General features: G+C 34.3%; 6 protein-coding genes and 1 long non-coding RNA gene across 10 annotated transcripts; 3 read left to right on the forward strand and 4 right to left on the reverse strand.

The window, feature by feature from the left end:
- Window positions 1-5,197: 5,197 nt before the first annotated feature.
- On the reverse strand, window positions 5,198-7,613 carry LOC146937098 (uncharacterized). Its single transcript, XM_085749336.1, has 2 exons — window positions 7,532-7,613; window positions 5,198-5,921 (listed from the first exon to the last, which is right to left on the reverse strand). Exons 1-2 carry the CDS (start codon window positions 7,611-7,613, stop codon window positions 5,287-5,289), a joined length of 717 nt encoding a protein of 238 aa, XP_085605462.1. The 3' UTR covers window positions 5,198-5,286.
- A 401-nt stretch (window positions 7,614-8,014) lies between these two features.
- LOC146937099 (formin-like protein 20) lies at window positions 8,015-22,637 on the forward strand. Of its 2 annotated transcripts, none has more exons than XR_015030840.1 (17): window positions 8,015-8,598; window positions 10,618-11,321; window positions 11,399-11,620; window positions 11,698-15,122; window positions 15,245-15,374; window positions 15,962-16,033; window positions 16,411-16,509; window positions 16,668-16,709; window positions 17,336-17,426; window positions 17,510-17,560; window positions 17,636-17,717; window positions 17,908-18,002; window positions 18,084-18,155; window positions 19,028-19,144; window positions 20,697-20,765; window positions 20,847-20,913; window positions 21,588-22,637. XR_015030840.1 is itself a non-coding variant. In XM_085751556.1 (17 exons), exons 1-17 carry the CDS (start codon window positions 8,526-8,528, stop codon window positions 21,785-21,787), a joined length of 5,601 nt encoding a protein of 1,866 aa, XP_085607682.1. In that variant the 5' UTR covers window positions 8,015-8,525; the 3' UTR covers window positions 21,788-22,637. The 2 variants fall into 2 exon arrangements, 1 of the variants encoding a protein (XP_085607682.1); XM_085751556.1 differs by having other exon boundaries at window positions 17,346-17,426.
- A 984-nt stretch (window positions 22,638-23,621) lies between these two features.
- LOC146937100 (uncharacterized) lies at window positions 23,622-25,124 on the reverse strand. The gene has a single exon (XM_085751558.1). The coding sequence runs from the start codon at window positions 24,932-24,934 to the stop codon at window positions 23,960-23,962; it is 975 nt and encodes a 324-aa protein (XP_085607684.1). The 5' UTR covers window positions 24,935-25,124; the 3' UTR covers window positions 23,622-23,959.
- A 6,337-nt stretch (window positions 25,125-31,461) lies between these two features.
- LOC146937101 (uncharacterized) lies at window positions 31,462-35,639 on the forward strand. Its single transcript, XM_085751559.1, has 7 exons — window positions 31,462-31,597; window positions 32,376-32,550; window positions 33,070-33,549; window positions 33,647-33,764; window positions 33,859-34,137; window positions 34,224-34,325; window positions 34,942-35,639. Exons 3-7 carry the CDS (start codon window positions 33,083-33,085, stop codon window positions 35,440-35,442), a joined length of 1,467 nt encoding a protein of 488 aa, XP_085607685.1. The 5' UTR covers window positions 31,462-31,597; window positions 32,376-32,550; window positions 33,070-33,082; the 3' UTR covers window positions 35,443-35,639.
- A 10,979-nt stretch (window positions 35,640-46,618) lies between these two features.
- LOC146937102 (uncharacterized) lies at window positions 46,619-47,316 on the forward strand. The gene is made up of 2 exons (XR_015033240.1): window positions 46,619-46,803; window positions 47,106-47,316. It is a non-coding gene; the product is annotated as an uncharacterized LOC146937102 (long non-coding RNA).
- A 2,858-nt stretch (window positions 47,317-50,174) lies between these two features.
- On the reverse strand, window positions 50,175-53,507 carry LOC146937103 (F-box/FBD/LRR-repeat protein At3g14710-like). 3 transcript variants are annotated; one of them, XM_085751560.1, is made up of 4 exons: window positions 53,209-53,507; window positions 51,346-52,302; window positions 50,960-51,100; window positions 50,175-50,599 (listed from the first exon to the last, which is right to left on the reverse strand). In XM_085751560.1, exons 2-4 carry the CDS (start codon window positions 52,285-52,287, stop codon window positions 50,354-50,356), a joined length of 1,329 nt encoding a protein of 442 aa, XP_085607686.1. In that variant the 5' UTR covers window positions 52,288-52,302; window positions 53,209-53,507; the 3' UTR covers window positions 50,175-50,353. The 3 variants fall into 3 exon arrangements, with proteins under 3 accessions (XP_085607686.1, XP_085607687.1, XP_085607688.1); XM_085751561.1 differs by having other exon boundaries at window positions 50,175-50,593; window positions 53,209-53,343; XM_085751562.1 differs by having other exon boundaries at window positions 51,346-51,677; window positions 53,209-53,336.
- A 2,086-nt stretch (window positions 53,508-55,593) lies between these two features.
- On the reverse strand, window positions 55,594-60,452 carry LOC146937104 (putative disease resistance RPP13-like protein 1). Its single transcript, XM_085751563.1, has 2 exons — window positions 56,104-60,452; window positions 55,594-56,017 (listed from the first exon to the last, which is right to left on the reverse strand). The coding sequence occupies exon 1, from the start codon at window positions 60,450-60,452 to the stop codon at window positions 57,111-57,113; it is 3,342 nt and encodes a 1,113-aa protein (XP_085607689.1). The 3' UTR covers window positions 55,594-56,017; window positions 56,104-57,110.
- Window positions 60,453-72,089: the final 11,637 nt, after the last annotated feature.

Genomic DNA, 72,089 nt, shown 5'->3' on the forward strand with positions numbered 1-72,089 from the left:
CAGGATATGACTCCTGCATCTTACTCTCCAACTCCCAAGTAAGACTTTCACCAGTTGCTCCTCCCCAAACAACTCTCACTAGAGGTATCTCTTTGCCTCTCAACGTCTTCACCTTGCGATCATCAATCCTCAAAGGTAAAGTCTCCACCGTAAGGTTGTCTCTAACTTGCACATCATCTCTAGGAATAACATGTGAAGGATCCGCTACATACTTCCGAAGTTGCGACACATGAAACACATCATGCAAGTTCGAAAGGTGTGGTGGCAAACCAACTCTATAAGCTGCCGTACCAATTCTCTCAGATATCTGATAAGGACCAATAAACTTCGGAGTCAACTTCTTGGACTTCAATGCACGACCCACACCGGTCATAGGAGTGACTCTCAAGAACACATGGTCACCCTCTTGAAACTCAAGGTCCTTCCTACGCTTGTCATGATAGCTCTTCTGTCAACTCTGCGACGCTTTCATATGCTCTCTTATCATCTTGACCTTCTCCGTAGTCTGCTGAACTATTTCAGGTCCCAACACGATACTTTCACCCGACTCAAACCAACACAAAGGAGTCCTACACCTTCGACCATATAAAGCTTCGAAAGGTGCCATACCAATACTTGAATGGTAGCTATTGTTGTACGTGAACTCTATCAATGGTAGGTGACTTTCCCAAGCTCCACCTTGCTCAAGTACACACACCCTCAACAAGTCTTCTAATGATTGAATCGTTCTTTCTGACTGACCATCCGTTTGCGGATGATACGCTGAACTCAACTTCAATTGAGAGCCCAAAGCTTCTTGCAAGCTTTTCCAAAATCTCGAAGTGAACCTTGGATCTCTATCCGACACAATACTCGACGGGACACCATGCAACTTCACAATATTATGAATATAAATCTCCGCCAACTGAGCTACTGAATAGGTGATATTAATCGGAATAAAGTGTGCCGACTTCGTCAATCTATCGACAACAACACAAATGGCATCATGCCCTCTTTGAGTGTTTGGTAAACTCGTCACAAAGTCCATGGAGATGCTATCCCATTTCCATTCTGGCACATCTAATGGTGTCAACAAACCAGCAGGCTTCTGATGTTCAACTTTCGATTTCTGACAAGTCAAACACGCATAAACAAATTGTGCGACATCACGCTTCAACCCAGACCACCAAAACAATTTCTTCAAGTCATGGTACATCTTTGTAGCTCCCGGATGGATACTCAAGCTACTTCTGTGACTTTCTTCTAAAATCAACTTTTTCAATTCATTATTATCAGGGATACAAATCCTGCCTCGAAATCTCAACACTCCTTGATCATCAACCTGAAAATCACCATCTGCAGTCTGATTACTAGCAGCCATCAAGTCTATAAATTTCACATCAACTTCCTGGGCTTCTTTGATACTCTTCAAGAAATCATTATTAATTTTCAACATACCCAACTGTACACTCTGAGGTGCCAATTCACAAACAAGACTTAAGTCTCTCAACTGTTCCAACAATTCAAATTCTTTCACCATCATAGCCGACATGTGCAACGTTTTCCTACTCAAGGCATCTGCAACCACATTAGCTTTACCCGGATGGTAATTTAAGCCAAAATCATAATGTTTCAACAACTCTAGCCACCTTCTCTGCCTCATATTCAACTCTTTTTGATCAAATAAATATTTCAGACTTTTATGATCACTAAACACTTCAAATCTGGAACCGTACAAATAGTGTCTCCAAATTTTCAACACAAAAACCACAGCAGCTAACTCTAAATCGTGTGTAGGATAGTTCTTCTCATGTATTCTCAACTGTCTCGAAGCATAAGCCACTACCTTGCCATCTTGCATAAGCACACCACCTACAACAACAACCTTATCCAGAAAAGCATGAAAAATTTTGTTCATATACTCCATGAACACACCAGGCGCATTAGTAACACCGAAAGACATCACTTTATATTCATAGTGTCCATACCGTGTCCTAAAGGCCGTCTTCTGCATATCTTCATCCTTCACCTTAATCTGATGATAACCTGACCTCAAGTCAATCTTGCTAAACACTCGGGCACCCACTAATTGATCCATCAAGTCGTCAATTCTCGAAAGTGGATACCTATTCTTTATCATCACTTTATTCAGCTGACGGTAATCTATGCACAATCTCATGCTACCATCCTTCTTCTTAACTAGCAACACAGGCGCTCCCCAAGGTGACACACCTGGTCTTATAAACTTCTTATCAAGCAAGTCTTCTAACTGTTTCTTCAACTCTACCAACTCTGAAGCTGACATACGGTAAGGAGCCATCGACACCGGCTTCGTACCCGGCACTAGATCAATTGAAAATTCAACATCCCTCTCTAGTGGCACATCTGGAATCTCATCAGGAAAAACTTCAGGAAATTCATTCACAACGGGCAATCTATCATTTACCGACTGATTTTCCACAGACAAATACGCCATTAAAGAAAACATCAAGTCTCCATCATGTTCTAACTGATTCAGCTGCTTGTTAGATAAAAATTATGCTCCACTCTCTTCTTCAGCAGAAGAAAAGTACACCGTCTTTCTAAAACAATTAATATGAACATGGTTGTACTCCAACCAGTTCATACTAGGGATTGCACAACAAACAACAAACAACAATCAGGACAACAAGGACAATACAAAATTGTCACACAACACTACTAGGCTCGACACGACTCTACTAATTGGCCGGACGGACCGACTTGCTCTGATACCAATTGTAACACCCCGTTCTCCCAACAACGTAATATTAATTATAATAATCAGAGTAACCATACAACGGAGAGTCACACTGCCTTTCAAAATTTCATAAATAGAAAATAGTTATTTATTTAAACCAATATTAAAATATCTTACAAACTGCAGCGGAATAATTCTTTAGGAAATAAAATTTCAACCAAATCCAACATAAAGGAAAATCTTGGCACAAAGGCCTCAACGTAATCAACATTATTTTCAACAACGATAAACTCCATTATTAAGTCTTTTCCCAAAAATATGATACATAAAAGAAATGAAGAAAACAAAAACATTCGCAACGAATCCCCATCCTAATATGTATCAGAGCCCTAGACACTTGAGCCAACCAACCTACAAGCCATCATTACCTGCAAGTTACCCATACGAAGGGCAACATTTTCAAGCAGAAGGGGTGAGAAACTTATCCAATAATAATAATATATAATTCATCAAATTAATGAAAGCAACAACATATCACAACATACATCATTAATAATGTATATAAAGAATACATATAGCAACAACATAATCATTTTCCGCAACAAAGAGCAGCAACAACAACAACTTCATCATCAACAACTACACCGACAACTCGACAATGCGACAACAATTCGACAATGCGACAACGACAACAACAACTCGACAATGCGACAACGACAACAACTGGACAATGCGACAACGACAACAACTAATGCATCATGCAGGTGGTACCAATCTACGCGCGTTGAATGCTAAGCATTCCAGGGCATAAGCCCCCAACAATTTGGATGGTTAAAGCATCCCAGGGCATAAGCCCCCAACAGGTGAATGATAAACATTCCAGGGCATAAGCCCCCAACGGGTTGAATGATGAACATTCCAGGGCATAAGCCCCCAACAGATGTGAGTATGCAAATGGACTCAACTTGTGTATATCAACATACAACTTCAACAGCAACTACAACAACAACATATGCGCCTAAAACAATTATGACACACTCCCCAACTTCGACATCAGATGATACATCGACATCAACAACGGAAATCAACAACATAGCATATATATAAATCAATTACATTCATCTCAAAGTCTAAAACATCCCCCAAAAGCAATTAAATTTTGATCAATAGAACATAAGTCAAATATCCATAAAACACCTCAACTAAATCCCTAACATTTAAGTTTGAAGTTGGGAAACCAACCATAAGTTTTTGGACTAACTTGGGATTAGTTATGCCAAGTTTTCTTTAGGTTTTCTGAAGACCCACATGGACTATTTTTATCATAACTCAAAATCTACAAGTCTTTTCCACCCCAAACCAAGGCCATTATAAAGCTAACTTAATTATCTACAACTTTCTTGTTTACATCAAAAGCCAATTCAAAACAGAAATGGGTGAAAAAGCACAAAAAACGCAGAAACCGAAGTTCTGTCAGCACGAAGAAACAGAACGTTGGCACGGCCCGTGCCATGCACGGCACGGCCGTGCTCGATTGACAGCACAGCTTTTTCCTTCGTTCTTTCCGTTTTCACCATTTCGCGCATAAAATTCAAACCGTTAAGCGGATTTCAGTGCCGTTTTCGCCTACACGCTCCTGACATTTCCCTCTATCATAATCTACAGAAACATTCAATTTTCCACCACTCAAAAAAATCGATTTCCCAACCTCCCATAATCACTTGTCTGTAGAACATTCAGACACCGACATTTTCAATCGAAAATCCCAATTTTCAAGCCCTAATTACCCAAAATACATTTCAACAGAAGTTTTCAGGTTCAATTAGGCAATACAGCAATCAAATAACATAGAAGCATGCATCAATAACACAATTCATCATATTATAGCAATTAACCTAAAACTTTCTAACCCTAATACCAAAACACCACAATCATCAAAAATCAGAATTATACATATTATTAGTGAAAGGAATCCCACCCTTACCTTATCTCAGCAAATTCTACAGCAAAAACGGTTGGATTCTCTCTTCCTAGCTCTTCTCCTAGCTTTCTCTTGGTTCTTCTCCTCTTTCTCTCCAAAAACCAGTTTTTCTAATGTTTGTACGTGAAAATGTTTCTATCTCTTTTTCTTTCTTTTACTCCCAAAAATATAACTCTTTTCTTTTCTCACTTAACTCCCTTAATTTCTATTTAATTTCTACTTAATTCCCATTAACCAAAAATAAATACTAATTCTACCTATTTCTATTTCTCCTATTATTTCCACAAATAATAAAACCACATTCATTTAAATAATACACAACTCCATGAATCATATAATAAAATAGCATCACACCATATATCACATAAGAATCATATAATATATATATTTCTCATAAAATCACATATATATAACAAATAAAGTCATATAAAATATTCACTCATCTACTAAAAATAATAGAATAAAAATGGGGCGTTACACCTACCCCCCTCTTTTAGTCGCCCCCCCTCCTCGCCATAACGGGCTTTCAGAACACGGTACCACAACCCCTCCTTATCAACCAACATCCTCCAACACCATTTGCCCAACAAAGATAAATTAAAAGCACCTACCCTCCTAACCCCCAACCCTCCATCCTCCTTTGGAGTGCAAATCGACTCCCAATTAATCCAAGCAATTTTTCTATTATCCTCACAACCCCCCAAAAAAAAATTTTAAAACAAGATTCAATAGAAGAAATTATACCTGCAGGGGCTTTGAAAAAGGAAAGAAAGTAAACCGGCAGAGAGGATAGCACAGCTTTGAGGAGTACCAGACGAGCTCCGAAAGATAGAAATCTATGATTCCACGACGACAGGCGCGAAGCAATGCGATCAACAACAGGTTTCCAAAAGGCAATTTTTCGAGAGTCCCCACCAATAGGCAAACCCAAATACACAAAAGGAATGATCCCCCTACGACAATTCATCACTGATGCCGCTTCAGACAACCATGAGTCAGAAATATTTACTCCCGTCAACATACTTTTATTGAAATTGACCTTAAGGCCCGAAATATTCTCAAACAATAGCAACACTGCTCGCATAGTACGCACGTTCTGCCAACTCTTTTCACCAATAATGAGTGTGTCATCTGCAAACTGCAAATGAGTCAAGCGAAGGTCTCCAATCTGTCCAACACGATACCCACTATACACATTCGCCCCCACAACAGCCTGCATAAGCACATTAAACCCTTCTGCAGCTAATAAAAAAAGAAAGCCATGCGTATGTCTGAAAGGTTAATATGAGTTTCTGGAAACTAGAAATAAACCGGAAAACGTTTTTGACAGTTCTCCGAAATTTTAGAAGGTCTAGCGAAGAATGAAATATATACCTTTTTCTTAGTTATTTAAATGAAACACATAGATATTTAACTATGAACTACTAAAATTGAGTCACTTGTTATCAATTACTAATACAATAAAAATAAAAATTAATAATTTTTAATCAGCATTGGGGTCATCATGTCCCTCTCTGTCAAGACTAGATTTTTTGGCGAGTTAAATGGGGACGAACCAACTAGAGGAGCAGACTCAAAATCTTACCTCAATCCGTCAAAAATGTTGGATCAACCAAGTCATCCTAATTGGTTTGACACGTTTTACCACCCTTAGTTTCCACCATTAGGTGCCACAGACACCATAAGTAATCTGATACTCCCTCCGGTCACATTTATAAGCAAAAATGTACTTTTTAGATTCATTGAATACATAATGTATTTGGTTTCTATATTTGACCAAATACATTAAGCATTGAATGAATCTAAAAAGTGCTTTTTTCTTATAAATGTGACCGGAAGGAATACCCACCTTGATGCTATCTTTAGATGAGTTTATTAAAAAAAAAACCAAATAAAAAGTGAAATGCATATGAACAATTAATATTTTTCACATTTACATCTTGTAAATATTATCCAAAGAATTGATTTATGGTTTAAGATGTTTTATTTGTAATATTGTATGAGTTATTGTGATAAGACATATATTTAATGACCGTGTGAAAAACAACCAATGATAATATTATATAATTAGATAATATCAAGATTTATTGTGTCATCTACTGATTATGACAATATATACAAATATTATGTCAAAAGAGACAGTATATGAAATATACAATTGATTTACAACTTGCATGGATATATAACTAATACTTTTCTATTTGACACATTTGCAACTAGAGAAACTGTGCAACTAGTATTGCATAAAAAAAAGGGCGTTGATATTGTGTCATTGATTATGACAAATATAACTTTTTTTTTCAAGAGGGATTATGACAATATATAAAACTATTATAGATTTCTATATTAAAAAAATAAAACTATTATAAATGAAAGGGTAGATGGTTTTATTTATGTTTTTGTTAAATTAAAGAACTTAATTTTTATTAAATGTAAAGAACTTTATTTATGTTTTTGTTGAGTCATTGATCTTTGTTGTTGTTGTAATTTATGAATATTATGTTTTGCTAAATGTAATTTTTGAAATTTATGAATATTATTTTTTTTTTAATAAATGTTATCTGTTCTGAACCGATTAGAAGACCAACCTCGTACTAACACGTGGACTATCCATACACCGCCTTAAGGCTCAACGCCGAAGAAACACACCAACATGCGTGCACCGCGTCGCTTCCAAGCACGCCTCCGCACGAGGATCACGCTACACGTGTCCTCTAACCGCTCCCTAATCACACGCTGCAAAACCAGGAGACGGTTATTTTCACATTCGCCTATATAAGGGTGACTTAGAGCATCCTTGCGCGCGATTATTCTTAAGGTTTGATTCACTTTTCAAAACACTTTCTACAAACTCTTTCTTAGTTCCATTACTGACTTGAACGTTGAAGTGCTAACGTGTCTGCAAACACTTTTCATCCCACCGCGAAGACCCATCGTCACCGTACCGGAGCACATTCCACCACTGTTGCCTCTCATCCATCCTCACCGGACAGATCATTACCCATGAATATATGTATAAACCCGTAGATATCTAAAAATATGTGGATTACTTGCTAAGCGGATATCCACACGGATATAAACAGGGCACATATTTCATATTTATCCAACATAACATACACAAATATCGCACTATCCACATTCATAAATATTCATTTACATTCCTACTTTAACTTATTAACCTTACCAAACAGAGCCTTGGTTTGATATCGATATTAGACTATGGTCTATGGGTAACCAAACTTCATTGATACCACTATGTACACCAAAGTAAATTCCAGAAGATGGTTTGTGCCACGTAGATTAAATTAGCACACATAATGGTGATGTGGCAAAACAGATTACTTTCTTTCTCTCTCTCTTTCTTTCTCTCTCAAGAAAATTGAATAAACGTATTATTGTCGGGAGTTTTATGTTTTTAGTTACGTTGTTGGTTGGTTGCAAATTATAGAGAGAAACAAAACAAAACGATAAAACAGACAAAGATGAATGAAACATTGAAAAACATAGAAACACAACTCTAAAATCTTATTATTCTTCTTCTTCTTCTTCACTTCTTCACTTCATTTTTCTTCCTTCTAATTCTCAATTTCGCAAATATCAAATTCGCACACTTTCCTTAATTGTTTTATTCTTATTAATTTCCTCATTAATTATCATTAATTGCAATTGTTATTGTAATTTTAATTGTAATTGTAATTGTAATTGTTGTTATAATGAACATTTTCCTATTCTATTGAATTCGGAGGCAATTTTTGAGATCTACAAAACGGTGCGTTTTGAATTAGGTAGTGGAAAATTGAGTTATTATCGTTTTGGATCCGATCAGGGAAGTAACAGCGCCATTGGATGGCGCTGTTCCGAAGATTCTTTTACCGGAAGCCGCCGGATCGTCTTCTTGAGATCTCTGAGAGAGTTTATGGTATGTTTTCTAAATCTTAACTTTTCAAATTTTTTATTTTGAATAAAAATGTGGGTTTTTTTTGGTTATTGAGCTGTTGAAAATTGAAGTTTTGAACAATGCTTATGATAATGTAATGTAACGTGTTGCTGTTTATGAAACACTTGACATAGACAGCAACACAGATACCAAACACAACACTGACACGGATACAAATGCATAACATAACACCATACTAATACTGACACGTAGACACCAATAGTAATAATTTGAGAGAATGGAAGTGGTTGAATGTAACCAGATACGTCGGTATTGTGTGAGTATCGTGCACAGTATTTACTATATAGGATACAATTAGCTTGAAAAATGTGGGATTGGGTTTAGGGTTTCTATTATTGAAGTTTTGAACAATTCTTATGATAGTGTAATGTGCTTCTGGTCATGAAACACGTGACACAAACATAGATACCAGACACAACATTGACACATTTACGGAAACCGAAAACGATATTGACATTGACACATGGACATCGTTAGTTTGAGATGTTGGTGGTATATACGATACTATTAGTTTGAAAAATGTGGAATTGGGTTTAGAGTAACTATTATTGAAGTTTTGAACAATGCTTGTGGTAGTGTAATGTGCTTCTGTTCATGAAACACGTGATACAACACAGATACTAGACATGACACTGACACATTTACGGATACGAAACACACGCTGACATTTACACGTGGAGACCGTTAGTAATAATTTGATACGAGCCCTGTATTTGAAGTCTGGGTGGTATATGGAATACTATTAGGTTAAATAATGTGAAATTGGGTTTAGTGTTGCTATTATTGATTTCTTCTGGTAATACTTCATGCTTTGTCAAGTTGACTAGTTTGGAATCAAGTGATTGGGCTCAAGTGGTTAACGAGCTCCGACGAATCGTTCAGGATAATTCGAGTTCGATGACTTGAGGAATAATTCTTGGCAATGCTGTACTTACCTTTTGACTAAACTCTGGCTGTCAGGGCCCCCCTTCCCCATGGAACTAGAGTGTTAACACCAAAAAAATTGACTAGCTTGGTGGTGTTATTATGTTTTTCTTGATTGATGATATTAACGTTTAGGAATTGGGTTTGGTCTTCTTTTCTAAGAAAAAAGTATTGGGTTTGGTTGTTCAAAGTGTTGAAAAATGTGAAACCAAGAGATGATGAAGTGGAGCTTAACAAGTGGTAGATTTTAAGTTCTCACTTGTCTGATGTCTCTTCTTTGGAGTGAAGATGAATGTAATGTACGTTTTACAAGTACGTTTAAGCTGAAAGGATTGTTTTTCCCTGTTTTGGTTTAGGGTTTTGTTGTTCATTAATGCTAAATTTTTATTAACTGAAAAAAACGTTTTAACAAAATGTGGAATGAGATACTGGAGGTTGAGGATTTTGGAGGAGAAATAGAAGTATTTAGGGTATGTTGGTGATTCATCAGTTGAGGATTGTGGGTTGAAAAACTAAGGAAGTGTTTTGAGTGAGACTGATTTATTTATGCTTTCGGGTATATTTGAATGAGGGTTTTGGAGGAAAAGGGACGTGAGGGAAAATTTTCCACTTTTAAATTAAGAGAGCTATTTAAAGATATTAACCTGGGATCGGGATACTAAGTTTCATGATTCTTTCATTTTTTAGAAAATTTATTAAGTTCCAAAATCTTTACATTGAATGAAATTTTTTCCCTCTTTACTTTCCCCGCCAAAAAGTTATTGAGTTACAAAATCCTTACTTGGAATGAAATATTAACACACCTTGTTTTATAGTTACTTTCGCTACATTGTAGTGAATATGGTAGTTGGCACCTCCTGCTCTTCTGATTCATGTATAAGCTTGGTCATCTTAAGCTGTTAAGCTTTTCTTTGAGAAGCTCATTTACATTGCATTCAGCATCTTCGGTTTCTTAACTACTTAATAATATGAAACCCAAATAATGAATTTGCGAATAAGTTTGAGTTCTTACTCTTGTAATTTGATAATATTTTACTGTTCTTCTATTTTATGTAGTTTTTGATTGCTGCTTCTCTACGGATGTCTTGGAAGAAGACGACTACAAAGTGTATATGGGGGGCATTGTAACTCAGCTACAAGATTACTTTCCAGATGCTTCATTCATGGTATTCAATTTCAGAGAAGGGGATAGGCGCACCCAAATTTCAGACATTTTATCTCTGTGTGATATGACAGTTATGGAGTACCCTCGGCAATACGAGGGCTGTCCACTTCTGCCTTTAGAGATGATTCATCACTTCCTTCGATCAAGTGAAAGCTGGCTGTCTTTGGAGGGGCAACAAAATGTGCTTTTGATGCACTGTGAAAGAGGGGGTTGGCCCGTGCTGGCGTTTATGCTAGCCGGTCTTTTATTGTACCGAAAACAATACAGTGGCGAGCTGAAGACTCTTGAAATGGTCTACAAGCAAGCGCCAAGAGAACTTCTCCAGCTTTTATCTCCTTTGAACCCACAACCTTCTCAATTAAGATATCTTCAGTATATTTCTAGGAGACATTTGGGTTCTGAGTGGCCTCCATCAGAAACTCCCTTATATTTGGATTGTTTAATTCTTAAAGTTCTTCCATTATTTGATGGTGGAAAAGGTTGCAGGCCTGTTGTACGTGTTTATGGTCCGGACCCTTCAAATCCTGCCAACAGAAGTTCTCAGCTTCTTTTCTCAACTTCAAAAACCCAAAAGCAAGTTCCCCACTACCTGCAGGTGATGTATTGTTATTCTATTCCTGCTGAATGTGAATTTATTTGATAGAATGTCTGCTTAAGAAATTTTAACCACAGGCAGAATGTATGCTCGTGAAAATTGATATTCCTTGTCGTGTTCAAGGGGATGTCGTTCTTGAGTGCATACATTTAAGTGAAGATTTGGTTCGTGAGGAGATGATGTTTAGAGTCATGTTTCATACTGCATTTGTACGGTCAAATAGTTTGGTGCTGGGCCGTGATGAAATAGATATTTTGTGGGATACAAAGGATCAGTTCTCCAAGAATTTTAAATCTGAGGTAAGTTATTGTTATTATTACGTCACAGTCATTTTCCAAGTCAGTAGACAATGATTACGTACTCATATCTGTATCAGGTGTATTTCTTGGATGCTGATGCTGTTATACCTAATCTACCCGCAGTCAATGTGAGTAGAGATGAAAATGAGACAGAAAGCGGTTCACCTGATGAATTCTATGAAGTGGAAGATTTCTTCATCAATGTCAATGATGGACCGGATTCTCCAGTTGTTCGTGACGATGCAGTAGATAGTGGAAACCATAAAGATGTCTGGAAAGAATATTCAGATCCTCCTGCTTCTCAGGATTCTTCTACACCAGATGATGGGATTCACCAACAGATTGGAAGGACAGATTCTGGTATTAATGAGGTGAAAGATATTACTGTTGATGATGTGAAATACAAGCTCGAAGAGCGTGTAGATTCAGATACTCATGCAGTGAAAGATATTGCTGTGGATGATGGAGACAATAAGTCAACTTCCACTGCAGTCACTTTTGATATGATGGAAACTCTGGATACACAGGAAGTCACTTTGGATGCAAATGATGAGTTGACAGTTATGCAAAACAATTATGACGACGGCAACAACGCAACACTAAAAGAATTAGAACCTGAGGATGGACAGCAGAAACACGATCTTGCCAGATCAATATCTGTTGAAGAAAAACAACTTCCTTTAAACTCAAATCCAGTGGGAGATGTAGTTGCAGAAAAGGAAAAGACTGAACAGCAAGAACCACAGGGATTTCATGCAAAGCAAGCAAAGGAAAATGCAACAACTAGGGGGATACCTTCTACGAAAGGTTCTTATAATGAATCAATGCATGTTTTATATCCACCAACAAGGCACAGTACTTCACCTGATGCTCTGGCAAATGCTACCTCTCCAAGGGGGAAAATGACTAATGCCAAAGGAAGACTTGGTTCTAGTTTTCATGTCAACGAAGCGGTTGATTCTATGGAAACGACAAATGACCTGAAAAGTTGTAACAGGGACAATTCAGAATCTTCAGAAAGCATTGGGGAAATAGACTCAAACGCCCAACTATCATCATTAATGCCAATTACAGAGTCATGTCATCAGTCAACTACTCCAGCATCACAGTTTAGCACTGATCAAGTGCTACAACCTCACCCTCCTCCTCCCCCTCCACCCCCACCTCCACGGATATCTCCATCTTCTTCCCTGGATGGTAAAGTGTCTACAATACCACAACCTCCGCCGCAACCACCTCCACCACCACCACATGCTTTGCCAATTTTTTATAAGAACAATGTAGAAATGGACTTACAAGCTGCAACTCCTCCAACCCCTCCACCACCACTTCCGCCTCCATTTTTTGGGCAAAATAGTGGGGGGTCATTTCCTCTTTCTAGTCATTGGATGCCCATTTATTCATCAATTGCTGTAGTTGCAAAAAATAGTGGAACTTTACCTCCTTCAACTCCTATAGTAGGAAGTGAAATTGCATCACAAGTTTCTAAATTAGTTGGTGCAGTCTCCCTTTCCTATCCTTCTTCACCACCACCACCACCACCACCTCTACCTCCAAAATATGCAGTTAAATCCATTCCTCCTTCACCACTACCACCACCACCACCACCACCACCTCTACCCCCAAAATATGCAGCTAAATCTATTCCTCCTCCACCACCTCCCCCGCCTCCTTTGTCTTATTTGGATAGAGCTCCTCTCGTTCCTCCTTCAACACCAACATCACTTCACACTCCACCCCTGCCACCTTTAAGTAAATCTCCACCTTCACCACCATTGCCTCATCCTGTTGTATATCCAAATTCAACATCTCCACCTTCATCTTCTTTTACTAGAGCCCCACCACCGCCTCCTCCACTTCCACCGTCTTTATGTATAGTTCCATCACCTCCACCTCCACCTCTTCCTCCTTCAAGTGGAGCAAGACCTCCACCATCACCACCACCTCTTCCTCCATCAAGTAGAGAACCTCGACCACCATCACCTCATCCAATGTCTAAGGCCCAACCCCGACCTCCACCTCCACCACCTCCACCCCCACCTCTTCCTCTATCAAGTGCAGCACCTCCACCGCCACCTCCTCCTTCGTTGTCTAAAGCCCCACCATCCCCACCTCCAGCATTCTACGAAACTCCATCACCACCACCTCTTCCTGCATTAAGTCGAGCACCTCCTCCTCCTCGTCCGACACCACCACCACCACCTCCTTCAATGTCTTCGACCCCACCACACCCACCTCCACCACCACCACCACCACCTCCTCCATCGTTCTACCAAACTCCATCACCACCACCACTTCCAGCATCAAGTCGAGCACCTCCTCCACCACCACCACCACCTCCATCATTCTACAAAACTCTATCACCACCACCTCTTCCTGCATCAAATCGAGCACCTCCTCCTCCTCCTCCACCACCACCCGCACCACCTCCTTTAATATCTACGGCCCCACCACACCCACCACCACCATATCTTCCGTCATTAATTGGAGCAGCTCAACCACCACCACCACCTTCAATGTCTAAGGTCCCACCACCTCCACCTCCACCGTTCTATGCATCTCCACCATCACCACCACCATATCTTCTTGCATCACATGGAGCACCTCCACCACCACCACCACCTCCTTCAATGTCTAAGGCCGCACCACCACCACCACCACCACCACCATCATCATATCTTCCTGCATCAACTAGAGCACCTCCACCACCACCACCACCACCTCCTTCAATGTCTAAGGCCCCACCACCCCCACCTCCACCATTCTATGGAGCTCCACCACCACCACCATCATATCTTTCTGCATCAAGTGGAGCACCTCTACCACCACCACCACCACCTCCTCCTTCAATGCCACCCCCACCTCCACCATTCCATAGAGCTCCAGTGCCACCTCCACTATATATTCCTGCATCAAGTGGAGCACCTCCACCACCACCACCACCTCCTTCAATGTCTAAGGCACCGTCCCCACCACCCCCACCCTTTTATGGAGCTCCACCACCACCTGCAACGCATGCAACACGAGCACCACCTCCTCCTCCACCTCCGGGTAGTCAAGGCCCACCTCCTCCTCCACTTCCAGGTTTTGGAGGCCCACCTCCTCCGCCTCCTCCAGGTGGTCGAGGCCCACCTCCTCCTCCACTTCCAGGTTTTGGAGGCCCACCTCCTCCGCCTCCTCCAGGTGGTCGAGGCCCACCACCTCCACCACCTCCAGGTGGACAAGGCCCACCTCCTCCACCACCTCCAGGTGGTCGAGGCCTAGCTCCACCACCTCCTCCTGGAGCTCGGGCACCTGGTGCTCCTGCACCTCCAAGAGCGCCAGGTGGTGCACCTCCACCACCAGGGGCAGATCCAAGAGGTAGAGGGCGTGGACTTGCACGTCCTACTGGTCCAGTGACACCTCGACGATCCTCCTTAAAGCCTCTTCATTGGAGTAAGGTAACAAGGGCATTGAAAGGAAGTTTATGGGAAGAATTACAAAGACATGGAGAATCTCAAAGGTAATTTGATGTCTATTAATGCAAGATTTTGTTGAATCTTTTCAATTTTTTATCATGAAGCACATCATCCATGCTTTCAATATCCTTCTGGTTGTAATGATCGGTTTTACAATCTATCTTAGTGGACAAGAGTTTGACGTTTCAGAGTTAGAGAAGCTTTTTGCTGCAAATGTTCCGAAACCTGCTGCTTCTGGTGGTAAATCTGGAGGGCAGAGCAAATCTGCAGGATCTAAAAATGAAAAAATCACCTTGGTATTTTCTGTACATTCTGGTGATATGCTTTTTGAAATATTCATTGTGAGATATGCTTTGATGGTTGAACCTGTTCTTTCCTTTTGGAATTGTAGTTCACCATGATTTGTATTTATACTTACCAACAAAAGTTGCTCTGTATAAGGTTTTCTTCATATTAAAGTTTGAATTTAATACCACTGTTTTGAATGCCTTGTAATTTGTTCATAAAATAAGTTATGTTGACTTTGATCTGACTTGAGGGATTAGGTATTTGCCTCTGATTGTGAAGGAAACAAATGTTCACTTTTCTTTAGTTTTATTATGCCTAGAAAAATATTGAGCATTCCTCAGTCCATAAACTGTTGAACTTGGACGACTTTATTGAATTAATCTCTTGGAAATTATATTTTAATGTTTTCGTTTGTTCATTGTTGTCTCTTCTATGTTGTGGGGATTATTAAAACTTAGATAATACAAATGTGCACAAAGGTGCATATATTTTCTTGTTGCTGCAAATCTACATTCTCAACCCATTGACTTGATATTTGTTTGCTAATTCCCAAGTATTTGATAAATAATTTGTTTATCTGTATGCTTAATTATAGGTTGACCTAAGGAGAGCCTATAATACTGAAATTATGCTTACAAAGGTTAAGATGCCACTTCCTGATATGATGGTAAGTTGGCACTTTGAAACCGTTTAGAAACGCTTGGATATAAATGGTCACCTTGAGGGGGATCAGTGTGTATGAAATACAAAATAGAGATATATCATAAAGACATGAATCAATTTATACAAAGATTTACAATTTTCTCATTTCCACAATTACATGATACTGTACAAAGTACAATCATTCTATTTACATTCTTTCTAACATGCCTTTTTGAAAACTTGCTTTATGGAAAACATACAATGATATTGTTTCCATAATAGGCCTTTCTGTTGTTCTTGTTGAATTCACATGATTCTCAAAATAACTATCAAATTTCTCAAATCTCCACCTATATCCTTTTCAATTTTCCAACTTAATATTTTGAAATTAATATTTATCAGGCGGCAGTACTGGCTTTGGATGACTCGGTATTAGATTCTGATCAGGTGGAAAATCTTATTAAGTTTTGTCCTACCAAAGAGGAAATGGATCTTTTGAAGGTGAAGCTTATGAACTTATACTTGATTCTTATTTCTTGTTTTGGCGATTAAGTCTTCTCATTTCTGTCATCTGCTGTTACTAGGAGTTGCATGCTTTTACTTTGATTTGTTTTTGTTTTTCTATCTAAATTGTGTTCATCTTGATTATGATTATTTAGGCATATACCGGTGACAAGGAGAATTTGGGAAAGTGTGAACAGGTCTGTGATTGATTTCTTTTGACCAAAGTATTGTGGTAATTGTACAAAGTTTCAGCATATAGAACCTATATGTGATTCCTTTTTTGACATATCTATAGCTGATTCATGTGTTGGTGCTTTCAAATTTGTGCGAAGGGTGATTGGGCTGTTCAGAAAGTACAGTTTTCATAGACTGTGTTAATGATATGATAATCTACTGAACTCTGATTTAAGAATAAATTTAAAATAGTGAAGATAAAACTATCTGGTGCTGCTGATTGTTTGGAAATCACCGCTAACATTAAATTCTTTAAGTGCGGTGAAAAGTACGAAGATATTAGGTAGCCTTCTACCATTAGATAGGAATAAATTCATTGTGAGAAACCGATTGTCTGAATGCAAATTGAAGCTTAATAATTGAGAATACTTGTTATAAATTGTCAGCTTTACATAAATGAATCAAGTTCATGAAAAAGGAAATTCATAGGTCATGTGACATGATAACAGTTTTGGCTGATGCCTGGTGACATGTGGAAGAAAAAGTTGTTTTACTCTTAGTATGTAGACATTGTATTATAAATAAATCATTTTGATCTTTGTTAAGTCAATAACCTCTTTGTTAGTAATGACGTTCTTATATACATTAGTAATTTTCAGTTCTTTATGGAGCTGATGAAAGTGCCACGAGTGGAGTCTAAATTGAGAGTATTCTGTTTCAAGATTCAATTTCTGTCTCAGGTTTGCTGCTGTCTGTAATAATTTTCTAAATTTATTGTGGATTTGGTTTCTTGCTATCCTTATAACTGTTCCACTCTCTGCAGATTACAGAGTTTAATAAGAATTTAAAGTTAGTGAACTCTGCATGTGAAGAGGTACTTTGCTTATGAATCTAATAAACATTTTGTTGATTGTATCTTTCTGACCTTGTGCATCTTGTCTTCTTATAGGTCCGAAATTCACACAAACTAAAGGAGATTATGAAGAAAATTCTTTATTTGGGTAATACATTGAATCAAGGAACAGCAAGGGGTATGTCTTTTTGTAATGGAAGTGTCTTTCTCCTCTATAATTTTTTCAATGTAGGAAACAGATATAGTGCTAGCTCTCTCTTAAACATTTAGATAGTCTTTCACCTTTTATCCTTTTAGCAGACAAACTTGTGTGTTTTTGTTACATATGATATAGTATAATTGATGTGAAATGTTTCCACTTTCTACAGGATCTGCTGTTGGATTCAAGTTGGATAGCCTTTCAAAGCTCACTGAGACTCGTGCTTCTAACAGTAAAATGACACTGATGCATTATCTTTGCAAGGTACAAGTCTTAGTTACAATAAATGAAGATATTATGTCTTGGCATACCATTCTAATTTGTCTTTTTCATTTTGAACTTCAGGTCCTAGCTGAAAAGTCTCCTGCACTCCTTGATTTTCACCGTGACCTAGTTAGCGTAGAAAATGCCTCTAAGGTAGCGATTTATTTTTGGCACTTCATGTCCAATAAATTAAGGTCAACTTCACCTTGCTACCATGATTTACTGGTGGGATTTCCCTTTTCAAAACAAAGTCTTTAAAAGTTTCTAAAATGGTGCGCCTGTCGTTCATATCAAGGTTTAACTCCTCATAGGTTGGGAAGCACATGCTTAGAATATCACTCATGAAATTACCATATGGAAATGAAAGAAGAGAGATTGAATTGTATTTACAATAAATTTTGCAAATGATATCTCTTTTGCAAAACTCACAATTTAAGCCAATTTCAAATTGGAGAGACAAGCGGCCTAAGTTTTCACGCATTGTCTGATAGAACACAAACGATGGAACTTACTCGTAGATGTTAAAAAATATTTAAAAAAAACATATGACATTCTCAGGTTTTGGGCCTAACATAATCCCACTAAGCCGATTGTAAGGTGATGGATGTCTATAACTGCTGTTAGTCCAAATCACTATATTGTGTAAGACTCAACAGCCCCTCTTAGAAATCGTGGTTGGGCCTAACACAGCCCCACAAAACCTAATGGATCCAAGATAGACTCTGATACCATCTTAGAATTTGCATTGGCCCTAACTTTGGGTACATGATTCTGCACACTTATATTGTCTGTACTTAGCCCATTGTCAACTAATGTGAGACTTTCACAACTACAATCTCCCCGTCACAAATTTGTCTTGCAAAGCTGAGTAAGCTTTGTAAGCTTTTATTAAGCACTATCTATAGCCAGTAGTCAATGGAAATTTACATTGTTATCCAAAAGAAATTGCTGTTGGGACTGACTAAATTTCAGTATTAGTTCATGAGATGGCAATAAATATTAATTGTTCATTTCCGATTTTGCAGATACAATTGAAGTCATTAGCAGAAGAAATGCAGGCAATTACCAAGGGACTAGAAAAAGTAAACCAGGAGCTTGCTGCATGTGAAAAAGATGGCCCAGTGTCTGAAGTGTTCCGTAAGGTGTTCAGCATTTTTGTGTTTCTCTATTGATTCTTTATTATTATATCATGAAAAAGGCATAATATAGTGCAAAGAAATTTCTGTGTCTAAACTTAATTCATAATACGTGCTTTTCTGTACCATGAAGTCTGACATTGTAATTATTGCTATGACTATCATAATTAATTATTTCAAGTTTACAGTGGGAGTTCTAGTTTAGATCTGTGGATTAAGGGTCCCGCAGATTTTTTTTTCTTAATTGATATCTTCATTGTACTTGACAATTTTGGATGCAATTTTTCTGTCTGAATCTTTTAATTTGTAAAATGAGATTTAAACCTAGATTATTGTGAAATGTCAAGCCAATGGCCAATACAATTCTTTTTAATACCTCTTTCCCCTCAAGTAAGGGATGGTATCGTTGTTCCAAGAACCACACTAAACCTAGAGAATAAATAAAATAGGAGATAAACTCCTCCTTGCATTCAAGCACAATACTTGCTTGCCCATGCCTTTTCCAAAATATTTCATACCCCTTACGTTCCCCTTTATAATCACCTTTTCTTCATTACAAAGTCACACTACCCAATACTCCACTGTCACTTGACATTGCCTTCAGTTACTCTTGTGAGCAAGTATTTTCACTATTTCCGATTGTACCCTCCTAATAACCATGAGTCTAACTTATAAAAGCAGCTTTATGTTCTTTCAAATTTTCAACTATGATGGGTAGAGATGTCTTTGGTCTATTTGGTTGAGATGGCAAGCTCACACCATCACGCACTACTCCTTTTGCAGTCTCCTGCAATCTTGTTGAGGCAATACACTTGTTTATGGCTTTTTGCTTCTTTGTCTGTTGCCTAATGGAGTTGAATTTTCTGAAATCTTATCCTTCCCCAAGGTTGACTTTTCCCATTTTTCTGTCAAAACAAATTCAGTAGCTGATTCTGAGTTAGATTCTTAATTCTTACGGTGGCTTATTGACGCCATTGGCTCTAAGTGCGTTCATCCTTCTAATTCTGAACACTTGGCACCTGTAAATACTTTTTTACCTTCTTCCCTAAAATTATTATGTGCATGTGAAGAACTGTTGCTATTGGCCCTCTGTAAGTTATTAAGCATGTCTGGAACGAACTCACCAAAAGCTCAAGATATTGAGCACCGTTGCTAGTACTTAGCTTGTCCCCTTACATGAGTCCTAAGGGCTTGAATTCAACTTTATTAAAATATGTGACTGGCAAGGATCAACCTCAAAAGTTGACTTGACCATAGAGGCTGCAATACGATTTCACGAACTTCATCTCCTAATGCTTATTAAGTGAAGGGACATGAATACTTTCTATATTTCATCTTAGACAAATTATTTGTGATGACACAATATGTCAGCCTCTGCTAATGTAGTCTTGTATAAACATTGACCATGTGTAGAAACAGCATTAAGGAGTGCTTTAATTTTTTTAGAAGTTAACAAGTTTTTCATCAAATTGCATCCATGAAGCTTATCCTGGCATATATGGTTTGTCACCTGGTTTGTATTTTCTGTGCATTTAACTTACCTTTTTCTTTTTTTCAGACGTTGCAAGATTTCGTTGATGGAGCCAAGTCTCAGGTGGAATCTGTTTCACAGCTATTTGAAGAAGTGGTAATAAGCTTAACCATCGTTTTTGGTAGATTATGCACAGGTATAAAGGGATATAAAGAGTTATTATTTGTCTATGGACAGGGTAAAAGTGCAGATGCACTTGCACATTATTTCGGTGAGGATCCTAAGCGTGTTCCATTTGAGCTAGGTAGGTTGATCATTATAACTTTATTTATATAGGTTTACCATCATTATTACTTTCTTGTTGTTGTTATGTATCACATATTTCCATTGTCTTTCCATTGATGACATCAATTTTCCAGCTTATAATTCATCTAAATGATGTTTTGGAGAAAATGCATTTTACTGGCCTTTTTATTTTGTTACAGTTCTGGTTGGAAACAAGTATTATTATTTTTTTTCAAAATTAGGCTAATTTGGTATTTTGTTTCAATTGGCTATTAGTTTCGTAAGTAGATTCTCTTTGTACGCATTATTGTGTTCTTAATGGAATCTGCTATGAGCTACAAAAACCTCTTTTTGTATGATAGTTACAAGTCACTGAAAATTGAAAGAAATGACTGTCCTTGGATTATATTCTAAGCAGAAAAGGATGAAATAAAGGATTATGATGACAGAAAAGAAAGGGGTGAGGGAGAAAATAGTTTAAGGAATAATAATAATAATGATAATGATGATGACGACGATGATGATAATAATAATAATAATAATAATAATAATAATAATAATAATAATAATAATAATAATAATAATAAAAATAATAATAATTATAATAATAAGAGAAAGGGAAGGAATAATAATCTGATATCTGTTTTGCAATGCTCAAGTTAACTTCTTACCTTTTCGTTTTCTTAATTGCAGTTACTGCAACTATCTTAAATTTTATAAGGTTGTTTCTCAAAGCACATGAAGAAAATATCAAAATAGCAGAGATGGAGAAGAAGAAAGCTGAGAAAGAGGCTGAAATGGAGAAGAAAGCTGAGAAAGAGGCTGGAATGGAGAAGGGTAAAGGAAGTAAGTTGAGAAGGAAGAGTGGAAAAGATGACAAAGAAGAAAGCTGAGGAAGAAGCTGAAATGGAGAAGGATAAGGACATTGACTTGACAAGGAAGAGTGCAGAAGAGATAATTGAAGATCGGGATTGTTCACTCGTTTGCACTGACATCAATCGCAGCCGAAGAGCAAAGATCCACTCGCGGGTATTAAGTGGACTGCTTTTGTGATTGAATTAAACTCCCTTTCCAAGATGATGGTGTGATGATTAGCCTCTCGAGGTCATTTAATGCGGCAGGATTGGGAATTCTTGCCACATGCTGATCTTTGTACATACAAAAGGCTTAGGAGATGATTCTTTGATGGCATGTTGCGGAATAAATCACAGCGAAATATTCTGGAATGGCCAAATTTAAACCCAGCATGGATGCCTACTGAGAATGCTTGAGAATCTATCTGCATCTAATGCTTGCTATGAAGACAATGGATCTGATTCTTCAATTCAACAAGAAATTTTGAAGTGGGACACGTCTTCTATTCCAATAGAACTCGCATTGGCGTTCATCATTCATTGGCATATTTTTCCAGCTCCAGAGCACATGTTTTTCGATTGTAAAGCACCGGAGTCCGACAGTAGTACCATCTAACCTTGTACAAAGTTCTAACCCTCTTCTTTTAGGATCCAATTCTTTCTCATGTAACATATAAATTAGTTTCTCTTTTTCATTATTAATAGAGATTTTTGTAGGATTAGTCCCCAAACAGGTTTTGTATAGTTATCAGGTTGAGAAAAGAATTAGGAATCAGGTCTCTTTAGTGTAGCTATAGGTGAACAACAACAGGTTGAAATAGAAATCCTAGCTTACATTTATCTTTAAAATGCAATACACGATAGTGAAGTGTAAAAGCTTCTTGTTTCATTCACTTTTGCCAAATCTAGCAAATGAAATTTAGCACACTGGACTCTTTACACACATTTTGGTTGTCGAAAGATACATTGCAGATTCAAATGTGTAGTGTAGTTATTTGACGGTGCCATCGTCGAGGTACCTCACTTGTTGCATCTTTATTTGCACTTGATAGACATTTTCAGCTCTAATTGTTTACTGTCATTGAACATTGATTGTTTAAAGTTATAATTATTGTTTGCTTGAGTGATTATAGTTCAAAAGGTTACCTGATTTATTAAAGCCATGTGGTTGACACAGTGAAAGCATGTTTGACAATATTTTGTGACAGGTCATTGATTTGATTTTTAAGAAAATTAAGTCTTTCGAGAGGTTTTATCCTTGTTTTGGTGGCCTCAAATAAGAAAGCCTCCTCATATTGTCGTTTATTTCATAAAAGAATGAGTTCCATAGACTAGAGTTTATACATCACATATACTAATAATAGCAACATTGTATCATCCATCATCCATTGATTTTGACCTGTAGATTGTTAGATGCACTCTGAAAGGGAATTGATAGCTATGTGTCACTAATGTTTCAGATTGAAGGCGTGTCCAATGTATGACATTTATCAATGTATGACATATCAATGTCTGACACGGACATGACACTAACACGAGCAGTTACATTCTATTTTTTCAAATCATTATTATAAGTGTTGATGTGTCAGTGTCATATAAGTGTTGTTTTTGTGTCATTGTTTGATAGATTGAGAGGCTTGAGCTAATGCAGAATGAACTTGTTATTCATTGTGGCCCACATAGTTAAGTGTTTTCTACTTTTAGCCTGAAAACAAAACAGGAAACCACTTTGCCGGCTTGTCTGTAACAGAACTGAGAAAGAAATTATGTATGAGGCAAGTAACTCCTAGATTTAGTAAAAGCCAAGATTAACAATCAGATACAAGAAATTATGTGGCATTGCCTAACTACACCTAAAGTGCAAGGGAAGTAATTAAGCAAGAGTTTTGTATTATTCACACTGTATTATATTACTAATCAATTTACAAGTGATGAAATAAAAAGAAGACAAATTTTAAAAAATTTAAAAGAAAAACGTTAAAATGTAATGATGAACTAATCTCCAGCTTCTTGTTCTTGCACATAGCTGAGATTGAAACCTTTATGCCTTCGAAAGTTGCTCGATCGGTTTGGTTCCTTTTGAGTAACAAACAAGAATTGGTTTTTTCAAATACCTGCTAAAATAACTTGTGGCTCTTCTTTCTTTTTGAGAAACATAAGTAGGAAAGCCTTGATCAAATAATAACAACAATATGCAACCTTATATGTTACTCAAGGTAGTTCTTGAAAATTCTTGATTCCCAGGTAACCATAATAACTGTCCTCCTCTATGAGTTCAATCCTCAAAAAATGTTTGTCTTCCTTGTCAATCAATGATCCTCTTACTTTGCAGCTTTTGTAAAACATGTAACTCACAATAGTGTCAATGATGATGAAGATTGAGTACAAATAAGCAATGAAAATACCCTCCAAAGCTATGAAAAACCATGACTTTTCATCAATGTAATACCCTCTCACGACCCGGAATTGAAACAAAGCTTCAATGGCAGCCAAACCTACATTAACAGGAAGTGCCAAGAACAAAGCCATTGATGTTTTTCCCCTTAGAACAATACATGCTTTCAGAATTGCCATATAACCTCCATGTCCCTCCACACCAGATAGCGTGAGTGCCATGTTGCATATCACGAGTGCATTCGCGAGGATCACAGAGAACAAAACTGCAGCTGCAGCCGAGAGAAAAAGGGTGAAACTCGACGAAGAGTTTCCTAGCCCTTCAGAGAAACTAAATGCAAGAAAAAGGAAGCAAAAAGTAGTAGCATTTGCAGATAGAATGAAGAAAGTGTTGTAGATATAGGTGTGAAGGATCGGTTTATAATTATAAGATGAAGGTTGCAAATTTTCTTTGTTTTTATTCAAAGCTTGAATTATGAATGCTTTTGCAATGAGGAAAAAGGTGAGAGTGAAAGGAAGTGTGAAGATTGAGGAAGTGATTGTTTGAGAAACTTTAAGGTTGAGAACAGTGAACAATTGTGATGAAGAGGGAAAGCCTGCAGCATCAAAGAGAGTTTTTAGGTGATTGTATATTTGAGGGAAAAGGGATGAAGAAAAAGGGACTAATGCTTGTGAGAGGAGTATTGATGCTGAGAAAGGAAAGGCTAGAATTGATATTGTTATGGTGAAATATTGATAGTTTTGAAGAAAACTATGAATTGATCTTCTTAGAATTTTGTATGAGACTTCCATTGAAATTGGTCTCTTTTTTGTTTTTGCTTCAACTAGAGAGAAGAGGAGAGGGTGAGGAATTGAGAAGTTTCTTAATTCTCACAAAAATGTTGTGTTCTTTTCTTTTGGAAGGGTAGGTTGGAGAGTTTAAAGTGGTTGATGTTTTTAAGAAATGGATAGGCCAACTAAAATTAACTAACTAATGCTAAGGTGGAGTTGTTTAGGCTTTTAGACTATACTTTTTATTATATTTAATTAATTAGCTAAGATGATTTTGAAGAATTGTTGAATTTTGCTTTTGTTCTGTAAATTTCCACCAACTTAAATATGTATTTGTTTTAGATTTTTGTGTCCAACTAAAATGATTTCGGTGGGTAGAATTGATTGTGTCAGCACAAAATTCTAGCATTTTTTTTTTTGGCATAATTAATTTTGATGAGTCTCATAAGATCTTATATATTTTACACATACAAAATAATTATATTTTACCCTCAAACTTATTAAGATTATCTTATCCTTCAAATAATTGTCCTATTATCCAGTTTTAAAATTCTACTTTATTAAGATTAATGCTGCCAAATTCTAAACCAAATCAATTAATTAGGTGTGTTTAAGAGCATAGGAAACGTATTTTCTATGGCATCACTGACTTGACAAGTTAGCAATAAGTGATTTGGTATGACATGCTTTTCGTCTATGTGTTAATTATGAAATATGAAATGACTACTTGGTTTTTCTTTTTTTTTGAGGGGAGGTGCCTACTTGCTTAAATTGCACATAATTGAGTAGCTAATCATTACTTGCTAGAATCCATTACAAGTCCAGCAAATATATTTAAAATATGAGAGTTGATCAATATTCTAATAGGATATTCAATTTTGTCCCCGTTTGCCTTAAAATTTAAGTGTCATATTAATTTTTCAAGAACCAAGAGAACTTGAATATACAATAAGGGAACTCTTAAACTTAACTAGAAGTACTGAGTTCGAATTTATTATCTAAAAATACAACAATATTAAATTTATTGAAGAAGAGTTTAATTTATACGGTTGCACGTAGAGAATATACCTAGTTTAATTACACCAAAAAATATTATTTTTTCAAGAAATTATATAGATATAGACAATAATGCAAAATAAAATAGAAAACAAGACATTGACAAAGAAAGAAAATGTAATTTAGCATTCGTTTTGCTTAATAGAGAATAAATAATGTGAGAAAGAGAGAATTTGGGACCCTAAATATTTTGGCACTTTTCTTTTTCACGTGGGTATATAATAATTGAACGTAGGTTGTAAGATAAATGCATGCGTTGCCTTTTTTTACCTGAAAAAGAAGATTATTTTTATTTTTTTGAAAAGTGAAAAAGAGAAGAGTTAATTAATCTGAGACTATTTTTTATTTAATTTTGAGACAATTTTTTTTTTTTTGTGACAAAAAATATTCGACTTTATTTTATAAAGAAAATGTTTCCTTCTTATTAGTACTCATTCAGTATCAATCAAATCACTAACCGAGCATTTGGACAATTGTTTTTAGTTTTACTATTCAATCTAAGTATAAAATACATATATCATGTGCAGTGCTACATATTTTACGAAAAAATAATTAACAAATGAAATGGAATTTTATTTTTTACTCAAGAATTAGTTTTTTCAAAACAATAAAATATAAAAGTGGTTTTTCGTGGATATTATAAGGCTGTTGACATTGCAATTAATGGATAAAAAAAATTCGTCTAATTTGTTACCATTGTATGTCTTGTGGCATTTCTCATATATTTAATTTATATCTTGTCGAAAAATTGTATTTAATTTGTATACACACGAAAAAATTTGGTACACTAGTTCCCGTGAACATAACTCAATTGGCAGGGACATTGCATTGTTATATGCATGGGTTGGAGTTTGAACCTAGAACACCCCAATTGTTCACCTTAAAACCTGAATTCTAGTGACTAAGTTACTTTACCAATTTTTTTTCTTTTGTAAACTATCAATTTATTATAAACATATCATTATATTCCTTGAATTTTATTAGAACTACTTCTAAATTTAGACAATTCGTTAACAATGTAGTAACTTTTTTTAGTCTTCAATATCCATAGTATTTTGTTCAAAGATTAACATAAAATATTAAGATTTACTAAACCTTTTCATATATATTTATTTAATTAGTACATAATGTAAATGTAAATAACTTTTTAGACTGTAATTCAATCATAATCATGAGCGAATTACAAATATTTGATTTAAATCATAATTGTTTTTTTTTTAAGGAAGTCATAATTGTTTTTAAAAAACTTCATATAATTGCTTGTGATTTGTTGACCGTATAATTTTTTTAGGTAGGCAACCACGATAGGTAAAAATTTAAACTCATTTTATTTTCACATAAAGATGTTCTGTCACCAAATACATTCCCCAAACACATATCATCGCAAATAGAACAAAAGTAAGTGATATAAAAATCTCTTTGTACGCAAAAAAATAAAAAAAAAAATGGCTTAGCTTATACGTCTATCATTAATTATACTATAATACTAATAAAAAAGGACCTCGACATATTGTGAAAGCATTAAATCATTTTAAAATCAAACTCCATGCATTATGAATGATTGTGGGTTGGGTAGAAGTTGAGTTCTAATATCACTTGGAGGTTTTGGTGGCCAATGAAGGAGACACGAGATGATTCTTTTTTTTCTGGTATAATAACTACAAGTATCAATGTATCATTCAGTTGGTGAGCTATGTGCTTGCGTATGTTGACCTAGTTGGTTAGTTAGGGAGTTTTCAATTAGGGATGAGGTTTTAATCTTATCTATTTTATCATAATTTGAATTGATGTAGTTATTATGGCATAATATAAAAGGAATAAATAATGCAAAGGAGACAAAGACTTATCTTCGGTTTAAGTTCTAGAAAATTACTCTTTAGGCTTTTAATATTTCTTCCGGCACCCTAAAAAATTTAAATACACCCCCCTCCCAGTCACAGTTATCTGCCGTTGGATAATCGTAACGGCAGTTAACTGCTCTTAGTTGTACTGCAACGACAGTTATCTGTCATTCTTGGTATTTTTCACTTATAAGGCAACATACTTCCACCTATTTATTCATTCACTAACTTTTTCCCTTCTTCGATTAAAAAACGCCAAATTTTGAATTTATTGTTGCAAAATCATGGTCTCACATAATTGAAATATGATTGTTAGAAGGTTTATACACTCATTTGACGTCAAGAAATATGTAATGCATCTTTTAACTTGTTTATATTGTGCAATTTTTCTGTCATATTTTCGCAAAAATATGACATGATCGTAATGATACTTAACTACTGTTGAAGCCAACGACAGTTGAGCGTTGTTGGTATTAACAACAGTTAAGTGCCGCTGGAGCCAATTGTTTAATTGATGTGCACTAAGTAAATGAAAGCCTTAGAGATTGATCAATTTCAGATTGCAAGAGCTTCAAACAAAATCAAGTTGTTTACTTATATGCTTTGCAATGGTGCAAGTAATGCTGAGCCTTTGATCTCTATTTATAGAGTTTTTGGGCACATATAGCCGTTGTAAGGTGACCAATGGTGTTAAGCCACGTGTCCTGGGCCCCACAAGCTTTTACTTGAAAATCTGGGTGAACATTCTGACCATCAGAATGTTGTTGTGTTCCAAGGATGAACATCAGAATGTTGCTGTGTTCTTCATCAGAATGTTGATAATCATGATGTTCTTCATCTGGGTTCATCAATGATGAATGTTTGATGAGTTTCTGGGTTTGTCCAGTACGTGAAATGAGATTTGTTGGGCTTTATCCATCAAAAGGTAACTTCTCCATATGCATCAAAAGTTGCTGGAAAAGGTGGGATAAAGTTGATTCAAATCTGTCTTGGACTTTGTGCATGAGAGAGAGGATAGTGGATCTGCAGCTTCAGGCCTATGCTTCCAGGAAATCTGTTTGATTTTGTTCAAAGTACATGTTATCTCTGATGCAAGATTTCCTTTTGCTTTGCTTGCTAACTTTTCACCAACTACACTGTTCATAGCTGAAGCATGTGCAGAAATGAACATTCTGACATCAGCATGTTCCATTTGTTCTTACTTTAGGATGATTTGTAAGACTAGCTTTTAATGTAATCAATCCTAATTGTAAAGACATAACTGAAGTGCAGTGAATGCAATATCTAGGATTAAATTCTCCTTGAAATATTCCTAGTGCTTTAATGTTCATAGTCTTGGATGAACATTAAAGATCCTTTTGACATGATTCCTTGTTCATGCCTTTAGTTGTTGATAGATTCATGCAGATGTACTTTTCTGGACCTTTTATTCATGTCAAGTGTACTTGCATGTTCTTCACGTTCTTGATGAATCTGGGTTTACTTATGAACACCCTTTTGGATTTCCATCAGAACGTTCTGATCAACTCACTGATCAACATTCTGAACTAACTTTCTGAACTGCAGAGTTAGTTCATGAATTCAATATCCTTTGATTTCTTGTATCTTGGTATGATTTAAACCTTGTTCCTGTCTTAGTAAAACACTCAAGAGCACAAGTTAAATACCAAGGAATTAATCAAAGTCCATTTAATCCTTAATCATTAAAGTTTATTATCTTTAAAATTAATTAGGGATTTTGCCTCAACACTTCCAAGAGATAAAGTCAAATCAAGAAAGTGTGCAAAAGAACAATGAAGCTTACTTTAAGAATCTTGAAACTCAAATTGGGCAGTTGTCAAAACTAATGGCAGCACAATCAATGGGAGGTTTTGGTGGCAAAACTTCCAACAATCAAAAGAACGACACATGTAATATGATTGGAGTGAGTGATGGGAGAGTAGCAGCTATCCTTATGGGAGTGGATAAGAGTAAGAAATAGAAAGTTGAGTGTGAATCCAAGAAGGAGGGAGACAAAATAGAGAAACTCATAGATGCAAGCTCCATTTTGGGAAAGTCTAAAAGTCAGCTCCTCAAGGATGGTGATAAGCCTCAAGTGATTCCATACTATGTGAAGTTGCCTTATCCTCATTTCAGTAAAAATAAGGAGAATGTTGAATATCCAAAGAATAAAAATCGCCAAGTCATTGAATTGAGAACCAGAAAAGTGCTCAAGCTGGTGAATCTTGAGAGTACCAACAGAAAGGTTGATGTGAAAAGAGAATGCTTGTGGAATCAAAATGGAAATATCCACCCTGACTTGGGTGTTGGTGCGTCAAGCTCAATGACGTAAAAGAAAGCGCTTGGTGGGAGGCAACCCATTCTTTTCTTATTTCTTTTTGTTTTCAGTATTTTATTTCTAATAATGATTAACTATTAAATAATGAAGGATATTTTTCATATTTAAAGTCATTGAATTTTTTTCAATTATTAATATGTTGAATTTAAGGTTGTTGAGATTAAGGTCAATTTCTATGCCAAAACAAGTTTTTTTTAAAAATAATGAGTAACTAGGTGCTTTGTTGTTATTTTTTGTTGTGTTGAACTTGTGTGCTGAAATTAAATGCTCTATTGTTCTGTTTTTAATTTATGGTTATGTTGTATGCCTGCAGCTTGTTGTAGGGTCTATCTTTGGTGTTGAATTTAGTTGCTGTATTTAGGCTTTGTATGGTTTGTGCTTACAATAAATTAACAATTTATGATTAGTAAAAGCGTAAAACTACAATTTAGTTAAGAAAATTAAAACTTGTTGGATACTGATGTGTCAAATTTAATCTCTATAGTAACGTTTTTTACATTAAATCTCTGTGTTCAATACTTTATTTATTTATAAATTATTTTAATTTATTTTGTTCCTTAACTGTAACATGATCCAATTCAAAACTAATTAATAATTAAATTGCACAAGCGTTGATTTTCAATAAATCAGATGCATATGAGATTTTCTCTTAAAGATCCCATTGGTGTACAAGCTACAATTGGAACCCAATTGCACATAGAAAATGAAGGTAATTGAATACCTCTTATAGATAGATATATGGAAATTGCTGATTTCCCAAAAATGTAAAAGATAGTGAATACCTCTTACATGTATTATCATCTAATATTAATTATGTAGGTTGTTTTCTTTATAAAGAAAAATTATATAGGTTCACTACAAGAAAATAGCCATTTAGCTTCAGAAATTTTAGCTTCAGGGCATTTTTGATGCTAAGATTGTGTGTTTAGCGTCCAAAAATACTGATGCAAATGCATTTTTTTCAATGTTTTTTTATTATGAAATTTAGCTTCAGTATTGTGGACTCTATAATATATATTGTAGACGCTAATATTTTTAAAATTTTATTATTGAATTAGCGTCCATGAATTATGATGCTAAATTTTTGTAATTTTTAATTTTACAAATAGCATCCACAAATATTGATGCTAAAAAATTTACACATTTTTTTCAATTTCTTTTTTCTTTATTTATTTTGACAAAATTTCATTTTCCCCCATTTTTCTTCTTTCCCACAATTTTTTTTCACGGTTCCCAACATATTTTTTTCCACCACTATTTTATTTTCTTTTTTCTTCTTATCCACAAATATCCATGTGAGCGACACTTTCTCCATTAAACCCTAAAACCAAAATTACTTTCCCAATCTAACCAAAATCCATATCCTCTTCAAAATCACTTGCTACCGATAAATCAATGGTTACCTAGTGATGGCTACGTTCCCAATCCAATTCCAAGCAACTGTTTCAGGTTCTTCTTTCTTCTTATGTTTAACCATTATCAATCATGTTTTAAGAATACCCTTTTAATTGTTCTGCTTCTTTGTTTATTAAATTTTGATTTTCTTATACTACTTTAGGCTTAAAGGGTATCTCAGTAATCAAATTCTCTTAACATTTTAGATCTTGGTTCAAAAAAAAAAAAAATCTAGATCTTGTGGGTTTCACCCCCTTTCGGTCTCCATGATCTAATCCATGAAATGAAGTTGGTGTGGTTTGAATATTGGTTCTCTTACTTCATAAATGAAGATGCATTCAACTTTGTGCTTAATTAATTGAAGCTACATAATAAATCTGTTTGTTGTAAAATGCCCCCTCCACGTTTTTTTCTTTCAATTAGTTATCTCTCTTTTGCTTCTTTCACAACAAATTTACCTACCATGTCATCTATCATTGCCAACAAAAGAGGATTCAACTCCATTAGCTATGGTTGTGTCTGTTTTCACATTTCATAACTCTAGTTGGACATCTTTGAAAGCATTACTTAACTACAAATATGTCTACTTGGTGAAAGCATTATTTAACTACAAAAATCAAATATGTCTACAAATATGTCTACTTGTGTCCTGATATGTGGATTCCAACTTTGCGCTTAATTAATTGAAATTACCTTATTACTCTACTAGTAAGAGTGCAAGATAAAGGGGTTAATTTTGGCGATTTAGTTATTAAATGTGTGCTTTGGTACTGTTATTACAAAAGTACAGAATTTGCTACTGAAATGTTAAGGGGTTAATCTTTGGTAACAGGATTTGACATCAACGTTCTCGAATTGCTTCGACGTTGTCTCCGGTGAAGGTTCCGAGTTGCTTCGTTGTTGTCTCAGTCTGTTGTCTCTGTTATCGCCTTTCACTGATTCACTGTTCGGAGGCAAAATTGTTCCTTGAAGTTCTTCACTGCTGGCTCTCACGTTTTCTCGAGCTGGTATCCTTCTTTTCTCTCTCAACTACTTTTTGGTGTGTGAAGATTTTTTATTTTTGATTTCCCATATAGTAAGTACTATTTGAATAAGTAATGAATATTTAGTAGAATAGTTTTTGGTGTGTAAGGAACGATAAACTAGTAGTATATAAATAAGTAGTAGTAAGATTAGAAAGGAAGATCTATGAGTGAATGAGTAAGGTGGGGAGGTTGGAAGTGCATTCAAAGTAACTTGTACGTCCCTACATTTATCTTTAATGTGTTTCATCAATCTCTTTCCTTTCTTTTTCAAATTTATTTGTCTCACATAGTCTTTGTGGAATCATCTTGATCACAACTTTTTTTCTTTTTGACATTTTCTTTATAAGGTGATGATAATCATGCATTGAAGTTTATAGTTAAAAATGTAGTTCTAACTGTATGTATTTTCTCTTAAGCGTTCACACATTTCTCTTATTTTCTGTTAGTTCTAACTGTATGCTTTCAGTTGTTCTAATTGTATTTTTCTGTTTTGGAAAACAGATTGCTTGACCAAATGGCTGGACAATGTCATGGAGATAAGCGGAAAAAGTCTTCCACAAAAATTCATTTGAAGGTATTAAAACCAGGAGATCTTGCTAGAGCCACCAAGAAGCTTGCTGTAGCCAACGAGATACGGCGAAAGAAACTGGGTTTAGCACCATCAGTCGAGCCTACCTCACCAATAGTCCAAGAGACACCAGCTATAGTCCAACCTGCCCCACCAGCAGTCCAACTCACCCCACCAGCTGTGGTCCAACCTGCCCCACCAGCAGTCCTACTCACCCCACCAGCAGTCATACTCGCCCCACCAGTAGTCCTACCTTCCCAGGTGACTGCACCATTGTCAACCCAATCGATAATACCACCTTCCCTAGAGGAGGTTCATGTCCAGGGCTTGCAGGGAGACAACCTAGAGAATGAACAAGAGGACGATCAAGATGATGATATTATAAAGACTGTCATACGCCCTCTTGGTCATGGGTATTTCATTTTTGTTTCTTTTACAATTTATCATGCACTTACTTTTATAAATTAAAATCTATTTCTTTTATAGTTATTTTGTTTTTTTTTTTTGTAGATTGTCTCCTAGCAATGAAGCTGCTAATGCCATGAGGAAGGCTATTAGGCGTCAATTTCGCACTGCTTATTCGTGTTGGAAAAAGGTTCCTCAAGATGACTGGTTTAAAACATTTTCGGTAAGAATATAGCATAATGGTTGAGAATAAATACCTATCGTCTGTCAGTTTTGGACTAAGATGTAAAATTTACTATATTTATATTGTCTAACAGAAATATGTTTCATGGGAACCACATCATGCTAAGGAAATCAGGGGCATATTTAATAAAAAGTGCCCCAAGAGGCTTACTGACATGCTTACAAAAGTAAGAAATAAGGGGAAAAGACCTAAATGGATGGGAGAGGATGCATATGATGCACTTCTTGACTATTGGAAAGGAGACAATTTCAAGAAGCTTTCTTCACAAAATAAGACTAATCGGGGTTCAACCAAGGGAGGAGCTCTCCACACCACAGGTCGTAAGGCTCACCATGACGTGGCTCTAGACATGGTATGCATTCATTAAATTCTTTAAATATTCATTGCTAGATTTTTTTTGTAATTTCCCTTAAATTTGTTTCATGACTTCATTGGCAGTGCAAAAAACTAGAACGACCTATCTATCCCGATGAGCTCTTCTTGTTCACGCGTAAGAGGAAGTCTGGTGATTGGGTTGAAAGTCGTGCTGGAAAAACTTATGTAAGTTATTTATTGTAAAATTTTGAAGTTGGCATTGAGTTACTAGTTGCATTGGTGCAAATGTGAATTGTAATTTTTTTCTAAGACAAGATTAGGAACCTAAAATCAGAATTTGAAGCATAAGTTTGAACTAATGCTATAAGAATTAGAAACCTAGGATCAGCTGAGTGCTAGTACCTACATAGCAAAACTACAATTAATGTTTGTTTTTAATGTAACAAAAACAAAATCACTATCACACAATAGTTGAGACTAGCTAGTGATGTTAAATATTACATTGCATGGCCGCGTGTATACAGGCAGGCTTTGTTTTATTATGTTTTGTTTCTCTTATATGTATGTTACAACATAAAAGATGATTGTGATATATCAGCAAAATCAATTCATTGGGCTGTAATATAATTTGGTTGTCTTATGAACTATAAGAATTATTCTCTGTTGCTGAATTATTCTCTGGTGTGAATTGAAATTGGTTACATACATTTTGGATTGTGGCGGAAATTATGCATTGTTGTAAACTACATGCATGTTACCTTTAGGAATAGACATGAAACATGCACTACAAATGTGTTCGCTGATTTGACAATATAATAATAAGTTGTGTTTTTTTTACCAGGAAAAATATCAAGAGCGTCTGACTCAGCTAACAACAATTGATGAGGACTCTACTGGTGATATACAAGAGGTGGATGGAGAGACAAGAATTCAATTATGGGCAGATGTTGCTGGGGGTATTTCTCGAGGTCAGTGTTACGGTACCGGGGCTTTGTCTGGCAATATTAGACCAGGTGTACTTAATCTAACTCAAGAGTCTCTTCCTCCTGAAAATAAGGCGATTGAGATGTTTCGTCAGGAGGCAGCTGCAGCGCGTGCAGATGCTGCTGCAGCTAACCAAAGAGCCGAGGAAGCAAACCAAAGAGCTGTTGAGGCTGATCAACGTACCAAAGAGTTGGAGAACAAATTCTATACTGAAATGGCAGAATTTAGGCAACGGATGGCAGCTTTAGAGAATCAATCAGGTGATGGTTCTTGTAGTATGATTCAACCTCGTAATACTCCTCAACATCCACATTATGATGTTGCTCTCGATGATCAATCAGAGGATGACCTCACCTAATCATTGTCAATGTTGTAGTTTTTGTTGGACATAACAAAATTGTCATGTGTTTTTTGGATGACCTCACCTAGTCTCTTGAACTAATGTCACCTTATGTTTTGGCTTTAGGATTATGTATAGTTTCTACTAATTTTACATTTCAGACTTCGCCAAGCTTTTTTGGATGATCTCACCTAGTTCTCTTTGAACTTGTGACTGCTTATTATTTAGCATCCACAATTTCGAAAGCTAAACTTGACAGAATTTAGTTTTCTAAATTTTCATCTTAGCATTCACAGTTACTGATGCTAAATTTAGCCCAACTTTTAGCGTCCATTTTTATAGATGCTAAGTAGCGTCTACATTACATACAATTTTAACACGTGTTTAGCTTCAATTTTAGCGTCCACTTTTGTAGATGTTATTTTAGCGTCAGCTGGATGCTAGTGTTTAGCATCCAAGCTTTTACTGTCGTCAATTTTTTGGACTCTATACTGACTCTAAATGGCTGTTAGCATCCACAATTTGCCTTTTAGCATCCATTTTTCAGCTGAATCTAAAACACCATTTTCTTGTAGTGGTTATTATTGAAATGTTATGGAAATCATCACTTGCTCAGCAAGAAATCTTCAACATTTAATTTTTATTGGTAGAAAATCTTCAACATTTATTCTACTTGATTTATTAGCAACTACTATATAAATGTAGTGTAATTATCATCCTAATATTAATTATGTAGTTTGTTTTTTCTATAAAGAAAAATTATATAGGTTATTGTTGAAATGTTATGGAAATCATCACTTGCTCAGTAAGAAATCTTCAACATTTAATTTTTATAGGTAGAAAATCTTCAACATTTATTCTACTTGATTTATTAGCAAGTACTATATAAATGTAGTGTATTTAATCACATAAACTCAAAACTAAAGTTTCATAGGTTAGATAAAAAAAACCTGAAAAATGGGTGCAAATGTTTTGTTTGTCTTCAGCTTACTAGTTTGTTATATTTAGGGAATTGAGCTAACTAGTTTGTATTGCAGAAGCACGTATAATTGGACCACCACATAACAAACAACAATTAAATCACATTTAATTGGACATGAGAATTGGATTTGGTCTTGAGTATTAACACGGTAAAGAATTATATAAGCGCATATGAACTGGTCAAGTGCAACAATGTTTTGTTTTAGTAAACCATCACCTATATTATGGACTTATGCATGAAACAAATGCAGAATAAATTAGCATCATCAGTAAAAGACCAACTAAGCATGGTAATTTAATAATTATCCATAGTATTACATTTTTCTTCACATTCATTTATAGATAACATTTTAATTTTATTGATATATATGAAAGAGTAATGCTTGTTACTACGAAATGTTAGGCCACAAAAACAAAGAATAACACAACAACACCCATGTTTTCCGCCAAACACTCAATTTTATTTTATTTTTTGTAAAAAATAAAAAGGAAAAAAGAAGAAATTTATAAGAAATAATGCTATTTCGTGGAATCCGTAGAAATCCCTTCGTGGGATATAGCATTACTCTATATGAAAACTTCTATTGTTTCCAAAAATATAAAAGTTATTAAATATCTCTTACATAATGTAATATCTCCTTTAGAAAGAAATCAATCTCATTTATTTTTTACTACTAGGAAATCTTGGGCATTTAATCTACTTGATTTGTTAGTTGTATGAAGAAGGTCGTGAACTTAATTCTACCTTCAAAACCAATTGTTTGCAATACTCTATATAACTTTGTGAAGGTAGTGAACTTAGTATCACAAACTCAAAACCAAACTAGCATAGGTTGGATAAAAAATCTGAAAAATGGATGCAAATGTTTTGTTTGTCTTGAGCTTACTAGTTTGTATTGTAGAAGCAGAAGCTCAATATAAGATTTTCAATATGATGACTTATAATGCAAGTTCTAATGGAAACACCGGCAATAGTGTGGTAATTTTCAATGTTCATTCATTCTCATTTTTTTCTTTTAATTTATTTCCTTTTCTTAGTATTGCAATTTTGATTGAAAAGTTTGATGGAAGGGTTAAAAAATAAAGTACAAAGTCTTCCATTAATATTCCACTAGGTGTAGATGAATGAGTTTTTAAGTGATTTTCTCTGTAAAAATTAACATTTACTGATCGAATTCACTATACATGAAATTATACATTTAATCGCTCATTTCATCATTATACATGAACTACAATTGAATTACATCACATTTTAAATTTCACCAGATTACATAATATCATTCAGTTGATCTAAAATCGTGAAAATTAGTGAAAATGAACCATGTCAAAACATTACGGTGAGGAATATTATAAATCCTTTGCGGCAGTGTGTGTTTATTTGTTAATGGTGCTACTTATGGCAAACATTACGGTGAGAAATTTTATACATCTATATTTTGTAAAGATATATTAAGACATTGTGTGTGTGCGTGCACTCGCGTGTGTGTGCGTGTGTGGTTTGACAAAGTTAAAACCAAATCAACTAATTATATATACAAGACGTGTTAAAAAATTAGACAATAAAAATTTCTATAATAGAGTATAAGTTTATTTATTAACCTTTTCTAGATTGATAAATTAAAAAAAAGAACATATTCCGTATTCGGTCTTTGCAAACAACACAACACCAATCACATTTATGGCCTCAGCAGATTATTTATATCATTCAGTTGGTCTATGATTTAGTTAATCTCTGCCAATAATCGTGTAGCGGTTTTAAGTGTACAAATTAGCAACGTGGCTTACAAATATATTAGAGGAAGTGGAAAAAGAGAAGTTGCAGCAAGTTTCGAATGCAGTCAAAATAAACCATGTCCAAACATTACGGTGGAGAATATTAATTTGTGGCCTTCTGCTCATAGTGGAAGACTACACAATGTGTGTTTATTTGTTAATGGTGCTACTTATTGCAAACAAAATCCCCCTTCTTGTTGCTTATTATCGTTAATACTTTGTTCAATTGTCCGGATAATTGATAAATGAATACATTTGATGCCTATATTAACTGCGTCAATTTGTGTTTGTGGATAAATTTCAAATTTAAATCATTTTTTGTTTTAGTCGAATGTTATGGAATTTTTTTGTATGATGTTTGTAATTTGTATTTTTATTTCAAAATTCACGTTTTTTGTTTGTTTTTGTATTTAACATATAGTTTCGAAAAATATAGAAGATATTAAATATTTCTTACATGTAATATCACCTTTATGGAAATCATCATCAATTGTTTTAGTAAGAAACTAGCCTCAATTATTTTTTATAACTAAGAAATCTTGAGCATTTATGTGAAGGTAGTGAACTTAATCTCATAAACTTAATGTTAGAATTACTATGTGAAGATAGTGAACTTAGTCTCATAACCAAAGTAGTAGGTTGGATAAATAATCTGAAAAATGCGTGCAATTTTTTTGCAGATGTTCAATAGAAGATTTCAATGTGATGAATTATGGTGCACGTTATGATAGCAATACCGACAATAGTGTGGCAATTTTTTATTTTCATTCCTTCTCATTTCTCTTTAACTACTATGATACCCGTGCCAAACGCAAACAATTAACGTAGTTGTAAAAGTATAAAAAAATATATATATTATTTTAAAGCAAATCAAAAATGAATTTATAGAAAAATAATAATACATCTCTGATCTCAAACAAAAATAATCTATATTTATGTTTTTAAACATATAAATAAAGATAAATTTAAAGTAAGTTTAGTATAAATTATAGAGTTAATAGTAATATAGTATATTTTTTTAAAATAATATATTGTATAGTTGTATTAAGACATTGTGTGTGCGCGCGCGCACGTACGTGCGTGTGCGTTGACAAAGTTAAAACCAAATTAACCAATTATCCATACAAGATGTGTTAAATAATTAAACAATAAAAATTTCTATTATAAAATATAAGTTTATTTCTTATTCTTTTCTAGAATGATAAATTAAAAAAACGCGCACAGTTTGTCTGTGTGTCAGGTTAATCTGTCTGGGTGCAAGGTTGGCCATCAAGGTCTCTTTTGCCCTGGAAACAAACATTACCCCCCCCCCCCCCCATCTCTTTCCCCTTCCCCTCCCCTCCCCCTTCCTCTCCATCAGCTTGCGTCATTGTTTGTCTTGAGCTTACTAGTTTGTATTGTAAAAGCAGAAGCTCAATATAAGATTTTCAATGTGATGACTTACAATGCAAGTTCTAATGGAAACACCGACAATAGTGTGGTAATTTTCAATGTTCATTCATTCTCATTTTTTTCTTTTAATTTATTTCCTTTTCTTAGTATTGCAATTTTGATTGAAAAGTTTGATGGAAGGGTTAAAAAATAAAGTACAAAGTCTTCCATTAATATTCCACTAGGTGTAGATGAATGAGTTTTTAAGTGATTTTCTCTGTAAAAATTAACATTTACTGATCGAATTCACTATACATGAAATTATACATTTAATCGCTCATTTCATCATTATACATGAACTACAATTGAATTACATCACATTTTAAATTTCACCAGATTACATAATATCATTCAGTTGATCTAAAATCGTGAAAATTAGTGAAAATGAACCATGTCAAAACATTACGGTGAGGAATATTATAAATCCTTTGCGGCAGTGTGTGTTTATTTGTTAATGGTGCTACTTATGGCAAACATTACGGTGAGAAATTTTATACATCTATATTTTGTAAAGATATATTAAGACATTGTGTGTGTGCGTGCACTCGCGTGTGTGTGCGTGTGTGGTTTGACAAAGTTAAAACCAAATCAACTAATTATATATACAAGACGTGTTAAAAAATTAGACAATAAAAATTTCTATAATAGAGTATAAGTTTATTTATTAACCTTTTCTAGATTGATAAATTAAAAAAAAGAACATATTCCGTATTCGGTCTTTGCAAACAACACAACACCAATCACATTTATGGCCTCAGCAGATTATTTATATCATTCAGTTGGTCTATGATTTAGTTAATCTCTGCCAATAATCGTGTAGCGGTTTTAAGTGTACAAATTAGCAACGTGGCTTACAAATATATTAGAGGAAGTGGAAAAAGAGAAGTTGCAGCAAGTTTCGAATGCAGTCAAAATAAACCATGTCCAAACATTACGGTGGAGAATATTAATTTGTGGCCTTCTGCTCATAGTGGAAGACTACACAATGTGTGTTTATTTGTTAATGGTGCTACTTATTGCAAACAAAATCCCCCTTCTTGTTGCTTATTATCGTTAATACTTTGTTCAATTGTCCGGATAATTGATAAATGAATACATTTGATGCCTATATTAACTGCGTCAATTTGTGTTTGTGGATAAATTTCAAATTTAAATCATTTTTTGTTTTAGTCGAATGTTATGGAATTTTTTTGTATGATGTTTGTAATTTGTATTTTTATTTCAAAATTCACGTTTTTTGTTTGTTTTTGTATTTAACATATAGTTTCGAAAAATATAGAAGATATTAAATATTTCTTACATGTAATATCACCTTTATGGAAATCATCATCAATTGTTTTAGTAAGAAACTAGCCTCAATTATTTTTTATAACTAAGAAATCTTGAGCATTTATGTGAAGGTAGTGAACTTAATCTCATAAACTTAATGTTAGAATTACTATGTGAAGATAGTGAACTTAGTCTCATAACCAAAGTAGTAGGTTGGATAAATAATCTGAAAAATGCGTGCAATTTTTTTGCAGATGTTCAATAGAAGATTTCAATGTGATGAATTATGGTGCACGTTATGATAGCAATACCGACAATAGTGTGGCAATTTTTTATTTTCATTCCTTCTCATTTCTCTTTAACTACTATGATACCCGTGCCAAACGCAAACAATTAACGTAGTTGTAAAAGTATAAAAAAATATATATATTATTTTAAAGCAAATCAAAAATGAATTTATAGAAAAATAATAATACATCTCTGATCTCAAACAAAAATAATCTATATTTATGTTTTTAAACATATAAATAAAGATAAATTTAAAGTAAGTTTAGTATAAATTATAGAGTTAATAGTAATATAGTATATTTTTTTAAAATAATATATTGTATAGTTGTATTAAGACATTGTGTGTGCGCGCGCGCACGTACGTGCGTGTGCGTTGACAAAGTTAAAACCAAATTAACCAATTATCCATACAAGATGTGTTAAATAATTAAACAATAAAAATTTCTATTATAAAATATAAGTTTATTTCTTATTCTTTTCTAGAATGATAAATTAAAAAAACGCGCACAGTTTGTCTGTGTGTCAGGTTAATCTGTCTGGGTGCAAGGTTGGCCATCAAGGTCTCTTTTGCCCTGGAAACAAACATTACCCCCCCCCCCCCATCTCTTTCCCCTTCCCCTCCCCTCCCCCTTCCTCTCCATCAGCTTGCGTCATTGTTTGTCTTGAGCTTACTAGTTTGTATTGTAAAAGCAGAAGCTCAATATAAGATTTTCAATGTGATGACTTACAATGCAAGTTCTAATGGAAACACCGACAATAGTGTGGTAATTTTCAATGTTCATTCATTCTCATTTTTTTCTTTTAATTTATTTCCTTTTCTTAGTATTGCAATTTTGATTGAAAAGTTTGATGGAAGGGTTAAAAAATAAAGTACAAAGTCTTCCATTAATATTCCACTAGGTGTAGATGAATGAGTTTTTAAGTGATTTTCTCTGTAAAAATTAACATTTACTGATCGAATTCACTATACATGAAATTATACATTTAATCGCTCATTTCATCATTATACATGAACTACAATTGAATTACATCACATTTTAAATTTCACCAGATTACATAATATCATTCAGTTGATCTAAAATCGTGAAAATTAGTGAAAATGAACCATGTCAAAACATTACGGTGAGGAATATTATAAATCCTTTGCGGCAGTGTGTGTTTATTTGTTAATGGTGCTACTTATGGCAAACATTACGGTGAGAAATTTTATACATCTATATTTTGTAAAGATATATTAAGACATTGTGTGTGTGCGTGCACTCGCGTGTGTGTGCGTGTGTGGTTTGACAAAGTTAAAACCAAATCAACTAATTATATATACAAGACGTGTTAAAAAATTAGACAATAAAAATTTCTATAATAGAGTATAAGTTTATTTATTAACCTTTTCTAGATTGATAAATTAAAAAAAAGAACATATTCCGTATTCGGTCTTTGCAAACAACACAACACCAATCACATTTATGGCCTCAGCAGATTATTTATATCATTCAGTTGGTCTATGATTTAGTTAATCTCTGCCAATAATCGTGTAGCGGTTTTAAGTGTACAAATTAGCAACGTGGCTTACAAATATATTAGAGGAAGTGGAAAAAGAGAAGTTGCAGCAAGTTTCGAATGCAGTCAAAATAAACCATGTCCAAACATTACGGTGGAGAATATTAATTTGTGGCCTTCTGCTCATAGTGGAAGACTACACAATGTGTGTTTATTTGTTAATGGTGCTACTTATTGCAAACAAAATCCCCCTTCTTGTTGCTTATTATCGTTAATACTTTGTTCAATTGTCCGGATAATTGATAAATGAATACATTTGATGCCTAGAATTACTATGTGAAGGTAGTGAACTAGTCTCATAACCAAAGTAGTAAGTTGGATAAAAAATATGAAAAATGCGTGCAATTTTTTTGCAAATGTTCAATACAAGATTTTCAATGTGATGAATTATGGTGCACATTCTGATAGCAATACCGACAATAATGTGGTAATTTTTTATTTTCATTCCTTCTCATTTCTTTTTAACTATTATGATACCTGGCCAAACTCAAACAATTAACGTAGTTATAAAAGTATAAAAAAACATATATTATTTTAAACTAAATCAAAAATGAATTTATAGAAAAATAATAATACATCCAAGATCTCAAACAAAAATAATGTATATTTATGTTTTTAAACATATAAATAAAGATAAATTTAAAGTAAGTTTAGTATAAATTATAGAGTTAATAGTAATATTGTATATTTTTTTAAAATAATATATTGTATAGTTGTATTAAGACATTGTGTCTATGTGCGCGCGCGTACGTGCGTGCGTGTTGACAAAGTTAAAACCAAATTAACCAATTATACATACAAGATGTGTTAAATAATTAAACAATAAAAATTTCTATTATAAAATATAAGTTTATTTCTTATCCTTTTCTAGATTGATAAATTAACAAAAAATACATATTCCGTATTTGACCTTTGCGAACAACACAACAACAATTACATTTTAAATTTCACCAGATTACATATTATCATTCAGTTGATCTAAATTTAGTTTTAAGCTTTAGGTGTTTTAATAATTCTACGTAATAAGCTTTAAGCTTCAACTTTATTGTAAATGTATCTATTATATTAATAAAATAAGATTTTATGTGTATTATTTTTGTTTATATTTCCATTTATTTTATGATTTTGGCATCTAAATAATATAAAATAAAGCAAAGTGTATTTAAATTCTGGTAAAAGGGATTTTCGGATTATATAATCCAAAAATTTTTGGGAAATAGAATTCGGATTTCGTAATCCAAAGGGTATTTTTAAAATTTTAAAAGGCACACGAGTATTGAATCGAGTCGGAAAAGTAATAGTCATACTTGTAACTTTTTACACTATATGAAAATAATCGCAAAAATGGTTGCAGCCACAAGCTGAAACATAAAATAAATCTAACCTACTCTAATATATATACACACTCGACTTTTGACCCATGCGATGCACGGGTCCAATTGACCGCAAAAGACAACAATAAATTATAAAATATATTTCCATTGATTTTAAATAAGTCACTTGAGTCCTTAAGCCGAGTCCTTCAGCCATATGAAAAAATTGTACTATCATTAAACGTAGTACCATCAACATCCATATTGTTTGGGGATCAATTGTAGACATTATTAGTTATTCTTCCAAATAAAGACAATGATTATCCTAAATTATGAAATACTTTTCCATAGAAAACATTTGAAGTTACAGTCGTATCTTAACCTATTATCAATATCATCCACTGTATCATTATCCAAGTTGCTTGAATATGAAGTATCGTAACTCAAATATGTTTTATCTTCACCTAGAAGCAAATCCAACATATAATCATTGATCTTGTCAACAATTAAATTTTTATGAGCTAATATAGTTCCCGGAGGATTTTGAGTAAAAAAAATTGATCAAAATAAACTTTCCTATAGATTTGTGGCATAGAAAATTAATTTCGGTAAATTAAATAGCTTTTGTGCAAAAATGAGAAGCTTATAGAGCAATTTCAAACAGTTTAGAGCCTACATGGTTCGATTACCTCTACTAACAGTTTGCCAAATAAATTGTTTTTTTTATACATTTGTGCTTTGTAAACGCCCAGTTGCTCGAAATTGCACCATGAGACTAACAAATCAATGGAAATTACATCAAGGAATACTTTAAATTAACAAAACCGATATATCTCTCTTTTTTCAATGAAATATGATTAATAAATAAAAAATATCACTTTAGACTTCAATAGACCAAAATCAATTGCGGTGAGCCTTAAGAACAAAAAGTATGGCTTTTAAATTTGTGTATAGACATGACTCATATTTTAGCAAATGTAAACTCCGTCCTTAACTATTATAAGTAATTTATAGGAGTTACTATAATCTTCATCAAATTTATAAGAGTTACAAAAATAAGGACATCAAACTAATGATACAAAATAATAGCCATCATTATCATTCGTTGTTTTGAAAAATACATACATCATGATATATCTATCAATTATCATTAACTGCATTTAAAAAAATACATAGCATCACAAATGCCTACAAAAAAGTAATACTGGATAACACTGGAACTACTTAATCCAAGAATAGGAATAAAACTTAAACTCAACCAATATTTTGGTGGTAAGCAAACTGAAAGATAACACTAAACAACTTAATATAAAGGGTCAAGTCCAATCCACAAATCACTTTCAAATAGATAGCACCATTATTTCCACCAATTGTCCCTTTAAAAAGTCTCTCTGCAATATAAATCATCCCAGCCACAACCAACATTGAAATGCAATTCTAGTTCACAAACAAATTAAATTGGAATATGCAATTCCACTTGTTTTCACAATCATTCAACTTAGGTCTAACCAAAGTACATAATAGAAATTGAAGATATCATTGAAATTTGATGGCAATTCCTGATAGTGTGCTTTCCTCAAATATCAACCTTTTTTCTTGTAACTGTAAAGAAGAAAATGTCATATAGTGGTCCTCACCAATGTAGCTGCACAATTAACAAAAAGTCCCAACAAAAGCAAAGTTACCAGAAAAAAATTCTCATGTTCATACTTTTGGATAGCACACCAATATAGCCGAAACAAATCAAGTTAACGGATCGGCAACACAATGAACTTCCAAACTTGAATTCATCAAAGCCAATGAACCAAAATACTACAACATACTCATAACAGATTCAATAAATATTAAAACATGTAAATCACCAAATTATCAAAATTTAAGAAAGAGATAAGAATACATTTAAAGAATATAAAAACATTTAAAGAAATGAAAATAGATCAAGTCCATATGGTCAATAACAGCTCACAAAAATCACAGAAAATAAACTCTTCAATTTTACACAATCAAAATTCAACCTCCATTCATGAATGAAAAATTTCAAGGAGCTTTGGCATAGGTATGTGCATTCGGAACCATTATGGCCATTTTATAAAAGCGTTAACAACATGGTATGATGGTGTCCCTCCCCCATCTGAAGTAGAGGCTTTGGGTTTACATGATGCAATTCTTTGGCTTGGCCAATTGGGACTATCAAGGGTGCAAATTGAACTAGATTGCAAGCTAGTGGTGGATAGCATAATTGATAGAACTAATAGTCAGTCTGAGTTTGGCAATATTATCTCTGCATGTAGATCTCTATTACAACAATTTCCAAACTTTAAGATAAGTTTTGTTAGGATACAAGCAAATTATGTCGCTCATAGCTTAGCACAGGAGTCAAAATTGTATGCTCGTCACCGCGTTTTTAATTTGATTCCATCTTGTATTTCTTCTATTTTGATGAATGAAATAATATAAATTATTGACTGTTAAAAAAAAGGTTAGCTTAGGAGGGAAAAATTAAGTTGATTAGGGTATAGTAACAGCTTGGCAAGTTAAGCTTTTATAATAAAGGATATATATATATATATATAGAGGGCATTTCAAATGAGAGGACTTTTTAAATGAGAGGGTGAGAGGATGAAACAGTGGCCATTGGATTAGTTAGATGGCTGTGATTTAATTCTCACATTAGTAACTCACGTGACACTATTTTGCTGAGGAAAACAACACACGCGCTTCCTTCACTTGTAACGTTTCTTATTCCATCTTCTTCCCTTCATTCAACGTAAATGCTTCCTCTTTCTGCAGAAACCGTCACTACTTATTCCTTGCTTCCTTGTCTCTTCTTCTTTGCGTCCTTGTCTCTTTCAAAGCTGTTTATTTTTTATGTTCTTCCTTGTTCCTCGACAGTTTTTTCAAGATGTTTATTTCTTATGTTCTTTCATTAATCACTGATTGTTCCTTGTTCCTTCTTTATTTCTTACATTTATCTCTTACAGTTATTTCTTATGTTCTTAACTATTTAGTTTGTTTTTGTTTAGATATGTTTCTGAGTTAAAATGTTAATTTATGTTTATGTGTTTTCAGGTTTTGAAGACTTGCTTAGACGGAAGATGAATGGCATAGAACAAAAATGGATGATGGAGATGATTAAACAAGTAGAATGGCATAGAAGGAACATGGAAGATGAAGATATTTATGAGTTTATGTTTCTGATATACTAGCAATACTATTTTTAATTTGATGTATGGATTAAGCCATTGTGCTATTAGTAATCTTTTTTATTTGGCGTATGAAAGATTTAAGCTATTTGGTTGTTGGCATAGTTTAGTGTCACTGTTTCACAGCCATCTAACTAATCCAATGGCCACTGTTTCATCCTCTCACCTTCTCATTTAAAAAGTCCTCTCATTTGAAATGCCCTCATATATATATATATATATATATATATATATATATATATATATTACTTGTTATCCAACCTGAAGCAATGAATTTCACAAATCTCACCATAAGATTAAAATACTGAATTAGGGTAGGTTAAATATATTTTATCTTTTAGCTGGTGACTTATTACAGAATTCATTGCTTATTACACCAACAATTTTACCAATACCCAGCGAAAATTGAAATACTGAATTTCCTACATCTCACATTTGTATCAGAAGCTCCTAGTTTAGGAATTGAATTGTCCCATTTAGTCGGTCAAACCCAAACAAATCAGTTGTGTTATTAACCACGAGACCGGGATCAGTGAAATCCGACATCATAAGTGGAAGTTGCAGTTTATACCGTTATTTCATTTCATCTCTATTATACCAGCTACCTCCATAGCTAGTATAGTAGAGATGAAGCGAAAAAACGGTACAACTGTAACTTCCACTAATAATGTGAATGAGATTTCACGGATACCGTTCTTGTTGTTAATACTGCAACAGGTTTTGTTGGGTTTGACCGACTCAGTTAATGAAATGGGACAATTTCAAATCCTAAACCAAGAGCGCTTCCGATACAATGGGATGGTAAAAGAAAAGAAGGATGATGATGATGAAGAAGAACCATTTTGGTTTGGTTGCTTGAGCCATTTTTTGAAGGGCAAATTCTATTGAGGTTGTGTAGTGTTATTTTGCTTTCAGAATTGCGTGCATGAAATTCAAGACATCCTGGTATTATATGCGCTAAGACATTATTCTTAACCTGATATTCAAGTGTCACGCATTCTTTAATAACATCGCAAGCAAGTAATATAGCTGTTGGAATAAACTAAAAAGTGTCCATTTGATAGAGATATCTTAGAGGGATAAAAAAGATCTACACGTGATTTTTCTTTTCTTTGGAAAAAGCGTATGATAGAATTCAATTTCATGAATTATGACAATGACACAATTATCTTCTTGTAACTATTTTATGACAGGGTAGCAATCAATTAAAGAGGTGCTGATGGCAGGGACGGATGTATATAGAGATGTGTGAAGTCATGTGCCTGCACAAAGTTTTCACAATTCTTTTTTTAGTGATATAATATATGTGTTTTTATACCATGGAGAAGGAGCATGCCTTCACACCATTCACATAACCTACATTTCTTAACATTTATTTTTGAAAGGGCCAGTCACACAAGTTAAATTCTACAAGTTGCTTCTCAATATATAAAAAAAGGCTATTCAAATGAAGAACACATCATCAATTTGGTCTTTAAACTATCTCTCTTTTTTAAATTTAGTCTCTAAATTATATAAGTATAATAAGTTGTCTCTAAAGTATCTAATATTCATCAATTTAATCTCTGTTGTTGAGACGTTAGTGACTAAATTGATGGAGTCTTATATACTGTAGTGACTAAATTGACGAATTTCATATAAATTAAGACTATTGTTATATTTACGTAGGTATCTGGACTAAATTGGAAAATGAATGATAATTTATAGACTAAACTGATGGTTTGTTCATTCAAATGAAAACACAATACAAACAAGTAGAGATTACAAAACATAGTGCACGTACACTAGATGATGCCCCCACTGATCAAAATTTCTGGATCCGTCACTGGCTGATGACCAGTTTTATTATCAAACCACCACATTAAAAGCATAAATGACCAATGAATGATAGATTAGTATATGTTGGATATGACACACCTACGAAATGGAATGAAATAGTTTAGTTATTTTGTTAAAGAATTTGAGGTTATCTTATTTCATTTAACTTTAAACCACCAAAATGAACATATACCTTTCTGCTTTCTTATTGCTCTGAATGTGGCTTCACCATCCTTAATAGATAGGAAAGGAGGGTGACAAACTAGAATTCTATGGGATTTTATATATATATATATATTTTATTTTTAAAAAATTAAAACTACTAATTTTCTTAAGAATATTAAAATGTGTCTAACCCTTTTCTAAAATACAAATTTTTAGAAAAATTATACCAGAATTCTAATTTGAGTGTTGGGTGTAAACCCTTCGCGATTGTCCTTTATAAAAGGCACCTCGTTGAGTATAGGAGTATGGGTGTTGTATATAAACTACAATTTGCCTCGATTCCCAAGCAATATGGGATTGGAACAGTTGTCTCCCCCCTCAGTCGAGGTTAAGGAGAGTTTGTTGTCCCGTTCGTCAGTGAAGTTGTCAATGATCCTTCTAGACCCAAGTCTGATGTTCTGACCACCGGTAGAGGTTGCAAAGATGGAGGTTTATGTTGTAGGTACATCGTGAGTCCTTCTCCATTGGACTTGCACGTGCTCTGACGCTAAGTAAGTTAGAGATTGAGAGGCAAATTATGGGTAAAATGTGGCATACATGATCCAACATTGTACATTAGTATTTTTATAGGGAATAAGTATGATTTTTAACCGTTAGACTTTCACCTGAACAACTATCCCTTGAGGGCACCCGTAATGATCTGGATGGAGTTATAGTATTGGATCCGGACTAGACAGTCAAGATTGAGTCAGGCCTTAATTAAGTGGGAGTTGGGTCATGTCCGTTGGTATGGTCTGCCCAGTGTATGTTTCTTAGACGACCCAAGTCTAAACCCAGATTGGGCGTTGCCCAGTCCAGAACAACACTAACTACACAAATTAATAAAGTTTATGCATTGAAGGAAAAACTTGTTTTCCTTACGCAAAATAAGATATTAACGTAAGAGTAGATAAAATTGAAAAGTTACTAGTGTAAAGTAACAATTTGTTTTAGTAAAATTAAACTCAGCTTTGTACATTCTTTCCATTCAAAATCACTGATGCTATACAGATAAGTACCATCAGCATTCTGCATTCCTGACTCTCTTAAGAAACTTATGTAACCTAAGATAAAAATTCTATAACTACTGAACTAAACGTAGATTTGAATGAAGAGATATTTTCTTTTAACATTTTCCCATTTCTTCTGGCCCAACAACTTAGGACAACACGAGAAAGTAATCCTCTCCAAAGCTTGAGCATTATTCATCACCAATTTAGCGAAATTTAACTCATGCTTAGTACCAGTAAATTTTTCAAATTTTACCACTTTAAGGGCAAATAAAAAGCAACCCGGCATAAATGTAGAATTAAGCAGTGTGTCACAAAAATCCTGTACCTGATGATCAGTCAAAAAATTTGTTAATGTATTGCATAACATGGTTCACAATCAGAGATAATGGAAAAGTTAAAATGACGACACGAATATCAAAATATTTTTTCTAGTTTTTAATATTTCACTAAAAAGTAATGAACATAAAAGATATCTTGTTTTCACTTTGATATTTCGTTTTAAACATTTATAGCAAACTCAGAGAATATAAGTTTACTATACTTGTGTTTAAAATCATGATATTGAAATTGCAATTTCTTAAACAAAAATGAAAACTAAAAAGAACAAATTCTTAAAAACAAATTCTTAAAAGCCTATATTTATCTATGAGCAAATTTTTTGAAACTAAGATCATAGATCACAAACCTTCAAAACCAGAGTCTCCAAACATGGTGATCTTGAAAGCATGCCAAACAAAAATTCGCCGGTTGCAAAGTCGAGATCCAGATGACCCAATATTTGAAAGTCAGGAATGTCATTGAAAGAAAGTTTCACTCTTTCAAGTACCTTGATGAGAAAGAACAAAAATTGTGTGTCAGGATAATTTATGAAGACATAATTAAAGCACAAACATATAATGATGAATTATCCGTAAAAAAAATGCTTATGTGAAGTTGTGATCTAGTTTGATGTTGCATAGTTCCCATGTAGAATAAAACAAAGATATAATTTCCACAAGACAAAAGCTGCTTAAGACATTTGCATTCAAACAAAGAAAGTCTGCTCACATTGAGAGAAGAAAGAAAACATACCTTCCTACTACGCAAACAAAGCTTTTGACTTGCTGCATTAATACTCAAAAGCTTACTAACAAAATGCATTGTTTCTTCTGTCCTCCTACTTGAACCATATAGCATAATATTTGCAGAAGCAATGTGTACTGCCTCTAGCAGAATAATCTCTGATTGAAAAGAACCGGTATAACAAAACTTTGCAAGACGTGAAGCACAAATCTTAAGTTTAGCATTTGACCTTACGCATGTACCATAGTCCATTGAACAAACTTCAAGTAGAGGGACATGAAAAGTAACACTCTTTATAATTGACCATGTGCGTCCTCCTTCTATCTCAAGTGATCTGAGAACTGGGAATTTAAGTGTTAAATGTCTATTCCGATCGAAACAAATAACTAAGATTCTAGTTAATTTAAGACTTGTTAGAGATGAAAGACTAGCAAAGGAAGGAAATATCGCAATGCAATTTTTCATAACTAATTCTTCTAAGGACTGGCATTCGAAAAGGGAATTAGATTGGAAGACGCGTTCTTCACTCGGTGACAGTGACTCTAAACATATGTTTTTGACACTTCGACTTGAAACGAAAGAAACCAACTCATTAATATCGGAACCATCATAGTCATAGTGAACAGAAAGAGAAAAACTATCGATGGTTGAACTATTAAGATGAGATAATACCCTATTTACAAATTGTAAAAACTGTGCTTTTTTTATTTTTGTGTAATAAAAAGGGTGTTTATCTTGAAAGCTAAGTTTTGTGACAAATGTCCACACGTTTTTCCACCTCTTCGAGAGAACGCAAGTGCTAACGGCCTCTTTAGCAGGAAGAAAAGAAAGAATAGAACCAATAATGTGGTTAGGTAGGTCGCTTAGTTTATCTTGACCGTTGTTGCACCTTAGCCGCTGAGAAGACTCGTTCTCATATCTACCATATGCATTAACAAAACCCAATTCCATTTTTATAGCAAGTTCCTACAAATAAAAGATAATATGTCAAGCACTGTGTATACACATATCACTATTTTTAACGTTAATCGACTGTAATTCAGAACTGTGACCCTCACTATGCACAACAATGTATCCTTGTTAACCGCTTTGGATCCTCCAGGGGGTGTAATCTTGCAGACTAAATTTATGTTGTGGAAGAGTCACATTTACCAACTCTTGCAAGTTGGTTACAAACATTGTTGAATGGAACGTTATTTGTTGTTTATCTATAAATAAATATAATAGGATAACACTGCTAATCACGTTCAGCAAAAAAAATAAATAAATAAATAAAATCTTAATTAAAAAAAAATTGGAAAAAAAAAAATCAGTTCTTAATCTTGTAGTTTAAAAACAAATCTTTTTTTTTTTAAATATGGGAAGAATACACTGACCTCCCGTAAACCTCATGTATATGTCACTCACACCCCTTTATTTTGTCACATGACACAAACCTCCCCTGCTATTGTTAGCCATCTAACTCCAGTTGGTGTTAACCTTTCGGTTTCTATGAGAAAAGGGGGTGGTTTAACTATTTTCTCACACCTTTAGTGCCTACTATGAAGCATGGACACTCCTCGGATTAGAGGTGTCCCGTTTCCGGTGTTGGACGTAACACCGAAACGACACAGACACATATATCTATACTGAATCATGTGATTTTCTCAAATTATTAACGGTGTCGTCAGTATCCTCCGTGCTTCATAAACTGAGTATAAAATTAAAGGGAATGTCTTTGATTATATATCGATTGAAAATAGTAAAATTAATATACTAACAGAATGGAAACAATATCAGTACTTCATTTTTATTTTTTTTTTAGAATTTAATTCTAGAATTTCATTTTCAGTGAATCAAAGAAAGTAAGGGTAAGAAAAGGTAAACTCTTACATTAGAAGAAGAAGAGCGCGCTTAGAGCAGAGACTTCCACCTGAGAAGGAACAGAACCGCCGTGAACGGGAACAGACTCTGAGTACCTTGTAAGAAAACCGAACTTTACTTTATATAATGGGCCGGGCATATCACATACGGGTTGGGCATGAAGATTGCTGTTGACACTTAATAGTTCGCTGAAAAACACCCGTAGATTACTAAAATGACCCCATCGACAGTTAATTGCAACGAAAGTTATCTTGTCTCTCTATCTTCATCTTCTGTTTCCTTTTTCTTATTATTTGTTTCCATAAGTTCGCTCATCAATAATGGGTCAGGCATAAATTAATAACTAAAGGAAAAATCAAGCAAATTTCTTTTTGAAAATTGATCTTCTCCTATTACGTTTTGATCACTCCTAATTAAAAAAGGGCAACCCGGTGCACTGAAGCTCCCGCATATGCAGGGTCCGGGAAGGGGTCCCACCATTTGGTGTATTGTACGCAACCTTACCCTGTTTTTACACAAGAGGCTGTTTCCAGGACTTGAACCCGTGACCTTACGGTCACATGACAACAACTTTACCAGTTGCGCCAAGGTTACCCCTCTTTGATCACTCCTAACTGAACTTCCAAAAATACATCAGCATGATGTTAAACGCAATGTGACTTAAGTCATGCTGAAATACAACCTACTTGACTTAAGTCACGCTGAAGGCCAGCATAAGTTAAGTTATGTTGCATGTCCTTTTAAAGATCAGACAACAACTCATTTTCTCATTTCCTCTTTCACATCTAAAATCTCCAAAGTTCTCAAATCAACCAAATCCCTAATTTCTTCATGTTCAAATCAAACAACACACCAACAAGTAAGTTTTCATAATCAAACACCATTAACATTTTATGTTTATATGTTAGATTTTTCCTCTTAAATTAGAAATTGTTTAGTTTAAAGGTTTGTTTAAATTTTAACTTTTTTGGCAAGAAATGATACAGTGTTTACATTTGCTTTAGGAAGATATAATGTTTACATGTAAATGACTTATATTGCTTAATTGTTTATATGTTTGCATGTTTATGTATAATTTGCACTCCAAGTGTTTGATGAAATGTTTGAACGAGTTTTTCCTTGATTGTTTAATTTCTTATGGTGTAGAAATGAAACAATGGGCAAGTAGTTCAGCGCTCAAGTACGCTTCAACGATGGGAACCCTCAATTGTTCAAGGTTCGGTTCGATGTCACGCTAATGGATATGAAGGATCAACTGAATGAAATCAATCAAGGACTCAACCCCGGAGACACAAGGAGGGTGGAGGACCTTCAGTATGCACGTCCCAGTTATTTGCAGTCTGAAAAGATAATGCTGACAGACGATGACTGCATGAAGACCATGTTTTCCATATATCTTCGGCACTGCATGTTCCTGAGGATTTAGATGAAAGCTACGTTGTTGAGATCGCCTTAAGGTATTCTCAAGAGTTTGATTCTGCCACAAGATTATGTTTAGATAGCATCATTATTATATAGTGTCTTTATTTTGTTGAAATTTAAGTTTAATTTATGAAAGCTTGCTGAAGATGTTGGTATTAAAGTATCTTATACTTAACGTACAGATTTGCAAGAATCTTTGAAAAGTCAAAAGAATGAAGAGAACACAACTTGTATTTTACCAAATCAACCATATAGGTTTTCACATTGAATTGAATTTCCTTGTATTGGAATGCATTCCCTTACGTCGTTACTCATCTTATTATATGAGGGAATTCGATGTGAAAACATATATATTTAATTCATGTTTTGTTAAAATATGAATTAAATATGATTTTTTTTATATTTTTGACGGTAAAAAATTCATATTTAATTCATATTTTGTTAAAATATTCTAATTGTTTTTGAGAGATTTTTACAATATTCTACACATTTATGCACAATTTCATTAAAAAATTCATTAGTCGATTTAAAAATAGAGACCAAAAACGGTGACTGAAAATTTTATAGGAACTAAAAGTAGAAAAAAAAATTTAGAGGGACTAAAGCGAAAATTCAGTATATTTATAGCGACTACAAACATATTTAACCCAAAATAGGGATTATATTGAGGTGTCAAAAATTCTCAAAAAAGGTGGTTATATACGGCTTACAAAGAAACGTATACCAGAATTAAAGTGCACTTTTTTTATTGGAAAACGATATTTTTTAGTGGAGCATTCTTTTTGGCACATACAGGAAAGGGATTTAGAAAACAGTATTACTGATATATGGAAAACTGGAAATCAAATTTGAATCAAGATGCTTGCTGCATTCTTAGGTTCATAAATTAAGTCGGTGGTTTCTTTTTGTTAAGATAAGTGAGGTTTTTTCCTTCCTCATCAGTCACATGGGAAAACAAGAGGACACACAGGATGCATGAATGCAAGATACATGAATTATTTTCTGAAAAACATCTTCCTTCACAAATAATAGTTCTGTAAATTGTATCTCCCTTTGATGGTTCTCATAATTTTGCTTCAAACTAATTAACCTCTGAAAAGTGAGAAGAATGAATGTTTACATATAAGTAACTTATAATGATGAACTATATCTTGCATATAACATGAATATATCATAGCAACATGAATATATCATAGCAAAATGATAAAATTCTTGAAGCCAGCCATTGCAAGGATATGTCAATATAGAGAGCTATTCAGCAGCCAAACTCGTAAGTATATTGACAGTTATTAACAAAGTGATTTTGCTTCATGTCGGTGGTAAGGGTATCCGTTGTTGCAGGAACGGAAAGATCCTTCATAGTCACATTCCAGAACGAGGTCACATACACTTGCCACTGTTCAACATCAAATATAGAGGCTTATTATTTCAAAAATAAATTACTAATAATTAAGAGAAATTTAACACATCAGTTGTACTTGCCTGCGGCAACATCTCATTTCTGCTGCTAAATGCAGTCAAGTTATGCCCACATAAGGGATGTGACAAATTGTATGCCAACGCTCTCCCTCCTCCTTGTGATACTGCTCCTTAAGTAATGGACAATAAGCAATCCGCAAACAAGAAAGGGAGTTGGGTAGTGTAACACCCACGTCGTGGCTTTCGATATCCCGCTAGGTGGATACGAAAGGTTCCCGACCTAAGGGGAACGGTTTAAGCCGCAAGGGACCCCCACGACAATAGTAGGAACCGAAACACATCGGAATGAGAGGGATCCGGAGGCCGTGTAGGTATGGGACTACATGGTTGAAGGAAGGCTTATAAGAATTGTTAGGTACTACCCATATCAACAAGATGCATCTTCTTTTCGGGAGCTCAATCCATAGGAACTCCACAGTTAAGCGTGCTTGGCTTGGAGTAGTACTAGGATGGGTGACCTACCGGGAAGTTTCCCGGTAAGCATGTGAGTGAGGACAAAGCATGCTGAAAAGACTCGTGTTGGTTTGTGGGGTCAGTCGGCAATCCTGTAGGCAGTCTGGGATGTTACACTTGGTATCAGAGCAGACCTCTCTCAGTACGGTGTGGTTCGGGGACGAACCAGGCGGAAGCTGGTGGGCATGTAACACCCACGTCGTGGCTTTCGATATCCCGCTAGGTGGATACGAAAGGTTCCCGACCTAAGGGGAACGGTTTAAGCCGCAAGGGACCCCCACGACAATAGTAGGAACCGAAACACATCGGAATGAGAGGGATCCGGAGGCCGTGTAGGTATGGGACTACATGGTTGAAGGAAGGCTTATAAGAATTGTTAGGTACTACCCATATCAACAAGATGCATCTTCTTTTCGGGAGCTCAATCCATAGGAACTCCACAGTTAAGCGTGCTTGGCTTGGAGTAGTACTAGGATGGGTGACCTACCGGGAAGTTTCCCGGTAAGCATGTGAGTGAGGACAAAGCATGCTGAAAAGACTCGTGTTGGTTTGTGGGGTCAGTCGGCAATCCTGTAGGCAGTCTGGGATGTTACAGGTAGACCCTCCTCTGGCAAACGCTCAAGACTAGGGCAGCCAAAGATATATATATCGTTGAGAGATTTGAGGTGGAGAAGACCTTTGTAGTTTATTACTCTTAGCTTTGCACATTCTATCAAATAAAAAGTGTGAAGCGTTGGTGGCAGCAAACTCTCTTCTGGGAAGGACTCCACGTTTTCAAAGTCATCACCAACTCTAAAATCTTTTAGAGAATTGAGTTGGAACAAACCCCATTCCTCTCTTGAACCAATAAGTTTCGGGCAATTATGTATTTCAAGGCAGCTCAAGTTTGAAGGCAAACCTCCTCTAGGAAACGATTCCAATTGTGGACAATCGGACAACTCCAGAGAACGAAGGTCGGTGAACATGTGTAGTGCAAAAGGAAAAGAGGAGGAGCGCCAACCTTTTATATAAAGTTTGCAAAGAGAATTATAGCAATGTAAATCCAAAGAGGGACATTCTTTAAAGCCACTGACATCAAACTCTAACTTTTCAAGAAAGACATTGTTGAAGAAATTTTGATCCATGAAGAACTCAATGTACCGATTTTCACGAAGGACAAACTTTTTCAAGCTAGATGGCAATTCCTTTAACAAAATGCTATCACATCCATAAAGAACTAACTCTATGATATTATCAGCCTTGGGAATTGAAGCCTCCAACCGTTTACAATTACTAATCTCCATTTTTTGTAAAGAAGGAAGGTGTTGAGGCAGGGCCGTTTTCAATTCAACACAATCTCTTATAGAAAGATTTTTAAGTAAAGGAAACGCTTCAAGACAAAACCATTCCTCCCAATTGTTCATCCACGCAAATTCCAAAATTTCAAGGGACCTGAACGGAATAATTGTTGAATTATTTCCATAAAACTCTTCACCAATAACCTTTATTCCATCACAGTCACAAATAGAAAGCTCCTTGAGAGAGGGGAGCTCCCCGAGTGGTGGCAAACGTGAACATAATCCACAGTCCTTCAGTTCAAGAGATACTAAATTCGGTAAATGACAACACTTTAGCCAATTTGGAAATCTACTGCCATTGTAATATTCAATGGTGAGTCTCTTTAAGTTGCTATTTGGTTGAAGAGCCTCAAAGACATCCAATTCTCTTCCATTGTCATTAAATTTGAAACTGGCACTATAATTCATATTTAATTCTTCTAGATTTTTCTTATCTTTCAAATTTGCTTCTGCAGCATCTGTGGGGTTAATGACATTTTCCAACCCTGAAACACAAAGTTTCCCTTGAAGAAGATTGAGATTACCCAACTCCTTAATATCAGACCCACTATTCTCTTCCACAACAAAATGACTCAGCGTCTGAAGTTGGTTTAGCCTCCCTATCTGTTTCGGCATCTTCTTAATATTAGTTCCTCTCAAATAAAGATGACGTAAACTCACAAGTTTATCAAAATCTGATGGGAGTTTGGTCAATTTAGAACAGCTTTCCAATATCAGTGTCTGTAAATTATAAAGCTTACAAATGGAATTAGGCAACCTTTGAATATATGTGCTAGTAAGGTCTAGATAGCGCAAAAGCTTTAAATTTCCTATCTCATCTGCTAGCTCTAAGAGTTCACAGCCACGGAATGACAAAATCCGCAAGTATTTTAGTTTTGAAAATAGATCACGTTGCACATTGTTGCTTATCATGAAGCATTTGTGATGATAGCCGTGTCGTCCTACCAATAGGCTGCGTAATCCCTTAATCATACAAATGTGCTTTAATATTCTAGAACCATCTTCCGAATCAAGGGAGCACCAAATATGACGTGTCCTTTCTGATATATCTTGCACCCTATCACCCTCAATTTCTAAGCAAAATTTTCGGGACAATGATTTTGCCAAATCATTGACAAGATCATGCATGACGAAACTTTTATCACCCCATGAATATAGTGGTTCATGAAAAAATGAAATGGACTCTAGATCATCCAAGAATTCATTACCCAACTCTTCTTCACTTTTGTCTCTTCCGCAACACTTCAACAAACCTTCTGCCATCCAAAGCTTGATCAATTCATCTCTTTCAAATTCATAACCCTTGGGAAATATGGAGCAAAAGGCAAAACAACACTTGAGATTGGACGGGAGATTGTGATAACTCAATCTTAATACCGGGTTAATTTCATCATCAATCTTTGATACATACCACTTATCAGTCTCCAATATTTTCATCCATTCACCTAGGGAAAATTTTCTTTGCAAGAGATTCCCCAATGTTTTCACAGCTAAAGGCAACCCTCCACACTTGTCTACAATCTCCTTGCCAATCGATTCAAGATTTGGATATTCAAACACATTTTTTCCTCGAAATGCATGTTTCACAAATAAACTCCAGCAATCTTTCTCCCCCAATTGCTTTAAATGAACTTGATGGTCAGATTCCATGACTAATGCAACATGCTTATCACGTGTTGTCACAATAATCTTACTTCCTGAAGATCCATGGTTAAAGGAAAGTAGTAATTGCTCCCAGAATCCCTCATTCCCATTCCAGACATCATCCAGAACTAGCAGGCATTTCTTATTTGTTAGTGTTTGTTGCAGTTTACATAGGAGTGGATCCAAGTCTTCATTGTCCACTAAAGAATGAAATGACCTTAGAATTGTTTTGGATAGACCAACAACATCAAAAGATTCTGAGACATGGACCCAAGCTTTAAGTTCAAATTGCTTCTCCATCCTTTGATCATTGTAGACAAGTTGCGCAAGGGTAGTCTTACCCATCCCACCTAGACCAACAATACTGATTATGGTTACCTGGCTGTCACTGTCATTATCTGAAAGCAATTTGATTATTTTCTCTTTATCATCATCTCTACCATATATACTGGATTCATCCACTAAAGACACAGTTGGCAATCTTTTTGAGGATCGCAGGCTAACTACACCTTCAGTACTAGTAGAGGCTCTTTGGTTCAATCCCAACACATCCTTTTGCTTTGCTAGAAATTCTAACTTATCTAACAAATCTTTGATCCTATATTCAAATCGATTAGTCAAAGCTGAAAGGAAGCGTTGCACCTTGTTCTTTCGTTGTGCATATGTAGCAATCTCATCCAACAATTGATCTACTTCATATACCTCATGTTTTAGATGATCGAGCCAATTATTGACGTTTTGGTTTTGATATTGCTTTGACTCTGCATCATCCAACACTTGATATATAGAATTTAGTGTGATTTCAAGTTTTTTCATCAACCCTTTATGGAAAAGGTCTCTGAAATCTCTTGAGGCGAACCTCTCAAGAGTGACTTGAAATACAGAGGAAAGAAATGCTCCGGCAATTAGCTCTGCCATGATATTATTGTTAAACAAAGGATCTCGGATCTGGCTGTGGTGATGCCCAATCTTGAGAGGCCTCGATGCAAAATGGTAATATGTTATCTTCTGTTAAGTAATGGAACAAGAATTATATTCTATACATAGTTGGAATGTCAAATACTTATAACAAATATTTGACACCAAATGTAAATTTCTAAACATAAAATTAAAATAATGGACTGTTTGATTAACGACACACTATGCAGTTATAATAACAACTACGCAGACTATCTTCATTCCAAAGAACAAAGAAAGGTCACTTGATACTTTAATAATGAACTGTTTGATTAACGACAACACATTTTTACCCAAAAACCGTAAGGCATTGTGTATATGGGTCACCTCTCTTATATATCCAACATTTTCTCTATTCCTAGGTTGATGTGGGACTAATCACTCATACGTGAAGTTCAACAATCAATCTCCCCCTAAGTGTGAGTCACCCACATCACTAGCCTTAATCCATACTAGGATCTGACACCCACTCCCCCACCAAGCCGAGCTATGGTTCTTATTCCAATTGCGATTACTTTTTGGATCTTTTGACTCCATATTATGATTTTAAGCTCAACTTACTTTTTTTGTTTGTAAAGGAAATTCAACTAACATTTAACCAAAGTCAATAAAAATCAATTCATCATTTAAAATTAAATTTTGTCACTTGCAGAACCAAACACAAGTAAAATCATTTTTCAATAATAAAAAAAAAAGTAAACAAATTGAAAAGAGATAAAGAAAGATTACCAGTAAGTAAGTTTGTGAGCAAAGACACTGAGAAGAAGGACCTCCGAAGGAAAGAGTGCCTATACAAATCAGAGGCAACACAAAATTATGTCAAAAATGATCAAATGATAAAGAAAGCACTACATAAATTATATATATATATATATATATATATATAGAGAGAGAGAGAGAGAGAGAGAGAGAGAGAGAGAGAGAGAGAGGAGATTACTTGATTGAGAGTGTGTGGAACAAACAAACTGAGAGTAAGATCAGCTCTCTCAAGAAAAGATTACTTGATTGAGAGTGTGCAGCACAAAGGTATGGCAAAGATGACGTCAACCGATCATACGCGTCTTGATGTCTTCCCACACACAAACGCAAACGAGTGTCTATCACCTTTTCCACAACCGAAAACAGTACAGAAGTGTTAGTTGAAAAATTGATGTAGTAGTACTACATGAACTTTAAAAATATCTTTTTTTAGAGGAAATATTTTTTTTTTTGAAGGAAGGAATATATATATTTTTTTATATATCTCTCGACAAAGGAATCTATATATATATATATATATATATATATATATATATATATATATATATATATATATATATATATATGTATATATTATATTATGCATAAAAAAAAATTATCTACTTATATTGTTGATGTTATTAAAAATATAAGAATTCTACTTAAAAAATTTGATATTATATTCGTTATATTGGTGGAGTAATTGAAAAAGATAAACATGAATTGTTATAATTTAATAGTCACAAACATTTATACTTGTAAGTTTAATCACAACCGAAACAAATTTTTATTAAAAAAAGCATATTTATATTGTACATGCATTAGTGTAATAAAAAAAAAGACAGACACATCTAAACACTACTACTAGTACTACTACTAATAATAATAATAATAATAATAATAATAATAATAATAATAATAATAAATGTCAACACCAACACATTTTGTAAAAAAAAAAACATTGTCGTAGTTTAATATTGTTGTTTAGTTTTAGTGAGAAATTTGTTTTATTAAAGAGAAATCTTTATCTCTATTATAAACATTTCACCTATTTTATTTTGATAGTGCACGGGGCAACTTAATATTGAAAGATGCATTTAATGTTTTATTTCATATACACATCAAAATGTTATGTGCTAAAATTCAGAGGAGTATTTAATGTACCAGAATGGCAATCGAAAATTTACATATGAAATTACTCTGATGAGCAGAAAATTTTGGCAACCAAATGGTAACGAGTTTCTTAATTTTTTTTTTGTAATAAACATTGTGTCCTTATTGTGACTAATCAATTAAAAATTCTATTGACAATTATAATCGACTTTAAAAATTGTTGTTTTGTTATCAGAAAATTTTGGTATTTATAAAATTGTTGTTTCATTGTTTAAAATTTTTGACCGAAAATGCTATCAAAGAAATCCATATAATTGCCTCCTTATTGTCATTGTCAATTTGAATGGTTACTACTAAGGAAACTTCTCTCACAATTTTCTTTGACAGTATAATTTTTTTTTGAGGGATCTTTGACAGTATAATAAAAATACACATTTTTTATTTCTTAATGGGTAAGATCAAATGCATTAATGTATCGATATTCAAGATCATACATTTATTGAATCAAATATGCATTCATCTATCATATGCGGAAATTAAGGGTGTAATTGACGTTATTTGATTGATTTTTTTTTTTTTGCTATAAGTATTGCTTCTAACTTTCAACATTTTCACACCATTTTAAAATTCATTCTTAATTTTTAAAATTTTTCTCAAATTCTCAAATCCCTCTTCAATTGGTATGGACAATGAATAATATATGCAAGGTCAAACCCCGGCCACCACCAAAAAAAAAATATCCCTCTTTTGTTTATTCAAACTTCGTCATAGGTTTGTCATTTCATATTTCTTCCTCATTTTTTAGTTGTTTGATGATGACAAAGCAGAGTTGGTTCAACCATGTTGATGCACTCATTTATTGAAATACTACGTGAATAAGAAAGATTGATATTGGCTCCAACATTACCTGTAAATTTTGCAAAATGAAGTGGTGTATCAGATCTCTCTATAGTTTTTTATTCTTCACATTTGAGAGAATTTTTTTATTTTATTTTGTATCAATGATTCCATTAGAAAAATATTTTGTTGCGTAGTAGAGAGAATTTCTTTTTGTGTGTAATGTTACAATTTTTTTTTTTTTTGAGAGAGTAATGTTACAATTTTTGTGGAGTAATGTTATTAGAACATCCAAGAAATCAATAAATTATCTGACACCGTCTAGAAATGTATAAATGTGCACTTTCAGAGAACCTATAAGTTGCCAACTTATTATTACTATTTTATGTAATGTGTGGATGGTTTAATTTTCTCACATAGTTGATCTGTATTTGTACGGAATATTTTTCTGTGCAACATTTTATTTTATTGAGATCTCTAATAATATTCTTCATCGATAATATAAACGTTTTCTTTTACTAATGGTTTGGTGTAGCATAAAAAAGTACATTTTCTAAGGACAACCAGAACAATTTCAAATTAGCACAAAAACAGCAAGTTTTTTTTTTTTGACCAAACAAAAACTGCAAGTTTGTTCCACTAAATATACAAAATTTAAGTCTCCCTCACATCCTGAAAACATACAAAATTGGGCCGCTTGTGGAAAAAATTTCATTAAATTTACTATTAATTGTCATTATCCCCCATTTTCTTTATCGTTTTTTCAGACGTACAATACCTAGAAAAGGAAGAAAATATACTAACATTTACTCTAATGATTATTATTTTTTATTTTAGTTTGAATGATTTTGTTATTTTCCTTTATGTTTATTTAAGATATTTTGAAGGTCAACACTCCTTACCCTGGACATTTTTTTGGCTGTACCGGTGGATTTTTATTGAACATGTACCCCTCTTTTTATTATTCAATGTCATATCATATTTTTATATTAATTTATTTTATAACTAATTTAAATTGTAAATGAATTTACCTACGGAGTATTGGTACCCAACTCATCTTAAAGTGAATACTTACTTTGATGAATGTGATCGTTTGCTTTTTGTCACATGAAAATAACAATCATATCATGTTCATTCAAAAAATATATATTTTGTTGAATAAGGTCAATTTTTTTTATATACATAAAATTTAAAATGAGAGGAATGGTGTCTCGATTCAAAGCAAGGTAGAGAAGACCTTTTACTTTGAAATTTTTTTAAAGAAGTTTACATTTACCTTCATCCAAAAGACACTACTCCGAATTGAATCTTAAATTTCATGTGAGAAATTTTTTTTTAAAGAAGTTTACATTTAACTTCATCCAAAAGAAGTTTACATCTTAAATTTTTTTTAAAGGAGTAACAAGAATTGAATCTTTTTTTTTTTAAGCGAAACAAGAATTCAATCTAGAACATCCGAATCAAGACCTATTTTTACCACTAAACCAACCCTAGGAGTTTTTTTTTTTGAAGGAAAAACCAACGCTAGGAGTTAAAACAAGTTTCTTTGAAACCAATGTTGATTTTTTTCCAGTATATTTTTACACAAATTCTCAAGTATACTTGACATCTTCATATTTCTAAAGAGCATTAAAGTCCATTTGGTAAGGTAATCTCCATGTAATCATGCATTAATATTTTTATTAACACCCTATTTATAGGAAACAAATAACATGATTAGGGTAATAATTAGTCATTATCATTATCATTTTACAGTTCATTAATTTGATTGTTGCAAAATTTTTTTTTTTTTTGCTGAAATAAACAATTTAATAATACAATTTGACAGCTAAGTTATACTAATACACTAGATAGCCGACCCATGCGCCGCACGGGTCTTATAAGCTTAACGATTTCATATATTGATATCTGATTTCATATATTGATGCCTATAAAGTAAACTGAAGGTTGAAAAATCCAAATTATTTTACAATGCAGTGTATCAAATAGTACATACGACACTAATATTTGTTTGAGAATTTTATAACAACAATAAAGATATCCATTCATATCAAATATTTCGAAATACTTTTTCATAGACTACGTTAGATGTCTCATCCGTATCTTCACTGTCTCCGTCAGTTATAAGTATTTTAAGCCCTTCTCTTGATGTAACTCTCGAAACAGCCACATATAATTGTCCATGTGAAAACACAGGCGTTGTCAGCGACTGCCCTTGGCTTTTGTTTATAGTCATTGCAAATGAGACCGCTATAGGAAATTGAACCACTTGATCAACAAATTCACCCTATAGCGAACAATGAATCCTACGGTATCTAAAAATTGGAAAATTAAATGTCAAAAGGTAAGCACATAATTAATGTGATTGATTAAAACAATACAACTAATGAAATCATACTCCAGGTCTTCGAGCGTTAGGTCAATGACCCTGTTCTTCCTTCCATTCTTTTCAGGTTCCCTTAGTGCGTCCTTTTCCACCACATGACCGATCACATCTGTAATACCACATTAAAAAAATTAGAATGACATCTAGCAAAGAACACAAAAGAAGATAAAATTAATTAACATAAGTTCATTACCAACTATCTTATCCTCTATTGTAGACTCCAAAACAGATGAAAAAGACACGAACTCAAAACTGTTTAGCGGGATCTTCTTAGCATCGGCTATTGTCGTAAACTTCGAACCCTGCATCATGTTGATCTTGTACTTATGCTGTGTAAGCTTGAAGGGACCCTCGTTGAATCCAACCATCACATTTTCTATCAAATAAGCATGTCCCTCTTCAATCTTTGGCCGAATATCCTTAAACAAAGCCTTCCTGACCGTTGCGCGTATCCTGTCAGGCTGCCACAGATTTTCCAAACTATGTTACAGCCGTACATCTATGATAATATAGCCTAAAACTTGTAAAGCATTATGTTGATCAATATATTAGTTCTGCATTGAAGTACCAAGATAAACTAAATTATGAGGTTGCCTTAGTAGCTTTAGGTATGTGAATCAAGCAAAAAGGTTACACGTTAATATATAAATTAAGCATAAGTTACTTGTGAGGAGCTTATAAGTTTCTATTTTCTATAAAATATCAATGTCCTAAAACCATATTAGTTTTTATGTGTCTGATCGAGCAGGGACACTTTGTCCAACCATCTGGAATTATCATAACATGTAAATTAACCAATCTAGTTCAGCTTCAAATAAAAAGTTTTGTGCAGAGTTCATCGAATTTTTTCTACTATACCATTGAAAGCCTACTAAACAAATAAAAGTACTTCAACATTACATTAATCATAAATCCATAAACAGTTTGAATCCCTTGAATACCTAATATATTATAAACATGTATCCATGAAATACAATAACAATTTAGAACGAATATACAAAAGGATCAACATTCAATCAAAAGGTCTATGTGAAACAAAAACATTATAATTGACAGCTACATGGAAGGCTTGGAAAAAGTATTTCATGGTCCTTATCTTCAAACTCTGTTGTTGGTTACCACGTTAATTAATGACATTGGGAACTTGGGAAGCAATGAGGCGCATGAAAAAAAAAGCTGTGCAGCCAAATGCCAGTCCCAAGCATAAAGTGGAATTAACTAATTTATTTCACATTTTTTGTCAAACAATAAATAGAAACCGAAAAGTTAATTATTGCCAATGTAACTCCCTTTCACTCTCAACTGTTTTTAGATTGCATTACTCACGTAAAAATGCAGGATTACTAATACTCCATCCGTTTCAAAATGAGTGTCGTTTTAGGTCTTTACACACATATTAAGAAATGCAATGATTAAAAGAAAGAGAATGGTTATTTTACCAAATTATCCTTATTAAATATTGGTTAGTTTTAAAAGTAATACTTTGGAAGTAGTTTGGAGGGTACAATTGAAAAGAAAATGTTATTATTGCATTGGAAACTGAAAGTGACATTTATTTTGAAACAATTTTTTTTTGCTAAAGCGATACTCATTTTGAAACGGAGGGAGTATTACTTATGATAAATGAATTTCCACAATTAGTTATCATTTGAGTTGTAAATGTATCTGTTAAATAGTTGTGCTGCCAAATTTTATTCCCATGCATAAAGTGAATTAACTAATTTATTTCACAGTGTTCTTTAAAACAATAAATAGAAATATCAAAGTTAAATCTTGTCAATGTAACAACCTTGAATTATTCACTTTCTTCACATTGTCTTAATCACGTAAAATGCAGGATCCTTAATATTCATTATCATTGTTTTTTTTGGAGACTTGGCAATTGGTTTAGTGTATCAAACTATATTTACTTTCTACAAATACAAACTTAAAAAAATATTGGTAAAATCTGTCTATTATGGTTACACTACATATAACTTCATTTTTCTTATTGATCAGATGCATTCATGTTTGTAGGATATGCATGACCATAATTAGTTTGATAAATTCATATAACTTGTCCACAATTAGGTAAGTTGAATGCTGCTTTATGCAATAGTTTTATTTTGTTAACCCTTGTAAAATTCTGCTTCTTAAATCGCAAAACAAATGTGGGTGAATGCTAAATCAAGGGCTGGTTAATATATTATGCTTGTTTGCAGAAAATCACAAAAGCAATGTAGACATCGGTGCATAAATAAATAACGTACTCATTGAATCATAAAAAAAGGACAATGATAAAGAATTAAAGATGAGAGAACAATAATACCGATCGACAAAACAACAAAGACAACAACATCAACAATGAAAATAACGTTGATGGCGGTGATAAACTTTAGTGTTGAAAACGGTGGCGTTGGTGTCTGCAAATGCAAGATGTTGCCGTGATTTTCTCTTCCACATTTGTTTATTTTGGTTTTAATATTAAAAAATAAATAACAATTAGGAAAAGAAAATTGGGTGGGACACAACTACGTGTTCGTGCAATTCGTGGGGTGCTTCTCGCACCATATAGCAAGACTGTTTTTCTCATAGTCACATAATTCGTAGTTCGCTTCGGTACGTGGTACGGGTTCGAGTACGCGGTACGCAACCTTCAAAGAATCGAGTACGTAGGGGGATATACATAGTCGGTACGCTATTTCGGTTCGTGGTACGTGCTAACGTATTACTTGGTACGTTATAAAAAATAATAATTAATTAAACAAAAAAATAATACTAAAACAATTGTAACTTATGGGTAAGATTATAATTTTTTTTGAAAGGGGGTAAGATTAGCAATTTTCATTAATTATATTTTAATTCAAATAGCCCAATGGAAAAAACCTAATTTCAGAAGTATCTTCTTCTTCCTTGTGACTGTAACAGAGCTGCGCTTTTTCAAACCGAGATTCATGTTTCCTCCTGTTGTAACAGCGGCGGCCTCAACTTCATCATCATTTTCAGAAACTATTTCTTCCCTATATCCAGATCTATTTTTCCAAATTTTTCTGCGGATACTCGGTACGCTTGAGGCTGCGAATTTTCACGTGAATTCCGGCGAACCAATACGCCGAAGTACCGCGAATCGGTTCGCGCGAACCAATTCGCGGTTCTCCAATGGAGGCAACGAATTATGTTACTATGGTTTTTCTTTCCCATGGGAATTCAAGATTTCTCAGGAACAAGTTTCAGTATGATATGGATATGTCAGGAGGTAAACCCAACTAGTGAGAATGTAAGATCTATCTATAAGGGAAGCAATATGATAATATGATAAGTCTATCGTGAGATTCAATCTTACAAGGCAATGAGAAGTGCAAGATTGCGGCGTTGGTTGTCACATGAAAGGTCTCGAGAAGAGTTCAAGAAGATGGTAATCATATAGGGAAAGGAATGTGAAGTTTCACTTGTATCCAAGGAATAGAGTATTGGTTGAAGCCAACCGGTGGGAATCAGAGTGGCGCAACGGAAATTAATCGATAAAGATGTTGGCAGTAACCATGGAACATGGAATTAGATAGTAAGAATCTTCGTGATAAGCATTATGAGACGAGCGAGGAGTTCTCGAAACATTAAGTAAGTAATGAGACTTATACAGTCAGTGATGGATATGGTAAAAGTATAGTGGATGTGTCTTCACCTAAGTAAGATAGGAAAGGCAAGAGTCACTACAAATGAAGTAATCGGGTTGTCTAATTGGTGATGTCGAATACGCGCAAGAACCGTTAGACGATTAGAATGAGTATGTGCTATGACAAGAGAAATACATGTAAGATTTGGAAGGGTTCCTTCTTGTGACTCAAAGTGATGATCGAGTCCTCAAGTGAGATAACCGGTATTCGAAGAAGAGGTGCTATACGGGAGAAGGTAACAACATTCGAGCATTACCCAAATAAGATGTTCTGAAGATTCAAGTTTAGTGTTCTGGGAAAAAGGGAACGAGATATCGTCAGAAGGGTCAAGGATCCTATATGAATTATGTTAAGAAGTAATGTGTGTCTAAGATATACATATGAGTTAAGAAGGAATAGGAAAGAATCCACTTTTGAAGCTTAAAAATTTTATCACGAAGGGAGATACGATTCTTGAGTTATGCATGATGAGATTCATACCCTCTTATGCCATACTTGCTAAGTGATAACGATACTCGATAAAACAATGTCAGACTATGAATTTATAACTCTTAAAGTTAAGATGGGTAATAAGGTATTTGGAATCGAAGATTATTTTAAACATGAAATTTTTATATTGCTGAAACTGATGACGCACGTCGTAAGCGAGTAAGCTCACTTAAGACGTGCAGACTTCAGGACCAACTTGTTATAGGCAAGTTAGGGGCGAGTTGTAAAACTTTTTTAAAACATAGAGACTCGTCATGTGGTTCTGCAGTACCATTACAAACTCGGTTTAGAAAATTTCTTGAAGCAAAATGCTAGAACAAGCATCATTATTATTTAACAAGAAGCGGCACTTGAAAGTATGCAAACACTATGGAAATTAAGATTTGATGAGGAAACGACAATGTCCGTGTGATATCAATATCATACGGGATGCACAGATTTTTGCTAAGAGTATTCAAGTGCAAGTGCAAATGGACTAAGTCGGAAGTTTTAAGAGCATATGAACTACAAAACTAGTTAATGGATGTCATGTGTATTGGTGTATTTGATTTCGTTTCTCCATGCCAAGTTATATGAGTTACCCATAGATGCAGGTGCAATGAAGACGATATGAGATTGGAACTTTCTCAAGATTATGAGAAAAGATAAGAGAATGGCGGAATCATTGAATAACCAATGCAAGTAAGAGGCAGGAGTCTCAAAGTACAATAAGGAAGATTATGTATAAATTATGTGTATGTACGATAAGAAGTCTATAATCCAATCGAGCACTGCAGGGCAAACCTGGAATTCCAGTAGGACCCCAGTTGAAAGGCAAATCCTGAGTGTTGTAGTTAATGATAAGTTACTTATACGAATGGTTAATATTAAGCGGATAAGATATGGATCCAAGACAACCAGTCCACATGTAGCAAGGATAAATTTCAACCACGATGGTTCAGTAGGACGTCAAATTTCGAAGAGGATTTTAAGATTAAGGAGCCATATTTGGTTTTATGCTGATTAAAGCAGGAGGAATTACATGTTTTAATGGGAAGGGTATATTTTGAACTCTTGTGAGGGTGTGTAATTGGATGTTAGAGAACTTAAATTCAAGGATGATAAGTGTTAGTTAATGCAATGGTTAAGGAATTTCTAAATTTCGAGGACGAATTTTTTTTAAGGGGGGTAGAGTGTAACATCCCGCTTTTCAACGATAAGAATTTTACCCATCAGATGTATCAGAGGTTAAGTGATGAAGAATGTTAAGTACGATGGAATATATTATTATGTAATGTCATTCATAAACGGGGAATGTTGTCAAGTGATATTAGTCAAGTGTGGGTTTAAGTATCGGTATTAGGTCAGACGCGTTTAAGCTGCAAAGGTTATATAAGACCGCAAGGGCCACTTTTCATTCATTTTCATTTCACTTTCTCTCTCTAGGTTTTGAGAGAAAGAGTTCTCTCCTCCTTCTCTCTAACCCACGCCCTCCCTCTCTTCTCTTAACCATCCAAACTTCCTCCTAATAATGATCAAGCATGGATTACGGTGGCTTAACAAGCAAGAAACGAATGGAGGAAAGGATTAAAGCACGGTGTGGTTGAAAAGTTTAGGATCAAGATATAATTAAAAGCTAGGGTTTGAGCTTGGAACTTGAAGGAATTGCAAGAAACATGTTAAGGTGAGTTCTATAGATAGTTTTCCACCTTTGGGTTGTGTTATCTCTTGTGAGAATTCATGGATTTATGATAATTAGGGGTTTAGAACCCTAATGCCCCTTTGGCCAATTCTTGTTGATTAGATGTTAAATTGCCATGAAATATGTTTATAAATGTCTCTATATGTTGCTGGATGTTCATGGTGCATTGCAGGATCGAATTGGACGAGTTTTGGGTCAAAATTGCAAACTCTGCACCACAGACCCAAAGAAACTCGCTATTAGCGAAATATTTCGCCAATAGCGAAATTCTTCAGAGCCTTGCCCCGAAAAAGTCGCTATTAGTGAAAGTCTCTGGTCCAGCTAGCAAGTTTTTGGCTTGTTGGCTCCTGTTTGGGCCGGTGGTGCAATCCGAAGCCTTTCTTTAATCGTTTTACAACTTTATAACCCCAAAACAACATCTAGGAAATGCACATAACATCAAAAGATAGTTTAAGCCGATTACTCGGGTAGAAATGAACTAAGAAAGGGAATGAAAGTAGAGCCTCGACATAGCTTGTCGAGAACTAGATTGTTAAGCAAGAATCCTATGTAGGATAAGACGCGGAGTATATTCTCTTCGCACATGATCAAGAGGATTTAAGTACACATGTTAAGCAGTGAATTGATAAGTTATTCTCTTCACTAAGAACAAGTAAGTAGTTTACCACTAGTCTGATCGATTAAGGATCCGAGGTAAATAA

The sequence above is a fragment of the Medicago sativa genome, chromosome 3 (genome assembly GCF_051527215.1).
Source record: "Medicago sativa cultivar Bolivia chromosome 3, Bolivia_mono, whole genome shotgun sequence".
NCBI classification, from domain to species: domain Eukaryota; kingdom Viridiplantae; phylum Streptophyta; class Magnoliopsida; order Fabales; family Fabaceae; genus Medicago; species Medicago sativa.

What these genes read in the sequence shown, in the direction of transcription:
- LOC146937098 (XM_085749336.1), bottom strand. Translation starts at nt 7,613, where the DNA reads ATGGGTCTTCGCGGTGGGATGAAAAGTGTTTGCAGACACGTTAGCACT. An exon ending in AGTAATGGAACTAAGAAAGA is followed by an intron (nt 5,922 to 7,531) that starts GTTTGTAGAAAG and finishes TTTTTTTATTAG; the next exon opens with CTGCAGAAGGGTTTAATGTG.
- LOC146937099 (XM_085751556.1), top strand. Translation starts at nt 8,526, where the DNA reads ATGGCGCTGTTCCGAAGATTCTTTTACCGGAAGCCGCCGGATCGTCTT. An exon ending in TGCCACTTCCTGATATGATG is followed by an intron (nt 16,034 to 16,410) that starts GTAAGTTGGCAC and finishes AATATTTATCAG; the next exon opens with GCGGCAGTACTGGCTTTGGA. An exon ending in TGTCTGAAGTGTTCCGTAAG is followed by an intron (nt 19,145 to 20,696) that starts GTGTTCAGCATT and finishes TCTTTTTTTCAG; the next exon opens with ACGTTGCAAGATTTCGTTGA.
- LOC146937100 (XM_085751558.1), bottom strand. Translation starts at nt 24,934, where the DNA reads ATGGAAGTCTCATACAAAATTCTAAGAAGATCAATTCATAGTTTTCTT.
- LOC146937101 (XM_085751559.1), top strand. Translation starts at nt 33,083, where the DNA reads ATGGCTGGACAATGTCATGGAGATAAGCGGAAAAAGTCTTCCACAAAA. An exon ending in ATACGCCCTCTTGGTCATGG is followed by an intron (nt 33,550 to 33,646) that starts GTATTTCATTTT and finishes TTTTTTTTGTAG; the next exon opens with ATTGTCTCCTAGCAATGAAG. An exon ending in ATGACGTGGCTCTAGACATG is followed by an intron (nt 34,138 to 34,223) that starts GTATGCATTCAT and finishes CTTCATTGGCAG; the next exon opens with TGCAAAAAACTAGAACGACC.
- LOC146937103 (XM_085751560.1), bottom strand. Translation starts at nt 52,287, where the DNA reads ATGGAATTGGGTTTTGTTAATGCATATGGTAGATATGAGAACGAGTCT. An exon ending in TTTGTTTGCGTAGTAGGAAG is followed by an intron (nt 51,101 to 51,345) that starts GTATGTTTTCTT and finishes TTTCTCATCAAG; the next exon opens with GTACTTGAAAGAGTGAAACT. An exon ending in TGGAGACTCTGGTTTTGAAG is followed by an intron (nt 50,600 to 50,959) that starts GTTTGTGATCTA and finishes ACTGATCATCAG; the next exon opens with GTACAGGATTTTTGTGACAC.
- LOC146937104 (XM_085751563.1), bottom strand. Translation starts at nt 60,452, where the DNA reads ATGGCAGAGCTAATTGCCGGAGCATTTCTTTCCTCTGTATTTCAAGTC.